Source organism: Salvelinus alpinus, chromosome 8 (genome assembly GCF_045679555.1).
Source record: "Salvelinus alpinus chromosome 8, SLU_Salpinus.1, whole genome shotgun sequence".
NCBI lineage: Eukaryota > Metazoa > Chordata > Actinopteri > Salmoniformes > Salmonidae > Salvelinus > Salvelinus alpinus.
Window position 1 is genome coordinate 27,734,364 of NC_092093.1, and position 71,942 is coordinate 27,806,305.

The 71,942-nt window shown below is 44.2% G+C and overlaps 3 protein-coding genes across 4 annotated transcripts; 2 read left to right on the plus strand and 1 right to left on the minus strand.

Annotated features, from left to right (window-relative positions):
* Positions 1–21,507: 21,507 nt before the first annotated feature.
* tmem63a (transmembrane protein 63A) lies at positions 21,508–33,086 on the plus strand. 2 transcript variants are annotated; one of them, XM_071413221.1, is made up of 23 exons: positions 21,508–21,619; positions 22,129–22,289; positions 22,435–22,515; positions 22,725–22,802; positions 22,877–22,914; positions 23,025–23,167; positions 23,895–23,946; positions 24,072–24,180; positions 24,270–24,340; positions 24,604–24,684; positions 25,146–25,269; positions 25,576–25,709; positions 25,990–26,145; positions 26,563–26,716; positions 27,325–27,431; positions 28,050–28,136; positions 28,263–28,328; positions 30,129–30,291; positions 30,485–30,590; positions 30,667–30,834; positions 30,994–31,109; positions 31,201–31,248; positions 31,851–33,086. In XM_071413221.1, exons 2-23 carry the CDS (start codon positions 22,137–22,139, stop codon positions 31,998–32,000), a joined length of 2,385 nt encoding a protein of 794 aa, XP_071269322.1. In that variant the 5' UTR covers positions 21,508–21,619; positions 22,129–22,136; the 3' UTR covers positions 32,001–33,086. The 2 variants fall into 2 exon arrangements, with proteins under 2 accessions (XP_071269322.1, XP_071269323.1); XM_071413222.1 differs by having other exon boundaries at positions 22,435–22,514; positions 22,730–22,802.
* A 4,825-nt stretch (positions 33,087–37,911) lies between these two features.
* rsph9 (radial spoke head component 9) lies at positions 37,912–43,677 on the plus strand. The gene is made up of 5 exons (XM_071413223.1): positions 37,912–38,246; positions 38,443–38,611; positions 38,815–38,944; positions 39,272–39,418; positions 43,342–43,677. The coding sequence occupies exons 1-5, from the start codon at positions 38,020–38,022 to the stop codon at positions 43,500–43,502; spliced, it is 834 nt and encodes a 277-aa protein (XP_071269324.1). The 5' UTR covers positions 37,912–38,019; the 3' UTR covers positions 43,503–43,677.
* A 91-nt stretch (positions 43,678–43,768) lies between these two features.
* On the minus strand, positions 43,769–51,582 carry mrps18a (mitochondrial ribosomal protein S18A). The gene is given in 7 exon segments (XM_071413224.1): positions 43,769–44,487; positions 44,630–44,702; positions 44,794–44,917; positions 45,104–45,208; positions 45,494–45,525; positions 51,421–51,468; positions 51,471–51,582. Coding segments are annotated over 7 exon segments (624 nt in total). The 5' UTR covers positions 51,568–51,582; the 3' UTR covers positions 43,769–44,342.
* Positions 51,583–71,942: the final 20,360 nt, after the last annotated feature.

Genomic DNA, 71,942 nt, shown 5'->3' on the forward strand with positions numbered 1-71,942 from the left:
AAGAATTCCGGCTCTCACAGACCTGTTAGTTTTTCTTTAAGAAGCCCTCCTGTTCTCCACTCATTACCTGTATTAACTGCACCTGTTTGAACTCGTTACCTGTATAAAAGACACCTGTCCACACACTCAATCAAACAGACTCCAACCTCTCCACAATGGCCAAGACCAGAGAGCTGTGTAAGGACATCAGGGATAAAATTGTAGACCTGCACAAGGCTGGGATGGGCTACAGGACAATAGGCAAGCAGCTTGGTGAGAAGGCAACAACTGTTGGCGCAATTATTAGAAAATGGAAGAAGTTCAAGATGACTGTCAATCATCCTCGGTCTGGGGCTCCATGCAAGATCTCACCTCGTGGGGCATCAATGATCATGAGGAAGGTGAGGGATCAGCCCAGAACTACACGGCAGGACCTGGTCAATGACCTGAAGAGAGCTGGGACCACAGTCTCAAAGAAAACCATTAGTAACACACTATGCCGTCATGGATTAAAATACTGCAGCGCACGCAAGGTCCCCCTGCTCAAGCCAGGGCATGTCCAGGCCCGTCTGAAGTTTGCCAATGACCATCTGGATGATCCAGAGGAAGAATGGGAGAAGGTCATGTGGTCTGATGAGACAAAAATTGAGCTTTTTGGTCTAAACTCCACTCGACGTGTTTGGAGGAAGAAGAAGGATGAGTACAACCCCAAGAACACCATCCCAACCGTGAAGCATGGAGGTGGAAACATCATTCTTTGGGGATTTTTCTGCAAAGGGGACAGGACGACTGCACCGTATTGAGGGGAGGATGGATGGGGCCATGTATCGCGAGATCTTGGCCAACAACCTCCTTCCCTCAGTAAGAGCATTGAAGATGGGTCGTGGCTGGGTCTTCCAGCATGACAACGACCCGAAACACACAGCCAGGGAAACTAAGGAGTGGCTCCGTAAGAAGCATCTCAAGGTCCTGGAGTGGCCTAGCCAGTCTCCAGACTTGAACCCAATAGAAAATCTTTGGAGGGCGCTGAAAGTCCGTATTGCCCAGCGACAGCCCCGAAACCTGAAGGATCTGGAGAAGGTCTGTATGGAGGAGTGGGACAAAATCCCTGCTGCAGTGTGTGCAAACCTGGTCAAGAACTCCAGGAAACGTATGATCTCTGTAATTGCAAACAAAGGTTTCTGTACCAAATATTAAGTTCTGCTTTTCTGATGTATCAAATACTTATGTCATGCAATAAAATGCAAATTAATTACTTAAAAATCATACAATGTGATTTTCTGGATTTTTGTTTTAGATTCCGTCTCTCACAGTTGAAGTGTACCTATGATAAATATTACAGACCTCTACATGCTTTGTAAGTAGGAAAACCTGCAAAATCGGCAGTGTATCAAATACTTGTTCTCCCCACTGTATATATTTTTTAACAATTTATCTGGACTATATAACTATCCTACCCCCTTGGTCAATACATGTTAGAATCACCTTTGGCAGTCTTTAAGAGTGTTGCAAACCTGGATTGTACAATATTTGCACATTAATCTTTTAACATTTTATTCATTTAGAAGTGCTCTTATCAAGAGTGACTTACATGAGCAATTAGGATTAAGTGCCTTGCTCAAGGACACATCGACAGATTTGTCTCCTAGTCAGCTCAGGGATTCTATCCAGCAACCTTTCAGTTACTGGCCTAATGCTCTTAATCGCTAGGCTACCTGCCGCAGCTCTGTGAAGTTGGTTGTTGATCATTGCTAAACAGCCATTTTCAAGTCTTGCTATAGATTTTAAAGCCGATTTAAGTCAAAACTGTAACTAGGCCACTCTGGAACATTCAATGTCGTCTTGATAAGCAACTCTTGGTAAGTGTAAATTTGGCCTTGTGTTTTAGGTTATTGTCCTGCTGAAAGGTGATTTTGTCTCCTAGTGTCTGTTGGCAAGAAGACTGAACTAGGCTTTTCTCTAGGATTTTTTCCTCTTAGCTCTATGCATTTTCTTTTTATCCCACAAAACTCCTCCCTTGTCCATGCTGATGAAAAGCATACCCATACATGATGCAGCTACCACCATGCTTGAAAATATGTAGAGTGGCACTCAGTGATGTGTTGTGTTGGATATGCCCCAAACATAACGATTTGTATTTAGGACATAGAGTTAATTTCTTTGCCACATTCTTTAGCAGTTTTACTTTAGTGCCGTATTGCAAACAGCATGCATGCTTCGAAATATTTTCTGTCCAGGCTTCTGTCTTTTCACTCTGTCATTTAGGTTAGTATTGTTGAGTAACTACAATGTTGTTGATCCAACAATCTTCAGTTTTCTCCTATCACAGCGATTAAACTCTGTAACTCTTTAAAGTCACCATTGGCCTCATGGTGAAATCCCTGAGAGGGTTCCTTCCTCTCTGGCAACTGAGTTAGGAAGGATGCCTATATCTTTGTAGTGACTGGGTGTATTGATACACCATCGGAAGTGTAATTAATAACTTCACCAAGCTCAAAGGGATATTCAATGTCTGCTTTTAAATTATTATTTTTTTTATCTACCAATAAGTGCCCTTCTTTGCGAGTCATTGGAAAACATCCCTTGCCTTTGTGGTTGAATCTGTGTTTGAAATTCACTGCTCGACTGAGGGACCTTACAGATAATTGTATGTGTGGAGTACAGAGAGGAGGTAGTTATTCAAAAAAACATGTTAAACATTACTACTGCACACAGAGTGAGTCCAAACAACTTATTATGTGACTTGTTAAGCACATTTTTACTCCTGAACTTATTTAGGCTTGCCATAACAAAGGGGTTGAATACTTATTTACTCAGCTTTCATAATTCATTAATAAATTTAAAAAAATCTAAAAACATAATTCCACTTTCAAAGTATGGGGTATTGTGTGTAGATCAATGACACAAAATCTCAACATAATACATTTTACATTCAGGCTGTAACACAACAAGATGTGGAAAAAGTAAAGGGCTGGGAATATTTTCTGAACGCACTGTATGCCTGTCAGTGCAACACTGTCCCCCTATGGTCAAACTACACTACTGCAGTGTAACAAGATGACTGATAGCGTAAGAATGATCATAAAGTGGGAGATAGAGTCCCCATTCAACAAATGATATTTCTGAAATAGACCAGACAGACACACTTATGAATATGACTGTCATGACCCTATTATATTGTTGCCTTATGAATAGAATAACAAGCTAAATACTTGGGAAGGCCTGTTTACTTAGTAATGAACAATTGCACATTTTATAATATCTGCTTGTGCCTTTTATTTGAAAATGTACCACATTTTTTAAGCATAAAGAACTGAAACACATATGAATAATTCAAAACAGTCAGAAAACAAACAAGCAACATTGCCATGCTAGCACCACCGTTCCCTCTACCAGCCAGCCTCCCACTGTTCCTCCCAGCCCTCCTATCACCATTCCTCCCAGCCAGTCAGCCTCTCAGCCCTCCTACCAATCGGCCAGCCTCCCACCGTTCCTCACACCCAGCTCTCCTACCAACCAGCCAGCCTACCAGCCCTCCTACCACCGTTCCTTCCAGCCAGCCAGTCTCCCAGCCCTCCTACCACCATTCCTCCTACCGTTCCTCCCAGCCCTCCTACCACCGTTCCTCCCAACCAGCCAGCCTCCCAGCCCTCCTACCACCATTCCTCAAACCGTTCCTCCCAACCAGCCAGCCTCCCAGCCCTCCTACCACCGTTCCTCCCAGCCAGCTTCCCAGCCCTCCTACCACCGTTCCTCCCAATCAGCCAGCCTCCCAGCCCCCCTACCACCATTCCTCCCACCATTCCTCCCAGCCAGCCTCCCAGTCCTCCAACCACCGTTCCTCCCACCGTTCCTCCCAGCCAGCCTCCCAGCCCTCCTACCACCATTCCTCCCACCGTTCCTCCCAGGCAGCCTCCCAGCCCTTCTACCACCATTCCTCCCAGCCACGCAGCCTTCCAGCCCTCCTACCACCGTTCCTCCCAGCCAGCCAGCCTCTCAGCCCTCCTACCACGTTCCTCCCAGCCAGCCTCCCAGCCCTTCTACCACCGTTCCTCCTAGCCAGCCTTTCCAACCCTCCTACCACCATTCCTCCCACCGTTCCTTCTAGCCAGCCTCCCAACCCTCCTACCAACCAGCCAGCCTCCCACCGTTCCTCACACCCAGCTCTCCTACCAACCAGCAAGCCTCTCAGCCCTCCTACCACCATTCCTCCCAGTCAGCCAACCTCTCAGCCCTCCTACCACCATTCCTCCCAACCAGCCTACCATCGTTCCTCCCAGCCAGCTCTCCTACCAACCAGCAAGCCTCTCAGCCCTCCTACCACCATTCCTCCCAGTCAGCCAACCTCCCAGCCCTCCTACCACCGTTCCTCACAACCAGCCAGCCTCCCAGCCCTCCTACCACCGTTCCTCCCACCGTTCCTCCCAGCCAGCCTCCCAGCCCTTCTACCACCGTTCCTCCCAGCCAGCCAGCCTCCCAGCCCTCCTACCACTGTTCCTCCCAACCAGCCAGCCTCCCAGCTCTCCAACTACTGTTCCTCCCAACCAACCAGCCAGCCTCCCAGGCAGCCAGCCTGACAACCAGCCTACCAGCATTCCTCCCAGCCAACCAGCCTACCAGCCCTCCTACCAGCCCTCTTCCCAGCCCCCTTCCCTGCTCTGTCTGATTGACAGGTGGCTATATTCATGCAATACCACCAGGCGCACGTTCCTACTCCCTCCCGGCCGCTCCATCCGACGGCCAAATTAACCTTCCGTGCCGACGGGAGGGGTTGCTTGGCAAGGGCCAATCAGCAGGTGATTAGGGTGGGGGTGGGCGGGGTGAGGGGTCACAGCGACTGGGCCATCACAAGCCTGATTGGTTTCAATCAGGGACAGCTGGGAACTGAGCCACAGCGGGGCACTAATCAAAGCATCCCACAGCGAAGCATGAACAGTTACACACACACATATACACACACTGAGGTCGGTGCACAAACACACACTTGAACAGATACACACACACAGCGAGGTGTGAGGATTGGGGAGAAATGAACAGTCAAAGACAAATGGGTAAACAGAAAATCCGGTAGGTGGACACACTCACACACAAACACAGAGAGAGAGAAAGAGAGAGAGAGAGAGGGGGGAGAGGGGGGGAGAGGGGGGGAAGAGAGTGTCTTGCAAACACATAACTCTGTAGTAACTCTGTCATAAAGAGAAGGCCTCAGTAATTTGGAGGAATAATTTGATGAGACTTGTTAATTTGTCCACCAAAGGATTTGTTAGGGGAACATATCATTGGTTGGTATCGCTCTGTCCCGTAGTCTACTCTGACACGTTGCCCGTGTTGGTCTAACAGTGGGACAGCCCATATTCTCCATGTTATATGTGACACTGAATCTCCACTATGGTTCAGACCAAGCGTCTTTAGAATAATTCCTCTTGGTTGGTCGTAAAGAGTGGTGGTAGGTGTTGTTCTCTGATTCAACACTGAATAAATATATAAACGCAACATCAAATCAAATTAAAATGTATTTGTCACATGCGCCGAATACAACCGGTGTAGACCTGAAATGCTTACTAACAAGCCCTTAACCAACAATGCAGTTTTAAGAAAATATTTACTAAATATACTATAGTAAAAAAGAGTAACACAATAAAATAAGAATAATGAGCATATATACAGGGGGTACCGGTACCACGTCAATGTGCGGGGGTAAAGGTTAGTAGAGGTAATGTAGGTCATATGTACATGTAGGTAGGGGTACAGTGACTATGCATAGATAATAAACACAGAGTAGTCCAGGTAGCCATTTCATTAATTGTTCAGCAGTCTTATGGCTTTTGGGGTAGAAGCTGTTATGGAGCCTTTTGGACCTAGACTTGGCGCTCTGGTACCGCTTGCCGTACGGTAGCAGAGAGAACAGTCTATGACTTGGATGACTGGAGTCAGGTTGCCCAAAAAGTTACATATTGGGCCACTTCATTAAGTTTGCTGACGACACAATCTAGTATAGAGTATAGAGGTCCTGGATGGCAGGACGCTTGGCCCTCCTTTTCCTGTCGTCTACAATAAGCTCCTTTGTCTTGCTCACGTTGAGGGAGAGGTTGTTGTCCTGGCATCACACTGCCAGGTCTCTGACCTCCTCCCCATAAGCTGAGCAGTTGTGGGTGAACAGGGAGTACAGGAGGGGACTAAGCACATACCCCTGAGGGGACCCCATGTTGAGGATCAGCGTGGCGGATGTGTTGTTGCCTACCCTCACCACCTAGGGGCGGCCATCAGGAAGTCCAGGTTCCAGTTGCAGAGGGAGCTGTTTAGTCCCAGGGTCCATAGCTTAGTGATGAGCTTTGTGGGCACTATGGTGTTGAACGCTGAGCTGTAGTCAATGAACAGCATTCTCACATAGGTGTTCCTTTTGTCCAGGTGGGAAAGGGCAGTGTGGAGTGCAATTGAGATTGCATCATCTGTGGATCTGTTGGGGCGGTATGCGAAATTGGAGTGGGTCTAGGGTTTCAGGGATGATGGTGTTAATGTGAGCCATGGAACCATTTCAAAGATTTTACTGAGTTACAGTTCATATAAGGAAATCAGTCAATTGAAATAAAGTCATAAGGCCCAAATCTATGGATTTCACATGACTGGGAATACAGATATGCACAGATTCCTTAAAAAATAAGTAGGGGCTTGGACCTGAAAACCAGTTAGTATCTGGTGTGACTGCCATTTGCCTCTTGCAGCGCGACACATCTACTTCGCATAGTGTTAATCAGGCTGTTGTTTGGGGCCTGTGGAATGTTGTCCCACTCCTCTTCAATGGCTGTGAGAAGTTGCTGGATATTGGCAGGAACTGGAGAAGGCTGTCATACACGTTGATCCAGAGCATCCCAAACATGCTCAATGTGTGACATGTCTGGTGAGTATGCAGGCCATGGAACAACTGGGAAATGTTCAGCTTCCAGGAATTGTGTACAGATCCTTGTGACATGGGGCCGTGCATTATCATGCTGAAACATGAGGTGATGGCAGGGGATGAATAGCACTACAATGGGCCTCAGGATCTCGTCACGGTATCTCTGTGCATTAAAATTGCAATCGATAAAATTGTGTTCGTTGTTTGTAGCTTATGTCTACCATAACCCCACCGCCACCATGGGGCACTCTGTTCACAACGTTGACATCAGCAAACCGCTCGGCCACACAACGCCATACACGATGTCTGCCATCTGCCCGGTACAGTTGAAAACGGGATTCATCCTTAAAGAGCACACTTCTCCAGCGTGCCAGTGGCCATTGAAGGTGAGCATTTGGCCACTGAAGTCGATTACGACACTGAACTGCAGTCAGGTCAGACCCTGGTGAGGACGACGACCACGCAGATGAGCTTCCCTGAGACGGTTTCTGACAGTTTGTGCAGAAATTCTTTGGCTGTGCAAACTCACAGATTCATCAGCTATCCGGGTGACTGGTCTCAGATGATCCCGCAGGAGAAGAAGCCGGATGTGGAGGTCCTGGGCTGGCGTGGTTGCATGTGGTCTGCGATTGTGAGGCCGGTTGGACATACTGACAAATTCTCTGAAACTCTCTAAAAATAATCTTCTTGATATGCAACACCTTACAGCTGGATGGATTATCTTGGCAAAGGTGAAATGCTCACTAACAGGGATGTAAACACATTTGTGTACAAAATTTGATAGCAATAAGCTTTTTGTGCGTATGGAACATTTCTGGGATCTTCTATTTCAGCTCATGAAACACGGGACCAACACTTTACATGTTCTGTTTGGTATTTCCCCCAGTATAGTTCCATAGAAAGAGCCTTGAAGAAATGATGGAAGATCTAGACAGCTATTTAACAAGGTTGTTTTCTTCTGGAGAGCTCAGTCTGTTAACAACCTGAAGAGAAGTAAATGGAGAGATAGAGACAGAGAAAAGAAAACATGGAGAGTGACAGAACAAGATAGAGGGGGAAAGCAGAGGACAGAGAGAGACAGAGGAAGATATAGAAGAGTAAAAGAAAAGTGCAAGAGAGGTATGGGATTTGTCGCTTTTACGTTGTCCCTCGTTTTACTGGGCCTAGTCTACGGTGATAGTGTTGAGTTAATGGAGGCTGCTTCAGACCCTGGTGACGTCATCCTTGGGGGACTACTCCACAGAGCGTCAACATCAGCATCGAGCCAGATGGCAGGCAGACCAGAGTGCGTGACAGGTGAGCATGCATAGTATACTGTATGTAAAGGTTTATTTTGTTGTGAGCTGAAGATAAACACATAAACCATCACTATCAGCTATCAATTTAGCAGAATGTGTGTTTCATGTTCAACACGGCACTGCTGGTCCAGGCCCTTGTGATGGTTCAAGCAGTGGAGGATGTGAACAGGCTGTGTTAGGTAACCTCACCCTGGGGTACCACATCCTGGACTCCTGCTCTGATGTCACCACAGCCTTTGAGGTGTCTGAGTCCTTCATGAGAAGAGCCATTGGAGACTGCAACCAAAACACAGTCAAGGTTGATTATTTTTAACAGCATATTATCTTTAACTCCGGATATGATATGTTATTTATGTCTGTACATGCATTTTTAAACAAACATTACATTTAACTTATTGGTTACCATGCCGTTAGATGTGGGCTTGTTTTATGTATAAAGGTGGTGGAGATGTCATTATATTCTTGCCAAAATGTATCATTGTTATTTAGCAACGTCACCAGGAAATTATTTTTCTAACTAAATGGTGGATTGTCCACAGGTGGAAACACCACAGAGTGCCCCACTCCGCCCATCCTAGCCGTTGTCGGAGGTTACCATTCGGAGGTGTCCATAGCTGTTGCTAAGGAAATCAACCTGGAGCACATCCCAAAATTAAGGCTGAGCCTCAACCAAGACCACAAACCAGCCTGCTTATTGGAGAGTAGATTTGATTATCTACAACTAAAACAATTATGCTTTATGTTGAAGCCCGCAGTAATTACATAATAATTAATAAACAACTAATGACTAGATTACCCTCCCCTGACAGTGTGTTCTTTTTAGTGATGAAACTATGTTTTTGTGTATTTGAGTTGTTGAATTGAATGTGTTGTATAATTATACCGGTAGTGATATCCCATATGTTATCTGTGGTCTAAGATTAGTTACTGTTCGACGACGGGCATCCTGAGCAACCCGTTTCCACCACGAAGACCCGTTTCCACCATGATCAGTTCCTCTGTACCCCAAAAACGCCTGGCTTCTTTGGCTGGAAAGACATCTATGCCAACCTCCTGTTGGCACCGGCTGCCCTGGGGGCCCTGCTCATCCTCATTATGAGTATCATCTTCCTGGAACACTGCAACACCCCTGTGGTGCGGGCATCTGTGGGCCCCATCTTCCTCCTCATCCTCCTCTCTCTGCTGGGCACCTTCGCCAGTGTGGTGCTGTTTGCCGGTCAACCCACTGAGTGGCAGTGCCAGGCCCGCCAGGTCCTCTTTGGCCTCAGCTTCACCTAGTGTGTCTTTTGCATCCTGGTCAAGTCCCTCAAGATTGTCCTGGCCTTAGAGTTTGATCCGGATATCAAGCTGGTTCTTGAAAAGCGATACCACCCGTACGTTATCATCGATGTGTGTGTATCCCTGCAGGTTGTCATCTGTGCCTTGTGGCTGGCCCTTAAGCCCCCTCAGACTAAGTGGGAGGGCCTTAAGAACAAGCAGGAAAGACTGTTTCTTTGCGACGAGAGACTGTTCAAGGCGTTCGGGGCCATGTTGGTCTACATTGGCCTGCTGGCCCACGTCGGCTTTACTTTCGCCTTCAAAGAAAGGAACCTGCCAGGCAGCTACAACAAAGCTGAGTTCATCACCTTTGGCATGTTCATCTACTTCATCTGCTGGGTCATCTTCGACCCTGTCTACAACACCACCACGGGGAGGTACCATCCTGCCTTGGAGATGGTGGTCATCCTCATCTCCGCTTATGGCATCCTGTTCTGTCACTTCCTGCTAAAGTGCTACATCATCCTGTTCAAGAAGGAAGTGAACACGCAAGGCGCATTCCAGAAAGAGCTATGGGGGTATTGGGAGGGGTGGAGAACATGGGCCTGCAGCCGGAATCTTCATGATCATCATCTTCAACATCATCATCGTCCCTGTATAAGGACAAGGATTCGTTGAACGCCCCCTCGCTCCTTGTTCCCCCTAGCAGAGAGCAGTCCCAATCTAAAACCCAGCACATTAAGGAATAATGAGATCATGAAGCTAACAGAGGCCCAAAAGGTCTATGAGACATATGTCAGTGTGCCGTGATAAGTGTACAATGGGCTGAATGAAATCAACAGCAACAACAAAAATACATAGGGGTGAGCTATTCCTTTAAACTTCATACTACCGACTTGGGTCATTTTGACCCCAGAGGCATATTTTGGGTCATAGCCAAGAGGAGTTAAATTCTTCACATTTTTCATGACTTTGTCAATGAACTTGTTCTTAATACATTTTTAAAAATCATGTCCCATTTGGGTCATTTTGACCCCAGCCAAAAACACGTAATTCCTTCTATAGTAATATGGTAGATAGGACTTTTATTTGAATCTAGATTTCTCTGGAGACAAGTTATCTATACCACCAGAGGGTGGAGGGGGACCTGTATCAGGATTCTGACCAGACAGACAGATCATCTGCAGAGATATAGCTCCCTGTGTATTTGCCTAACATTTTACTTTTCTATACCACGCATATGACAGTGAACAAAAACGTATGTGCATATAAAAATCTGCCAATTGTATAAGAAGTCTGCCAATTGTGTTAATACTTGACAGAACTGCAATACAGAAATCAGATAAGCTGTAAATCTACACAGATAGCGAGATACATAATATTAACATATACATACTGTATTATCAGAGGGTGGAGGGGGACCTGTATCACTGATTTTGACCAGATAGATGGATCACCTGCAGCAATGGAGCACCTTGTGTACTTGCCTATGGTTATAGCTGGTTGTAGTTAGGTATGACCGAGTACAACATCTAAATTAACTTCCATACTGTATATGCTCAGTTTCAGTCAAAACAGCTCATAAAAATCTGTAAGTGGTATGAACTGTAATACAGAAATCAGCTATCCTCTAAATGTACACATAGTGCTGTTGTATTGGTGTGTATTCCCCCGAAAATGTTTTATTCTACAGAGAATGTTATATACGTAAGTACCAGAATTCCTATAATAGTATATACAGTTGAAGTCGGAAGTTTACATACACCTTAGGCAAATACATTTAAACTCAGTTCTTCACAATTCCTGACATTTATTCCTAGTAAAAATTCCCTGTCTTAGGTCAGTTAGGATCAGCACTTTGTTTCAAGAATGTGAAATGTCAGAATAATAGTAGAGAGAATGATTTATTTCAGCTTTTATTTCTTTCATCACAATCCCAGTGGGTCAGAAGTTTACATACACTCAATTAATATTTGATTGGCATTGTCTTTAAATAGTTTAACTTGGGTCAAACATTTTGGGAAGCCTTCCACAAGCTTCCCACAATAGTTGGGTGAATTTTGGCCCATTCCTCCTGACAGAGCTGGTGTAACTGAGTCAGGTTGTAGGCCTCCTTGCTCGCACACACTTTTTCACTTCTGCCCACAAATTTTCTATAGGATTGAGGTCAGGGCTTTGTGATGGCCACTCTCAATACCTTGACTTTGTTGTCCTTAAGCTATTTTGGAAGTATGCTTGTGGTCATTGTCCATTTGGAAGACCCATTTGTGACCAAGCTTTAACTTCCTGACTGATGTCTTGAGATGTTGCTTCAATATATCCACAGAATTTTTCTACCTCATGATGCCATCTATTTTGTGAAGTGCACCAGTCCTTCCTGCAGCAAGCACCCACACAACATGATGCTGCCACCCCCGTGCTTCACAGTTGGGATGGTGTTCTTTGGCTTGCAAGCCTCCCCCTTTTTCCTCCGAACATAACGATGGTCATTATGGCCAAACAGTTCTATTTTTGTTTCATCAGACCAGAGGACATTTCTACAAAAAGTACGATCTTTGTCCACTTGTGCAGTTGCAAACCGTAGTCTGGCTTTTTTATGGCGGTTTTGGAGCAGTGGCTTCTTCCTTGCTGAGCGGCCTTTCAGGTTATGTCGATATAGGACTCGTTTTACTGTGGATATAGATACTTTTGTACCTGTTTTCTCCAGCATCTTCAAAAGCTCCTTTGCTATTGTTCTGGGATTGATTTGCACTTTTCGCACCAAAGTACGTTAATCTCTAGGAGACAGAACGCGTCTCCTTCCTGAGCGGTATGACAGCTGCGTGGTCCCATGGTGTTTATACTTGCGTACTATTGTTTGTACAGATGAACGTGGTACCTTCAGGCGTTTGGAAATTGCTCCCAAGCATGAACCAGTCTTGTGGAGGTCTAGAATTTATTTTCTGAGGTCTTGGTTGATTTCTTTTGATTTTGCCATGATGTCAAGCAAAGAGGCACTGAGTTTGAAGGTAGGACTTGAAATACATCCACAGGTACACCTCCAATTGACTCAAATGATGTCAATTAGCCTATCAGAAGCTGTTTAATGGCACAGTCAACTTAGTGCATGTAAAATTCTGACCCACTGGAATTGTGATACAGTGAATTAAAAGTGAAATAATCTGTCTGTAATCAATTGTTGGAAACATTACTTGTGTCATGCACCAACTTGCCAAAACTATAGTTTGTTAACAAGAAATTTGTGGAGTGGTTGAAAAATGAGTTTTAATGACTCCAACCTAAGTGTATGTAAACTTCAGACTTTATATTCAACCTGTATTTGGGTTGCTATAACATTTGGTTTGAAGTTACTTTAAGGATTTAGATATGCTTTCTGAAGTGTCCTGCCATAGGCCCTACCACTTCCATTGTTTCACTAGCAGTGATGCTACTGCTGGCTGTGTGGCAAGAAAATATACTGAACAAAAATATAAACGCAAAATGTAAAGTGTTGGTCCCATGTTTCATGAAATGAAATAAAATATCCCAGAAATGTTCCATACGCACAAAAAGCGTATTTCTCTTAAATGTTGTGCACAAATTTGTTAACATCTCTGGCAGTGAGCATTACTCCTTTGCCAAGGTAATCCATCCACCTGAAAGGTGTGGCATATCAAACTGATTAAGCAGCATGATCATTACACAGGTGCATCTTGTGCTGTGGACAATTAAAGGCCACTCTAAAAAGTGCTGTTTTGGCACACAACACAATGACAAAGTTGTCTCAAGTTTTGTGGGAGCATGCAATTGGCATGCTGACTGCAGGAATGTCCACCTTTATTTAACTAGGCAAGTCAGTTAAGGACAAATTCTTATTTACAATGACAGCCTACATTTACATTACATTTAAGTCATTTAGCAGACGCTCTTATCCAGAGCGACTTACAAATTGGTGCATTCACCTTATGATATCCAGTGGAACAACCACTTTACAATAGTGCATCTAACTCTTTTAAGGGGGGGGGGGGTTAGAAGGATTACTTTATCCTATCCTAGGTATTCCTTAAAGAGGTGGGGTTTCAGGTGTCTCCGGAAGGTGGTGATTGACTCCGCTGACCTGGCGTCGTGAGGGAGTTTGTTCCACCATTGGGGTGCCAGAGCAGCGAACAGTTTTGACTGGGCTGAGCGGGAACTGTACTTCCTCAGAGGTAGGGAGGCGAGCAGGCCAGAGGTGGATGAACGCAGTGCCCTTGTTTGGGTGTTGGGCCTGATCAGAGCCTGAAGGTACGGAGGGGCTGTTCCCCTCACAGCTCCGTAGGCAAGCACCATGGTCTTGTAGCGAATGCGAGCTTCAACTGGAAGCCAGTGGAGAGAGCGGAGGAGCGGGGTGACGTGAGAGAACTTGGGAAGGTTGAACACCAGACGGGCTGCGGCGTTCTGGATGAGTTGTAGGGGTTTAATGGCACAGGCAGGGAGCCCAGCCAACAGCGAGTTGCAGTAATCCAGACGGGAGATGACAAGTGCCTGGATTAGGACCTGCGCCGCTTCCTGTGTGAGGCAGGGTCGTACTCTGCGAATGTTGTAGAGCATGAACCTACAGGAACGGGTCACCCACTGGGTGGGTGGGATCAGCCTACCAGGGATCAGTCGGTTACTGTCCCAACACTCTAACCACTAGGCTACCTGCCACCCCATTATCTGTTGCCAGATAATTTTATGTTAATTTCTCTACCGTAGGCCGCCTCCAATGTCATTTTACAGAGTTTGGCAGCACGTCCAACCGGACTAAACACTGCAGACCACGTGTAACCATGCCAGCCCAGGACCTCCACATCCGGATTCTTCACATGCAGGATCGTCTGAGACCAGCCACCCGGAGAGCTGATGAAACTGAGGAGTATTTCTGTCTGTAATAAAGCCCATTTGTGGGGAAAAAATATTTCTGATTGGCTCCCCAGTGGGTGGGCCTGGCTCCCAAGTGGGTGGGCATATGCCTTCCCAGGCCCACCCATGGCTGCACCCCTGCCCAATCATGTGAAATCCATAGATTAGGGTCTAATGAATTTATTTCAATTGACTGATTTCCTTATATGAACTATAACTCAGTAAAATCTTGTTGCATTTGCCGTTTATTTTTGTTCAGGATAAATAAAACGATGTCATATTTTTGTTAGTTGTCTCTCAGGATTAATTTACAGAATATGCCAATTACTGTAATTTTGCTAAAATAAGAAAATGTATTTTTTATAAAATGTTATTTACATGTCTAATGGTGTTTTGTTAAAAATTAAGAAGATATTCTGCCATCATTGTTGCTTTTTCCAATAGTTTATTTTTGAGGTCTAAATGACCCCAGTTGGTAATCCATTCATGTAAATTATATTGGCAGTATACAGATTAAGGGTCTTTTTTAAATGTATTTTATTTCACTTTTTTTTAAACCAGGTAGGCCAGTTGAGAACAAGTTCTCATTTACAACTGTGACCTGGCCAAGATAAAGCAAAGCAGCGCGACAAAAACAACACAGAGTTACACATGGGATAAACAAACGTACAGTCAATAACACAATATAAAATCTGTATACAGTGTGTGCAAGTAAAGTAAGGAGGTAAGGCAATAAATAGGCCATAGTGGCGAAGTAATTACAATTTAGCAGTTAACACTGGAGTGATAGATGTGCAGATGAGGATGTGCAAGTAGAAATACTGGTGTGCAAAAGAGAAGAAAAACAAAAACAAATATGGGATGAGGTAGGTAGTTGGTTGGATGGGCTATTTACAGATGGGCTGTGTACAGCTGCAGCGATCGGTAAGCTGCTCTGACAGCTGATGCTTAAAGTTAGTGAGGGAGATATAAGTCTCCAACTTCAGTGATTTTTGCAATTTGTTCGTTTCATTGGCAGCAGAGAACTGGAAGGAAAGGCGGCCAAAGTAGGTTTTGGCTTTGGGGCTGACCAGTGAAATATACCTGCTGGAGCGCGTGCTATGGGTGGGTGTTGCTATGGTGACCAGTGAGCTGAGATAAGGCAGAGCTTTACCCAGCAAAGACTTACAGATGACCTGGAGCCAGTGTGTTTGGCGACGAATTTGTAGCGAGGTCCAGCCAACGAGAGCATACAGGTCGCAGTGGTGGGTATTATATGGGGCTTTGGTGACAAAATGGATGGCACTGTGATAGACTGCATCCAATTTGCTGGAAGAGTGTTGGAAGCTATTTTGTAAATGACATCGCCGAAGTCAAGGATCGGTAGGATAGTCAGTTTTACGAGGGTATCTTTGGCAGCATGAGTGAAGGATGCTTTGTTGCGTAATAGGAAGCCGATTCTCGATTTAATTTTGGATTGGAGATGCTTAATATGAGTCTGGAAGGAGAGTTTACAGTCTAGCCAGACTCCTAGGTATTTATAGTTGTCCACATATTCTAAGTCAGAACCGTTCAGAGTAGTGATGCTAGTCGGGCAGGCGAGTGTGGGCAGCGATCGGTTGAAGAGCATGCATTTAATTTTACTAGCATTTAAGAGCAGTTGCAGGCCACGGAAGGAGTGTTGTATGGCATTGAAGCTCGTTTGGAGGTTTGTTAACACAGTGTCCAAAGAAGAACCAGATGTATATATATTTATTGTCTTCCAGGAAAATGTTGTTGTTTTTCTGTCCTGTCATCATTACCTATTTACAAAGTCTGATCCTAGGATTCCCTCAGCTGGCTTCGGTGTCACGGTCATCAACAGAAGTAGACCAAAGCACAGCGTGGTGAGCGTACATATTCCTTTATTTATATGACGCCGACAAAAACAATAAACAATCCAAAACAACCGTGAAGCTAAAGAGCTATGTGCCACAAACAAAGTTAACCTCCCACAAAGACAGGTAGGAAAAAGGGCTACCTAAGTATGGTTCTCAATCAGAGACAATGATAGACAGCTGTCCCTGATTGAGAACCCAAAACATAGAAAACAAATAATAGAACTAAAGAACATAGAATACCCACCCCAAATCACACCCTGACCAAACCAAATAGAGACATAAAAAGGCTCTAAGGTCAGGGAGTGACATTCGGTTTCATGTTCATAGGATGAAGAAGTTTGAGGAAGTACTACTTCAGTTATTTCTTCCTGTTCTTTTGCAGATAATTATACTTAACACTGGTCTGTTCAGTTCCAAAAAGGCACACACACACACACACACACGCCCACACACACACAGTTGAAGAACACTTACTCAGAGCATATGGCCAGTGCATTTACTTGTTCAGACCATATGGTGCACCAGGCAGGTGGAGGTGGAGGAGAACAGTCTCAGGAGCAACTCGAGTGCTTGTGAAAGTACTTTGAAACCTCACAAGACATGCACTCAGGGGTGAACATGACTCATCATCACCATTGTAAAAGCACTGACCATTAGCTGACCTTAACTAACAACAGCACATAGGAGTGACACATTCTAAAAGCATCTTCAAACAACATTGAGCATCTTACAAATGTTTTCCTAGATGTGAGATAATTGACTGGTTCTCTGTAATATCATATACTGTGGAATCGTGACATTATGTACTTTTGAGGAAAATAGGCAAGTTTCTCCACTCATACCCTGACTTTGAGAAGGGATTGTAATGCTTAGCAACCGCGTGACGCAGCATGACAACGTGAATGCGATTGGTCGACAGTCTGCTGGGTGAGGCGTTACATTTGATACAGTATACATTGATTGGTATGTTACATTATATTTATATACTTCAAATACTGCCTGAGACGCCTTTACCATTTGTCTCCGTACTCAATAAATGGTTAAACACTATTTGTGATGGTGTTTTTTGTTCGAATGTATATGCATGAAATACATTATGGAAAACATGTCTCACACAGTCATAGTTAGTAGAATAATGAATGGATTGACAAGATTTTAGCACCGTCAACTTTCAGAAGGTTAGTAGGAAAGTTAATAATGTAAACCACCTAAATATACTCCATGAAATGTGGTATCTATCAGTCTAATCAATGACAACTACAGAACACAACTGTGAAGAGTTTACGCAAATATTAGCGTCGTAGCTCTTATTGCGGGAATCTGAAACCACTGTGAAATGAGCCACATTAAGCTTATCAGTCAACGTACTATGTGTATTGGACATTCATCTTACACTGCACAGCCTTACCTATGGATTGTGGATCACAATGGTTTCAAGTCCTTCAATAAGAGCTACGATGCAAATATTTGTGCAAACTCTTCACAGTTGTGTTCTGTGAGTGTCACTGAGTAGACATATACCCCATTTTCATTGATCCGCAATCTATGAGGCTGTGCAGTGAAATACATATGCCCCCAATGTAATTCTGAAGTCAAATACATCCACAGTACGATTTCAACAGATTTTAACTTTTTTAAATCAAATTAACTAATTATTGTATTTTTTTGAGTTTATATAACAACATTCCAACCTTGTTTAGCATTATCCAGTCCAAATACAGTGTCAAGAAAAAGTATGTGAACCCTTTGGAATTACCTGGATTTCTGCATAAATTGGTCATTACTTTTGATCTGATCTTCATCTAAGTCACAACAATAGATAAACACAGTGTGCTTAAACTAATAACACACAAATTATTGTATTTTTCTTGTCTATATTGAATATATCATTTAAACATTCACAGTGTAGGTTGTAAAAAGTATGTGAACCCCTAGGCTAATGACTTCTCCAAAAGCTAATTGGAGTCAGGTGTCAGCTAACCTGGAGTCCAATCAATGAGACGAGATTAGAGATGTTGGTTAGAGCTGCCTTGCCCTATAAAAACTCACAAAATTGAGTTTGCTGTTCACAAGAAGTATTGCCTGATGTGAACCATGCCTCAAACAAAAGAGATCTCAGAAGACCTAAGATGAATAATTGTTGACTTACATAAAGCTGGAAAGGGTTACAAAAGTATCTCTAAAGGCCTTGATGTTCATCAGTCCACGGTAAGACAAATTGTCTATAAATGGAGAAAGTTCAGCACTGTTGTGGCCGTCCTGCAAAGATGACGGCAAGAGCACAGCGCAGAATGCTCAATGAGGTTAAGAAGAATCCTAGACTGTCATCTAAACACTTCCAGAAATCTCTGGAACATGCTAACATCTCTGTTGACGAGTCTACGATACGTGTTCATGGGAGGACATCACGGAAGAACCCACTACTGTCCAAAAAAAACATTGCTGCACGTCTGAAGTTTGCAAAAGTCCACCTGGCTGTTCCAGCGCTACTGGCAAAATATTCTGTGGACAAATGAAACTACAGTTGAGTTGTTTGGAAGGAACACCCAACACTATGTGTGGAGAAAAAAAGGTACAGCACACCAACATCAAAACCTCATCCCAAATGTAAAGTATGATGGAGGGAGCATCATTGTTTGGGGCTGCTTTGCTCCCTCAGGGCCTGGACAGCTTGCTATCACCGACAGAAAAATGATTTCCCAAGTTTATCAAGACATTTTGCAGGAGAATGTTAGACTATCTGTCCGCCAATTAAAGTTCAACAGAAGTTGGGTGACGCAACAGGACAACGACCCAAAACAGAAGTAAATCAACAACCAAATGGATTCAACAGAAGAAAATATGCCTTTTGGAGTGGCCCAGTCAGAGTCCTGACCTCAACCCGATTGAGGTGCTGTGGCATGACCTCAAGCAAGCAGTTCACACTAGACATCCCAAGAGTATTGCTGAACTGAAACAGTTTTGTAAAGAGGAATAGTCCAAAATTCCTCCTGACCGTTGTGCAGGTCTGATCCGCAAATACAGAAAATGTTTGGATGAGCTTATTGCTGCCAAAGGAGGGTCAACCAGTTATTATTATTAAATCCAAGGGTTCACATTCTTTTTCCACCCTGCACTGTGAATGTTTACATGGTGTGTTCAATAAAAACATGAAAACGTGTAATTGTTTGTGTGTTATTAGTTTAAGCAGACTGTTTGTCTATTGTGACCTAGATGAAGATCAGATCAAATTTATTTCCAAAGGGTTCACATACTTTTCTTGCCACTGTATGGGTGTGTTTGTAAATTCACGATGGAGTGCCAGAGTGCGCTCAGTGTGATCTGGGCATTTGTAAATTCAGAGCGTTTTGCTCTCGGCGCGTCCGAGGAGTAGGGTTGATCTGAGCGTTCTGACCTCACAATGGCAGTCAAGCTAACAGGTTAATGCTTGCTAGCTACTTCCAGACAAAAATGAGAACACCTCTGACCATTTTACTCAGCATAGCTGGTTAGGCTGTTTTCACATTATCTAGAGCGTTGGTGATTGTATCTGTGATGCTGGCAACAGCTTTTTGGTCCGACGTTTACTGGCACCGGCCATATTCAACGGGTGTTGAGCTTTCGTAAATACATCAGTTCTGTGCTCTGGCACACAAAGACGAGTGCTCTGAAATCAGACTAGATAGCCAGAGTGAATTTACGAACGCACCCTGTCATTATTACACTATTTGTACCAATTTGCATCATTTTCATTGAGGGACGTTTATTTTGAAGGCCAACTGCAAATTCCACCATTTTATGGCTAGCTTCACATATGGCTAGCTTCACATAGGTCCAAGGAACAAGATCCTGTTGATCTAACATTGGTAGAGAAAATAAAAGATTGGTCAGAAGTCAGTGATATAGGGAAACTGGTTGACAATGACATTGGTAAAGGCTTTTATGCATTTTTACTGCATTTTACAGATGGATCCAAGGACCTAGATAGTTGGCGCACAGGAGCAGGTGTTTACGTTCCTGAATTTGATTTGCAGATATATAGAAGACTAACAGATGAACTATCAGTATACTCAGTTGAACTGTTGGTGATAGTAGTTGCCCTCCAGTGGGTGGAGGACGTACAACCTGTCAGAATTATAGTATGTCTCAAAGAAGTCTAAGAAACTGGACATTATTGTGGCTGCGGCAGAAAAGTGTTTAGGACTTAAGGATTTGACATCTGACTTGCAAGGGGTACTGGCACTGTAATACCCGCCCTCCCAGGTTCCCCTTGAGACTGTGTAGGGATCAGATCTGTTGTATTTTTTTAACAGAAACATTTTTGTTTTATTTTTTGGTAGTTTGTTCAGTTTTTTAGGGGGAATCCTGTTTCCATCCTGCATAGTAGGTGGCGGGATGTACATTCAATTGTGTGATCGCCAATATACCATAGAAGAAGGAGTGATGGCTGCGGTAGCGGTAAGTGTGGATGTAGAGCAATTGCGGTTAAATTCCTGGTGTTTGTGACACCGGATGTTTGGTGTGACGCAGACCAGGTGGGGAGTGTGGTGAAACACAAGAGTCATTGTCAGTTTTTTGTGTGAGTTTTGAGTCAGAGTCTCTACCGAACATATATATATATATCCTAACATTTGAGTCATGTTAGGATATATCAGTTTTCCAGTTAGAGATTTTGTGCAGAATCCACTGCGCTGTTTCAGGTGCAACATTTATGGTCACGTTTCAGCAGTGTGTAGAGGGAGATTCCAAGATGTGGGAAGTGTGCAGGATTGTGTCGTTTTGGTGTATAAAGTTGTCTGTGTCAACTGTAGGGGTGCTCATGTTTCTGGGGATTGGAAGGGGTTCAGTGTGAGAGAGGCAGGTTGAAGTGGCCCGAGTCAGAGTAGTGCAGAAGGTGTCATATGCTGAGGCAGTGAAGAAAGTAGAGGGGGATGGGTCAAGGGATCCTGAGTGGATCCCAGAGAGTAGTAAATGTGTGCCAGCACCGAGGGATAGGGCAACGAATGATTTATGGTTCACTAAGGTTGGCTTCTTAGCGTTCATAGCAATGGTTATCAACTGTAACGTAAATCACAGAAAATCGAGGTTGTAGTGGCAGCTGCAGAGAAGTTTTAGGGTATACAAGATTTGACTTCAGAAGAGTTACAGGATGTGTTGAGGGGTGCTGTAACCATTCTCACTGGCCGTTGGCATGGTGTAGGAGCAGATCGGTTTAAAGTAGTGGAATAGGGTAGTGGGTTTTTACTTAGTGTAGGTGGTGGTGTCTAGGAACAGGACTAATGAAGATGATTTAATGTAAGTAGGCCGTGACTGGGCTCACACTCCAGTACAGCAGGAGGCGGTGTATGCATTTAAAAGTTCGATCCGATCCGCCAACCAAATCCCAAAGAAGAAGGTCCAGTGACCACAACCTTGTTGCTCATTCCTATCTGTGTTATCACCGCTAAAAGTTTTGTCCCCGTATCTTCGGGCATCAGAGGCTGTCCCAGGTATGTTTGTCTTCAGAAGTCTTGCCAAATCAGATTGATGCATTATAAATCGTGTTGTAACATTTGGAGACGAGACAAAAACAATGAAATGCGGAAGTTAATGTTGCCACTTGTTTTAGCAACCACTAGACTATATGCACTAGTTTAGCTTGCGTTTGAGGGATTTGTCAACTTTTCGCTGTCTCAAACTATTTTTATCATGTGTTTATTTCTAAGTTATAACAGGGAAGTAATTGCAATGTATAGCTAGTTAGCTAACTACGTGCTAGCAAACATTACGTGAAGCTAACAGCTGTTAGGGGATTGACCCGCGTGACACACTGTAAATGAGATGATATATACTTAACCTAATTTCAGAGATACAAAATATTGCTGTCACTGATTAAAAAATAAATAAAATGTATTTGTAATGTAATGCTCAGTCTCCAATACTTGTCTATCATTTCGTTGAACTGACACATTGTAACATTGTGATACAATCTTGATATGAACAATGTTTTTTTATTCAGCTGCTGTGATGTCGTCCTCTTGGTGGGGGCTGGTGAAAAATGGTAGTGCACATCATGTGGACAATAGCAGTTGTTTCAGCTCCACAGAAAGCACCGTCCTCAAGGGAAACAGCTTTGGAGGGGTGCCTGTTGTACTGCTGCTGGACTTCATCTTCTTCTTGGTGTGTGTGTTGCATCAACTGACACTCATACTGAAACTCATATGACCACATAAGGGTGATTCCAAACCCTAATAGGATAGCGTTACACAACACATGCACACAAATCAAGCCATTTCCTCATTCTGTTGTTGTGTACTTGTCTCAGGTGTTGCTGATCCTCTTCTCCGTCATCAGGAGGAAGCTGTGGGACTATGGCCGCCTGGCGCTGATCTCTGACAGGGAAGGGTCCGTTATGACATCACACAGTATAACTTCCTGTTGAAACCTGAGAAAAACAATATAAACACACCTACCTAAAGGCATATGACTACAAATAATTCTGCAGTGGGTATTACTGCCTGCCAATAGTTGAAGTAATTGTCTATAGAGATAAGTGTCCTTTTGACCACCACCCTCCTGCCCTGTCCCAATGATGATGACCTTAGTCGTCTGTGTTTCAGTGAGACATCACACCGCCGCTATGGGAGAATGTCGTCCTGTGTGTCCAACGTGGAGGAGCCGGAGCACGAATTGGTGAGGGAGAGGTTGTAATCATCACCATCATCAACTCCATCTAATAGTCATCTTTATCTTTCTTTTTCCTCTAGGGATGCTGCTCCTGGCTCCCCTACATCATCAGAATGGAGTGAGTATTCTTGCTCTCTCTGTGTGGGTGGGTGGGGCGGGCCGGCGGGCGGGGCTGTCATTGTTTTCGTATGTTGAGGTTTCACCCTCAATTTGTGTTTCTTTTTCCAGTGAGGAGATGGTGAAGGCGCGATGTGGGATCGATGCTGTCCACTACCTGTCCTTCCAGCGTCACCTGATCACCCTCCTGGTGCTGGTTACCGTCATCTCCGTGACTGTCATCTTGCCTGTCAACCTGTCTGGTAACCTGCTAGGTGGGTGTGACACACCATGTCAACACAACGCTAATATAATGCAAACACCACCCTGTCAACACAACATTGTTACAAAACTCTCAATATTACTGTATAAGAACCTCACTGTATTACACTCTCACAATGCAATGTGAACCTAAGCACAACACTGCCAGGCAGTGCTTCCTTATAAGTGTAACAACATTTACATTTACATTTAAGTCATTTAGCTGACGCTCTTATCCAGAGCGACTTACAAATTGGAAAGTTCATACATATTCATCCTGGTCCCCCCGTGGGGAATGAACCCACAACCCTGGCGTTGCAAGCGCCATGCTCTACCAACTGAGCCACACGGGACCAACGACATAACTCAAACTCTACTCACACATAACAGATGTATAAACAGTGTTTAACATAACACTCTGCCATGCTAATCACGCTGTACACATAACATTGTTTCGTTGCTATGTCTCACTTTTGCCAGAGCGAGACCGAGAGTATAAACGTCCTCTTTTGTACGACATTACCTACCACCAATGTGTGGCAGTGAAAGTTAATCTCTTTCAACACAATGGTGTTACGTACTGACTGAAGCATAACTATTGCAGAGTTTTTTTAAACATTTACTCTTTCAACATTGTAATCAACAACAACATTGCTGTCAGTCCTCTTATCCTGCTATAATAACATGTTTTTAACAGTCTCACTTGAGGAGATTTTAAGTGTCATATGTTATTTTTTTAAGGAAATGACCCGTACAACTTCGGAAGGACTACTGTTGGTAATCTTCAGAAGGAGTAAGTGTGTGTTCGTGCATGTGTCTGTATGTATGTGTGGTTCTTTCATTGTATATAATATGAACTTCCATTATAATGGTTCCTTATTGCTTTAGGTAACCGTTTGTTTGTTATGATTTCCTCAGTAATAACCTGCTGTGGATACACACAGTGTTTGCAGTCATCTACCTGATCTTGACAGTGTTACTGCTGAGGCGACACACCTCCCAGATGAAGGGCATGGGCAGAGGGCTGGTCAGTTCCATCTGTCACAAAACCAACAGTTCATCCCCTCACTAGTAGTTATTACTGATACTGATGAGTTTGCTTTGCTCCCCCCGTAGACCAGAAACACCCTGTTTGCGTCTTCCATCCCCAAAGAAGCCAGTGAAGAGGACATCAGGACCCACTTTACGTAAGTAGACTGGACCGCACCATTCTCCCAACATGGGGGAGTCCACACTCACCCACTAACCCTGTCTTCAGAACCTACACCCACACCTGTAGTGTCTTTGTCTTCACCATGGCAATAAAAGTGATTCAGTTTGACTAGTGATAACTTGCCTGAATGGGCAGACAATGGCTTACAAGGATGAACATTGGACATACATGTACCTGTATATATTTAGACCCTGTGCCTTATCCTCACCTCTATTCTTCCCCTTGCCTTTTCTGCAGTGAGGCCTACCCTACCTGCCGTGTGTGTGAAGTGCACTTGACGTATGATGTGGCCAAGCTGATGCACCTGGACAAGGAAAGGTCAGTGCTTTGCCAAACTGCCCTGGTAACGTCACGCTGCCAAGCTGCCCTGGTAATGTCACGCTGCCCTGGTAACGCCACGCTGCCCTGGTAACGTCATGCTGCCCTGGTAACGTCATGCTGCCCTGGTAACGTCACGCTGCCAAGCTGCCCTGGTAATGTCACGCTGCCCTGGTAACGTCACGCTGCCCTGGTAACGTCACGCTGCCCTGGTAACGTCACGCTGCCACGCTGCCCTGATAACGTCACACTTTCCAAGTAACGTCACACTGCCAAGCTGCACTGGTAATGTCACGTTGCCCTGGTAATGTCACGCTGCCAAGGTAACGCCACGCTGCAGAAATGCATAGCATGTAGTTCTTTCTGATCTGACATGTAGTCAGATATAGCAGTCTGGATTGACTGACTGATTCTTCCCTACCTTTCTTTTACACTAAATCCTGTTGTTTTCTGTCTCTCAGGAAGCGAGCAGAGAAAAACCTGCGCTACTACGAGCGGGTACTTCAGCAAGGGGGCCAGAGGGAGGTGATCAACCCCCGTCTATGTGGTCACCTCTGCTGCTGCCGCACCCGCAACTGTCAGGAGGTGAGAGGGACAATGCCAGGAGGGGTTGCGGGATCTGGGCTGTGTTAGGAACATTGAGATTGGGTCGGTGTATCCAGATGGGTGTTTCAGTCTGATGGGGCTTGTAGTGAGTGACTGTGGAGCAACGTGTCAGGCATTTCACACAGATGATACTCTCTCTGTTGTTCCTAAGGTATTATTTGTGTATGTTGTCTTGATTGTAATGTGATATTATGCTTTGTCCAGGTGAGTGATACAGAATGTGTATCTATGTGTCTGTGTTTATATATATGTTTATGCATGTATGTATGTTTTCTGTGGCTCTAGGTAGATGCCATAGAGTACTTCCGTGGCCACGCGGCAGGTCTGTTGGAGGAGGTGAGGACGCAGAGAGAGCTTGTGCCACAGCACCCTCTAGGGATGGTCTTCGTCACTCTGCAGTCTGAGGCAATGGCCACATAGTGAGTTTCTCATCTCTGGGGCTGGTGAGGGGCTAAGGGTCCTATTGATGATTAGGATAGAAATGATTCTCCAACCTCTCTCAGTAGTGTGTAAAGCATTTGTCACCATCCCCAGCTCTGGAGAGCTACAGGGAGTGCAGGCTTTTGTTCCGGCCCAACAGCAAAATTAACATGGAATTGATGACTGTACCATCATTAGTGGAAACAATATTAGTTGATGTATCCACTTTCTTGGGTTATGTAAACATGGTGATTGACAGCTGTCACTCACTCCCCTCAGTATTCTGAAGGACTTCAACGCCCTGGACTGTGGAAATGGGGACAGCGCAGTGAGGTGTGGGTGTGGCCGAGAGCCCCAGCCTTCGTCTTGCAGCGCGGCTCTGAAAGTGAGGAACTGGAGGGTTGACTACGCCCCTCATCCCAGAAACGTGTACTGGTGAGTCCCCCTATAACCTAACCTACAGTGTGCTGTTTGATAACAATGGTTCAGTATATTCTATCATGTTGAAAATAACCTCTCTTCCTGTTTTTCTGCTGTTTTCTTCTCTCTCTCTCTCTCTCTCTCTCTCCCTCCATACCTCCTCTCTCTCTACCTCCATACCTCCTCTCTCTCTACCTCCATACCTCCTCTCTCTCCCTCCATACCTCCTCTCTCTCCTCCCTCCATACCTCCTCTCTCTCCTCCCTCCATACCTCCTCTCTCTCCTCCCTCCATACCTCTCTCTCTCCTCCCTACATACCTCTCTCTCTCCTCCCTCCATACCTCTCTCTCTCCTCCCTACATACCTCTCTCTCTCCTCCCTACATACCTCTCTCTCTCCTCCCTACATACCTCTCTCTCTCTCTGTCCCAGGGACAACCTTTCAGTGCAGGGCTTCCGCTGGTGGTTCCGATGCCTGCTGCTCAACTTCTTCCTCTTCTTCCTCCTCACCTTCCTCACCACTCCCTCCATCATCATCAGCACCATGGACAAGTTCAACGTCACCAAGCCCATCTACTACCTCAACGTGAGTCAGTCACCTTCTACTAGAATAAAATAGAATATAACTGTATTTGGTTGGTTGGTTGGTTGGTGAGGTGAGAGGAATGCTGGTGTGGCGAGGCGAGAGGAATGCTGGTGTGGCGAGGCGAGAGGAATGCTGGTGTGGCGAGGCGAGAGGAATGCTGGTGTGGCGAGGCGAGAGGAATGCTGGTGTGGCGAGGCGAGAGGAATGCTGGTGTGGCGAGGCGAGAGGAATGCTGGTGTGGCGAGGCGAGAGGAATGCTGGTGTGGCGAGGCGAGAGGAATGCTGGTGCTCATTTAACCTTTATTTAACTAGGCAAGTCCGTTAAGAACTAGTTCTTATTTTACAATGACTGCCTACCTCAGCCAAACCCTCCCCTAACCCGGACGACGCTAGGCCAATTGTGCGCTGCCCTATGGGACTCCCGATCACGGCCGGTTGTGATACAGCCCGGGATCGAACCAGGGTCTGTAGTGAAGCCTCTAGCATTGAGATGCAGTGCCTTCGACCGCTGTGCCACTTGGGAGCAATTTGCTGTGTATTCAATTAGTTTTTAATTGTATGCTACCATGTAATGTCTGTTTGTTTGTTTGTGTGTGTGTGTGAGACAGAGTGCTGTGGTCAGTCAGTTTTTCCCCACTCTGCTTCTGTGGTCCTTCTCTGCCCTGCTGCCCACCATAGTGTACTACTCAACTCTGGGAGAGTGCCACTGGAACAGGTACACACACACAGTAACTTTACTGACATACTGTATCTGTCAGTGGTGTAAAGTACTTAAGTACAAATACTTTAAAGTACTACTTAAGTAGTTTTTTGGGGTATCTGTACTTTAATATTTATACTTTTGGCAACTTTTACTTCACTACATTCCTAAGGAAAATAATGTACTTTTTACTCCTTACATTTTCTCTGACACCCAAAAGTACTCGTTACATTTTGAATGCTTAGCAGTACAGGAAAAGGGTCTAATTCACACACTTATAAAGAGAACATCCCTGGTCATCCATACTGCCTCTGATCTGGCAGACTCACTAAACACAAATGCTTTGTTTGTAAATGATATCTGAGTGTTGAACTATGCACCTGCCCATCCGTAAAATGTAAAAAAAAAAAACAAGAAAATCGTGTCGTCTGGTTTTCTTAATATAAGGAATTTTAAATTATTTATGCTTTTACTTTTCATATTTAAGTAAAACCAAATACTTTTAGACTTTTCTCAGGTAGTATTTTACTGGATGATTTTCACTTTCACTAGTCATTTTCTTTGAAGGTATCTACTTTTATTCAAGTATGAAAATTGGGTACTTTTTCCACCACTGGTATCTATGTACTGTAGGTCCAGGGAGCAGTTGATTATGATGCACAAGCTGTACATCTTCCTCCTGTTCATGGTTCTGATCCTGCCCTCTCTTGGACTCACCAGGTAATTAATTACCCCACCCTGATCACTTAATGATCAATCCAGATAATCAATGAAATATGAAATCATGTTTTTTTTCTGTAATTGTACTACATTTATCTTATGTGATTGGCTCTTTTCTAATCACAGTCTGGCTGTGTTCTTCCGCTGGCTGTTTGACAAAGAGTTTCTGGCTGATGGGAAGCTAAGGTTTGAGTGAGTGATACACTTTTATCTATGCCTCTGACCTGCCTCTCTTTCTCTCTCAATAACTAGTATCTAATTTACTGTTTCCCTGTACAGTCGTGACCAAAAAATATTGTCAACCTTGGTCTTTTTTTCCAAATAATGCACAGAAAACGGTTGAAATTAAAACACATTTTGGTATCCACATATGTATGCCTTTTGTTTTTCAGTTGAACAAAACAAAAAAATCGGAAAATTTACTAAATCTTAGCTTATTCCACAAAGAAGTCCTAAAATGGCCCAAACAATATTATTGGCACCTTCTAGAAGTAGTTAGAAATAATTAGATTTCAACCATATGATTCTTCTTTACTTTGGAATTGATCTCACTTGTGGTGAGTTGGTGCCTGCAATATAAACATCACTCATTCAACCAGTTTGAACAGAGAAAAGGACTCATTCTCCTCTTTTGTGTCACTGTGTACTGCAATGAGCATGGAGGAAAAGAAAAACAGAATTATCTGAAGTCAGACACAAGATTGTCCATGCTTGGCTACAATCTCAAGGCTACAAGTACATCACCAGAGACCTTATGTTCCTGTTTCCACCGTACGTAATGATATCAAAACGTTTAAGGCCCAAGCCACTGTAGCCAGCCGCACTGGACGTGGCCGCGAGAGGGAACTTGATGGAAGATTGCACCGAAGGATTGTTCGAATGGTGGCGAAAACACCTCGATCAACTGCCACACAGATTCAAGCTGCCCTTCAGACAGAAGGTACGACCGTTTCAACTTGCACCATCCGTCGCCAACTCAATGAAAGGGAGTTATATGGTAGGAGACCCAGGAGGACCCCACTGCTGAGAGAGAGACAAGAAAGCCTGACTGCAAATTGCCAAAACACACCTGAACATGCCAAAATCCTTCTGGGAGAATTTCCTGTGGACAGATGAGGCCAAAATAGAGGTTTTGGTAAAGCACACCATCTCTATGTTTATAGAAAACAAAATGAAGCCTTCAAAGAAAAGAACACCTTCCCTACAGTCAAACATGGAGGCAGTTCAGTGATGTTTTGGGGTTGCTTTGCTTCCTCTGTCACTGGGTGTCTTGAGCTGGTACATGGCATCATGAAATCGGGAGAATACCAAGAGATTTTGGAGAGCAGTGTCAGAAAGCTTGGTCTCCATCAAAGGTTATGGGTCTACATGGGTCTTACAGCAGCACACTTAAAAAAGAACCCAGGAATGGTTCAAGACAAAATGCTGGACTGTTCTGAAGTAGCCAGCAGTGAGTCCAGATCTAAATCTCATTGAAAACTTGTGAAGAGATCTGAAAACAACAGTTTGTAGAAGGCACCCTTCAAATCTGGGAGACCTGGAGCAGTTTGCACAAGAGGGAGCCAAACTGCCAGTACAGAGGTGCAGGAAGCTCATCGATGGCTAAAGGAAGCGCTTGATTGCAGTTCTTTTGACCATAGGCTGTGCGACTAAATATTAAGTATAGGGTGTCAATAATTTTATCAGTCATTTCTATTTATTTTCAGATAAAAAAAAAAAAAATGGATATATTAAGTTCTGAGTCAATAACAAAGGTTCTGTAACAGTGAAATAAAGAATTAAAAACGTATTTTTAGGGAAAATTGTGAGTTACTTGAAAAAAGTCCTGTGTACCTGTATAATAACTAGCATCTAATTTACTGTGTCCATGTATAATAACTAGCATCTCATTTACTGCGTCCCTGTATAGTAACTAGCATCTCATGTACTGTGTCCATTTCTCTCTCTATCTCGCTCTCTCTCCCTTCCCTCATCTCCCCCCTCCTCCTTCAGGTGTGTGTTCCTGCCTGACCAGGGGGCGTTCTTTGTGAACTATGTCATCACGGCGGGCCTGGTGGGCTCTGGGATGGAGTTGCTGCGGTTGCCAGGGTTACTGCTCTACACCATCCGCATGGCGCTGGCTCGCTCCGCCGCAGAGAGGAAGTATGTCAAACAGGTGAGAATAAGACCCCGCCCCTGTATCAATCAGGGCTCAACGTTACATGAAGTTCAGATCGAGGTATAGAAATAGACAACAATCTGTCATCCATGGTTAGTATGGAATGATTAGCTCAATGTTTACCTTTTCTATCTACGTAGCCATGGATGAAGTTCAGATGATGTGTGATTTAACCTTGTCATGTCTGCAGAACCAAGCGTATGAGTTTGAGTACGGAGCCATGTACGGGTGGACCCTGTGTGTGTTCACTGTCATCATGGCTTACAGCATCACCTGCCCTGTCATAGTGCCTTTCGGTGAGTGATGGGCAACACACACACACACACACTACTGACCTTGACCTAAAGTTACATTCCCTCTCCGTGTGTCCAGGTCTGCTGTACCTGATGCTGAAGCATCTAGTGGACAAACACAATCTGTACTTTGCCTACCTGCCCGCCCGCCTGGACAGACAGGTGCACCTGGGAGCTGTCAATCAAGCCCTGGCTGCACCCATCATCTGCCTCATCTGGCTCTATTTCTTCTCTGTCCTCCGGACAGGTAACGCACACGCCTGGATGTTTACTGGAGCTCTCATACATAGGAAGCTTACTTATGTCCCTTCTTCCTCTTACTTGGCTGTTTCCCTGGAGTTACCTACTCGAGTTAAAGCACCATTTTTAATGTATCCTCACACTTCTGTATGTGTTTTTGGGTCAGGGTTCATGGCGGACACATCTCTCTTCACTCTGGTGGTCCTGTGTGTAACTGTCTGCATCTGCATCAGCTACACCTGCTTCGGACACTTCAAGTACCTCAGCCCTCACAACTACAAGGTGTGGTGTTCGTGTGGTGTTCGTGTGGTGTTCGTGTGGTGTTCGTGTGGTGTTCGTGTTTAGACACTAACAGTCCCTGTTCTACCTGCAGTTGAAGGGGGATGAGGATGCCTTGGATGGATTGGCGGACAGCAACATGGTCAGTAACAGGTTTATTCCTTCACCATGAATTTATAGACGGAAGTTAAAATCTGTTTGGAAGGGGGGAAGCAATATGGTGGTACCCCTCCCAGTTCTGCCCAGTTCTTTCACAAAAATGAGGAAATGAATCGAAGAAACAAAAGCCAATTTAAGAGTTTCAGAACATATCATATATTATTTCTGTCTCTCAATCTAGGCGGCAGATAGCTTAGCGGTTAAGAGTGTTTGGCCAGTAACTGAAAGGTTGCTGGTTCGAATCATTGAGCCGGCAAGGTGTGAAAAATCTGCCGTTCTGCCCTTGAGCAAGGCAGTTAACCCCCAACAACTGCTTCCCCTGTGCCGATGACGTTGATTTAAAGCAGCCCCACGAACATCTGATTCAGAGGGGTTTGGTTAAATGATGAAGACACATTTCAGTTGAATCCATTCAGTTGTGCAACTGACTAGGTATCCCTTTCCCCTTCTGCACATGTACAGTACCATAGTTTTTATGTTTTCTCTATTATTCTACAATGTAGAAAATAGTACAAATAAAGAAACCCTGGAATGAGTAGGTGTGTCCAAACTTTTGACTGGTACTGTGTCTCTCTGTGTCCACAGGTCTACCTTCCAAGGGTGCTCAGAACCGAGTCCCCTGAGTCCCCCGCCACATCACCAGATGGGTGTAAAACCCCCCAGTCATACGGGACCACAGACAGCAGCCCATCCTGTCAGAGCCCAGTAGATGATGAACTGTTGATGAACCCCTGAACTTAAAATATCTTCCCCTTCTTTTTGATTTTTCCACGAGTCCTGGAGGCATCCAGTCTCAGAACTGAGGGGAAGGCATAGGGGAGTTTATCCCCAAATCTATTGCTGTACCATCCAACACAGGCCCTTCAAATACCCCTAAAATGCATCCTTTCTCTGTCCTTTCATCAAGCTTAGCATGTATCTGATATCAATAGATTGGTCCAAGTAGAGCCTTTGCTTTCACTTATTCAATAGTGCTCCATCTGTGATTCTTTCCAGGAGGGGAGGAGAAAATAAATTGTTACGGGCCTCCTGAGACAACTCTGCCAAGGCTCCACCGAGAGCTGGCAGACACTCAGGATCCAAGCCTTCTGTCAGAAATGCCCAAATCTGATCCTTTTCGTAAGACCTTCCTATGAGGACTGCCTTGGCTAAAGACTATTCAGCACCAATACAGTTTTTTGTTGTTGCTCAAAGTTGCTTTTACAGCATAATGTTGGGAAAAACTGCCATGCCATGCATTTACACTGAGTTTGCGGTTTAATATCCAGGATGCCAGAATAGAAGGCATTTTGGTTCTCTGACCAACAGAGGGCACTCTTGTTGCATGGCAGTTAGTGTCCACCTTAAATTACTTGTACTGAACCAGGGCCTTTCAAATCTGCACCTCAAGGTCTGATGATACAAAAACTATTTTTAGTTGTTTTTGTATTATTTAACAAGGAACTTTTTTTTCATTTTGACTGAATCATCATTTTAACAAATGTTTTATATTAAGCTGATATTTAACATATTTATAGCTTTTTAATTATCAGGATTTTGAACCATAACACAATCTGAACATGAATTGACATAACTATTGATGATGAATGAGAGTAGGCCTATTTATGTGAATATGAACAGCATGGAACTTCTCAGTGTTAAAAATATTGCTTTAAAATGTTAAATGGTTGATACATTATGAGATTTTGTGCCGAATAAGTTAAAATGTAAGTAAGTATTAAGTGTCCATAGCCATAGGGGGCACTGCATGACAGATTTTCTATTAGGATTTAGCATTAGTTTCAACAGTGTCATGTAACTACAGGACTTTTCTTTCTTTGATCCCCTTGCTTTCTGCCTTCTCTCTCACCAGTGTGCCTCAGTTTTCAAAAGGACTCTTCTAGGTAACATGTTTTTTAGTACAAGCGATTGGCCGAGTAGTTAAATATGATTAATGAAGTGCTAAGCCCTCCAGATATCTGGGTGGAGGCTTTTCACAGAGCAGAAAAATAGGGTTTTGTTATTAGATTAGGATCAGTGTAAATTCACCTTGTTTTGGGGGGGAATTAATGGAACATATCAGGAACAATAGCGGGATGCAGAAGTGGTTCTTATTGGCTTACTTCAAATTAGTACGTCCTGATTTTGTAGTTTTACCACTGACACTTAATTCACTGTTAATTAGCTGTGACATACATACACACACAGAAGTACATAATATAGTTCAGTTCCCCCAAAAGCCTCTTAAACCAACAGAATAATCTGTAAAACAAACTTTAGTCCAGGGGTGATCTGGAGCGCTCAGCTCTGCAATCAATGGCTCTCAATCATGGACAAAGAGACAACCTAAAGCAGGGCAAGTTCACCATGTAATCACAGATTGTGTAACAGGAAACTCTAGAGACTGGGAAATAACTTTTGGCAGTATTAAGCTTTGACACCATTTCCTCACCCCTAGCACATGTACTGTACAAATGTGAATAACTAAACACAAACATGCACACACACACATACTTGTATATGCATACACCTTTATTTAGGGGGCCCTCAAGACATTATACTATTGGATGCTCAAGGAGCACATGGGTTATCAGGTTTGTTTGGTGTTGTTTGTTGGACCGAGATTTTCAGTTGCACAAGAATTGAAAACATTTTCCCTCATTATGTTAAGGTTGTGTGTGTGTGTGTGTGTTGGTGAATGAGAAAGGGAGAGTGTGGGTGAGTGGGTAATAAATAGTAGATTTCATCAGAATGGATTACTGGTGTTAGCCTGTACCGCCTTGGAGTGTGGTTGGGTAATTGGATAGCTGAACACCCAGAAGGCAATTAAAGAGCCATTGAGACTACAGGCAATAATTTGCTTCAGCAACTCATAATAGCAAATGTGCTAACTACCATTCAGATCTCTATGCCTGTTTATGACACTCACACACGAGAAGAAACATGAGTTTTGGGACAGTGAGAGAGCTTGTGGGGGCTCTAATTGCTTGCAGGTCATCTGCAAGCTCTACGGATGAATTGGGAAAGAGATGTCTGTGAGAGTGGACGTCTGTTGTCTGGTGTGTGTCTTTCCCCCTTGGAGAGGTGTTGGAATTGGTGTTATACTCTACTGGCTCTCAAGTCAAAATTCAACATTCATCCATGTTTCTCAACGTCAAAGTGTTTAAGGTTAAGTTAAGGAATTAATTCCAAATTCTTAAGGTTAGACATTAACTCTGAATGGTTCAGGTTTGGGATAGGCTTGAAAACAAAAATATAAAAACCAACTTTCTATCGCTGGATTCACACTCGCAACCTTTGGAATCAGAGGCCGGCGCTTACACCCATCCACCATCACGGCCCACAACCAAAACCTACTTGAAGGTAACATCACTCACTCTTGCCCTAGTGGCCAGTTTCCACCTCATCTCCTGACGTTCTCAGACATGGATCGATGTCAGATACTGACTTGTATCACAGGTGACCTTGCTGGTTATGCTTGATATGTGTGTTTGTAGGTGCATGTTGTGCGTGTGTGTGTGTGTGTGAGATAGTCGGCATTGCTGGTGAGCAGAGAGAAAAGCACCAGTTGTTTGCCAGCTCAGTAGAGCAGAAGTAATCTGGAGTTAGGAGCAAAGGAGCCTGGGAACCTGCCTACTCCAGACCCAGCAGTCAAGAAGCAGTCCAAACATCACAGTGAGGCCTGACCAGCGGTCAGACTGCAAACACAGTGCCTCGGTTCTGACAGTAGGGTTTGGGCTGCAGCAGAAGGAGTGTGTGAAAGTGTGAATATGTCAATGTGAGAATTCTTTTCAAAAGTTTTTCAATCAATTTAGCTGATCATACTGAAGTGGGATATGGACCAATGCAGAGTCAAAAGACTCTTACACCCACACACAATCTCTTTGGTAATGAAGGAGAGGAAGCCATTGATTTAGAATATTGAGACACAGCCCATGTTGCTGTGTTTAATCTGTAGGTGTCGGGCAAGGCCGTATCATTCACCATGTAAAGGGGATCACAGAGCATTTGAGACTGGGCTACAGTCCTAGTCTGGATCAAGACATTTATCCACTGCTAATCCAGATTTACTGCTGCAAGGAGTGTGTACGCAAGTACGTGCAAGTGTGTGTACATTCGCACATGTGCTTATGTGTGAGAGACCCATCGAACCCAGGGCCCTCACCACATTCTTGGCATTGTGTATTTGTGCTTCATTACACCCCAGACACTTCTTTATTAAGTAATCTCTCTCCCTCTTTCTCTTTTCTTGCTGTTTCTGTCTTCTCTCAGCTCAGGGCAAAGAATTTACCCATGGCCTATCGCAAGATAGTCTCTCGAGCCAGACGGCTTTCTTCCGCAATCTTTGAATGCTTCAAACCTATAGGCTTATGTTTCTCCAAGGTCGGGGATATGGGAGAGTAATTGCAAGATGGAGGGTTGATGTGTGTTGAATGAGTATAAACCATGTTAGTTCCATGGGGGGATCACTCTTCCTTCATGTCACCGCAATGATCGATGGATCTGACCTCTGACCCTGTGAGTTTGTATCTAAACTTAGTTCCAACCAATCAGGCGATCGCGTGGCCCAATGCCAACCAATCAGATGCTACAGAGGCATCGTATTCTACACCATTCCCACCTTTTGTCCCTCAGGATTAGTTCCTTGGCAACGCTGGTTGCCTGGGAGGTGAGGTTCCCAGAGGAGTGGGACCACAGCCCACCAACACCAAGATCAGGGAGGTGGGGGCAATGTTTCATTTAGCAGACACTTAGCAGACACTTTTATACAAAGCAACTTACAGAATTTGTTTTATGTATGGCTAGCCTCGGGAATCAAACATTCAATCCTGGCATTGCACGTGCCATGCTCTACCAACTGAGCCATAGAGAGTTTTCGTTAGTGTGTTTGGGTATGACTGTGTGTGAGCACCTGCTCATCTGCATGTACAGTATGCAGAATGTGAAGCTGCACCTGTGTATATATTTGTGTAAGTTTGTGTGAGAGTGTGTGTGCACATGCACGGCTGTTCTGTGGGGACAAAAGGAAAAGGAAAAGTCACCCCACTCGGTCTCTTTGTGTTCTCTGGCTGCGGTCGGGGCCAGGGGGAGGACAAGGAATGGGGTGAGGGAGGGAGGATGAGGGAGGGGGCTGAAGTCTCCAGTCTCCACCGAGGCGGTAGCATGTGATTCCGGCCTGCCAGGTCCTTTTGTTCAGCAATTACACCAAACGCACAGATCCCTGGAAACGGTAAGGTTCTGGTGGCCCGCGGAAGGCATGGGAACAGCCAGCCAGGAAAGAAGGGGAAGCGAATACAGAGCAAGATTTATGAGAACAGGGTTACCTACTAAGCCTTAACAACTGCTTCAGAGTCAGTTCTGCTGCTCGGCTTGTGATGGTAAAGGTTAGGAGAGAAGTAGGGAGGGCTGAGCCTAAATCAGTATTGAAAGAAAGAATCAAGTGATTTAAGGGGGCATGTTCAGCAGGAATGAGAAGATGGCGTTCTTGTTTTTAAGAGAGACAGTGTTTCAATCTAATCTCTGCTATCAGGGGCATGTACCCCTGCTACCCAAGGGGGCCGCTGTTGTAGCACTGTTCCCACAGAGTTGCCAGATGTGTTGAACATTAACATTCACCAAGACAGAACAGTCTGAAGTTACAGTGCTGCAACATCCCACAGTGCTACAACTTCAAATGATTTGAGTGTCTATTTCCTCCCTCTATCATCCATCCCACATTCTTCATGTTTCCTGCTACTCCTGCTTTCTCTCCATATAGTATCTCTCTCTTCTCCTTCTTTATCCCCACTCTTCAACCCCTATCCCTCTCTTCACATCTCCTCCCTAATACCTCTCTTCTTCCTTTCTGTTACATCCTCTCTGCTCTCTTTCCGGTCCCAAATGCACCTCATGAGATCTCAGACAGACTCGGGTGAGAGGATGAGAAGCTGTCTTGAGCTGGTAAGTTATGATGAGTTAGGGTCATAGGAGTGCTCTAACTCATGAAGGCCCTCTCAGCTCCTGTGCTGCTGTTATGGCTTGTGGATCTAAAGACATCTGTATAAGAAAGTGTACCTTTGGCATTGAGAATTCCCCATCTCCCATTATAAAGTTACGATGGTGGGAAAATATGGCAATCCAATAATATATATAAAATGCGGGCTATATACACACACTTATTTATGTACATGACATGAATCTTATATAAGTACGTAAGTACACAGATCGAGGGACATGAACCCATTGATGCACGCTCACACATAAACACACACAGTAACATTAATGACCCCCTGTCCCATGTGCTCAAGATTCACAGTGGTATAAACTGTCACTCAATCCACAGCTAAATGGGTGAGAAACAACTCATACTGACAGATCCATTAATCAGAAAGCATTGGGAAACCTCACAAGAGCTCAGAAGAACAGGTTTCTGGCTGTGACTTGAAGGAAAGGCCTTGGAAATCTCCCCCATTCTTTACTCTAAACACTGAAATATCTGATGAGGATAGGTAGCCTAACTGACAAGTACGTGGCAGATTGTTGCTGAATTAGAGCCAAGTGTTGAAGATCAGATCGAGAATTGAACTAATTCAATCTCCAGCTAATTTGTGCAGCTCAACTGCTTTGTAGACGGGGAGCAATCCGCAGTTGCTATGACTACACGTAACTAAGGAGATTTGTTGACATTGGCAACCGGACGTTCTTGGCAGCTGTCCCCCACGTAACCTAGTTACCAAACATTTTGCCTTTTTATAGAAAGTATTTACTTTTCATTGAGACACGCTTTATACATGCAATGGACTCCAATACCTTATACTACTCCTTGGACCTCGTTTCTGGTAGCGGTTTAACTTTGAGCAGTGAGCAAAAAGCTGCCCTGCAGACTTCCCTGGTCATTCTGAAGAGGAACAACAAATTCAATCGTGTCCTGTTTTGGGGCAAGATTCTGGGCATAAAGGGTGACTATTTCATTGCACAAGGGGTTTCAGAAGATGAGATGACGGATAAAAATAGCCTTTACAGGTAAGAGGTGCAAAGGAAATAGTTTTAGAGCCTCAAATCTATTTTACTACAGGCATATTATTATAGCTAGCTTGCATTTTGTTGTTGTCACTTGTGGCTTTGGAGTTGTGAACCATTCTCCTATTCAATATGTTCTCTCTCTATGTGTGTATGTGTGCCCTCTTGCACATGTGTTTGTGTCCTTTCCCTACTCCAGTTTCAACTGTGTGGACTGGCACTTGCTTCCCCCTGCCACTGAGGCAATGCTAGCGGAAGTGTCTGCTGCAGCAAAGGGTCGCTTCGTGGGAGACCCCTCACATGAGTATGAGCACACCGAGATACGGCGGCAAGGGGAGGGGGACGAGGCTGTGGAGGAGGAAGTCATGGTGGGGACAAGTGTGACGAATTATATTGTTTAATGTTGAGCTAATGGTGTTTTGCTTATTAATAAGTGTCAGTGATTAATGTACAGTGACTAGATTCATATGACCGTCGTGACTGTGTGTGGTATTATTGCAGAAGAGTGATGACTAGTTTGTTTGGGTGTTGTGACAGATGTTTGGTAATGGTTGTTTGGTTTGTGTTGCAGATTAAGGTGAAAGAGGAGAAGAGGCTGGCCTCCACTGTCCACACCATTGATAAGGAGGTGTCTGTGGTCCCACGCGGTGCCTTCATCAAGAGTCCCCATGGCCTGGTGCAGACCAACCGCAGCTTTGAGGGTAAAGCTACTTTTCAAAGTTATTAATGAAATGGATGGCTCCACGTAGAGTGTGGTGTTTCCCAGTTGAGAATGTGGTCTGATTGTGGAGAGATGGGACACAGCTGTGTGTGTTACTGGCTCGAGAGGATGACTCAGCTGTGTAGTTTTTAGCTCAGAGTGTGTTGGAAGTTGGAACCAGAATCCAGACCATCATTTATCTCACACTGCACATTGTGCATCTATAGTGTACACACAAGTTTTAGTGCGTTTTCTTTTTCATACACAGACAGAATCATATCATACTATCAGTTACTGAGTGAGTCTGTGTGTTCTGTCTATTCTGTAGGTCTGTCCTCATTGGAGGCGGGTAAACTCAGCTACTTCCTGCACTTCACTGAGCCGCAGAAACTGAAGAAGAAATCCATCCTGGAGATGGCTGACCTCAACCGCTCCATCGACTTCCTGGATCCTTTGAGTGAGGATATCCCCAAAGGTAACAGAGTTCCAAATCTCTCACTACACCACTCCTTTACAGTCATCCTACCGTTCCCCCCATGGGTGGGGTTTCCTTCCCACATGTTGTCTTTAGAAATAGAACAAGTTCCTTGGGAGACAAAAATGTAATACGAAAATGAGATTACTAATGTTTGGCATGCTCAGATTTTTTATTTGGCATGCTCAGATTTTTTATTTATTTATTTTACCAGGTAAGTTGACTGAGAACACATTCTCATTTACAGAAATGACCTGGGGAATAGTCCAATGGTCACGCTCTATTATACTAAACTAGCCTTTTAATTGGCGCTAATGATCATTTAGGTTGGCAGTTGACAGCCCAGTTTATCAAGGCATCCTCCTCTGCAGGGCCGGCTCTAGCCTTTTGGGGGACCTAAGCGGGATTTGGTTGGGGGGGGGGCCCACCTCGCTGCAAAACATTTTAGTGGCCCCCCTCTTGACGATGGAGAGACACATTTTAGTTTTAAAGTTAATTTCTTGTAATTCTACACATTTTGCTATGGGGTGGAGAGAAAACAGCAATTTTATAACACATTTCATGCAATTCTACTTGTTTTGCCATGGGGCAGAGATTTTTCTTTGCAGTTTTACAGCAAATTTCCTTCAAATTCTACCCATTTTGCCATGGGATGGAGATGAGATGTTTCAGTTTTAAAGCACATTTCCTGCAATTCTACACATTTGGTAATAACTTATGCCATGTTAATATGATATCTGAGTGAGAATGATTTTGCTAGTCAATGGGGTTCTCCTGAAGGTCAGGGTCCCTGGGCACGTGCCCTGTGTGCCCGGTCCATATTCGACCATGGTTTTATTTCTACAGGTAAGTCAATTAAGAACAAATTCTTACTTACAATGATGATTTGTCAAACACATCAATAAACAACAATTACACTATACATATCTATATACACATCAATTACACCATACATAAGAAAGCAAACACAAAATACGAAAAGAAAAACACAATCATATGAAACAAATACATTCTTCAGTAAAAAGGCACTCTAACATCCATCTGAATTGCCTTAGAGGCACCAAATCCAACAACTTTAAAGGACTTCTGGAGATAATTTCACATTATAGGTGCCAAAAAAATGAATGCAGATTTACCTAACTTGTGGAGATTGAAGGGAAATCCAGGGTAAGCCATCCCCGATGGGTATTTGGGTATTTGTTCACTCAGGTTCCCTTTATCTAATATTAGGTTTTGGTTTCAAGATCTGATAACATTCAGTATCAAAAATATGCAAAAGTAGAGAAAAGTAGAAAGGGCGCAAATACTTTTTCACAGCACTGTATTTATAAGAGGGGCACCATCCAAAGTATGTATGCATACAGTACCAGTCAAAAGTTTGGACACATCTACTCATTCAAGGGTTTTTCTTTAGTTTTACTATTTTATACATTGTAGAATAATAGTGAAGACATCAAAACTATGAAATAACACATATGGAATCATGTAGTAAGCAAAACACTGTTAAAATCAAAATATATTTTATATTTGAGATTCTTCAAATAGCCACCCTTTGCCTTGATGACAGCTTTACACACTCTTGGCATTCTCTCAACCAGCTTCATGAGGTAGTTGCCTGGAATGCATTTCAATTAACAGGTGTGCCTTATTAAATTTATTTCTTTCTGAATGCATTTGAGCCAATAAGTTGTGTTGTGGTATACAGAAGACAGCCCTATTTGGCAAAAAATCAAGTCCATATTATGTCAAGAACAGCTCAAATAAGCAAAGAGAAACAACAGTCCATCATTACTTGAAGACATGAAGGTCAGTCAATCTGGATAATTTCAAGAACTTTGAAAGTTTCTTCAAGTGCAGTCCCAAAAACCATGAGAGCTATGAGCTATGATGAAACTGGCTCTCATGAGGACCGCCACAGGAAAGGAAGACAGAGTTACCTCTGCTGCAGAGGATAAGTTCACTAGTTAACTGCATCACAGATCGCAGCCCAAATGAATGCTTCAGAGTTCAAGTAACAGACACATCTCAACATCAACTGTTCAGAGGAGACTGCGTGAATCAGGCCTTCATGGTATAATTGCTGCAAAGAAACCACCACTAAAGGACACCAATAAGAAGAAGAAACATTAGATCGGTGGAAATCTGTCCTTTGGTCTGATAAGTCCAAATTTGAGATTTTTGGTTCCAACCGCCGCATCTTTATGAGACACAGAGTATGGCACACTTAATCAGCAAGGCTACCACAGCATTCTGCAGCGATACACCATCCCATCTGGTTTGCGCTTAGTGGGACTATCATTTGTTTTTCAATATGACAATGACCCCAAACACACCTCCAGGCTGTGTAAGGGCTATTTGACCAAGAAGGAGAGTGATGGTGCTGCATCAGATCACCCGACCTCAACCCAATTGAGATGGTTTGGGATGAGTTGGACCGCAGAGTGAATGAAAAGCAGCCAACAAGTGCTCAGCATATGGGAAATCTTTCAAGACTGTTGGAAAATCATTCCTCATGAAGCTGGTTGAGAGAACGCCAAGAGTGTGCAAAAGTGTCTTATGGCTTAAATCTTTTTTTTTTACCCATTTCCTCCCCTTCATCTACACCGATTTGAGTGGATTTAACAAGTGACAACAATAACGGATCATAGATTTCCCCTGGTCAGTCTGTCAGTTTATATCTGGATGATATCAAACTGTAGTTTGTCTAGACAGACATGTATCACAATTTGTTTGTGGTGTGGGTGCTGTGGAAAAGTGATAGAGGCTCACACAGCAGTATCTGTCTAAAACATCACAGCTGTTCATTTCAAAGGGATGAGCATCTCTGCGGTGTGTGAATGTGTGTGCCTGCGCGTGAAGCTTTCCCAAACCAGCTTACATTACACAGCTGTCCCAGTGACAGCATCATCCTCACTGAGAACTTAAGGGCCAGGCCTCAAGCCTTTGCTGAAGGGAGCGAGAGACCCAGACTAAAGACAGTTTAAGGACAAAATGATGGATCTCCACCGAAAGTGCTTTCCTCTGGTATCTCTGAGTGAAGCTACCCCTCTCACCACAGCGATCCTCCAGACTTGCCTGGAAGTATGTGGCAACAGTTGCTGTTATCGACTTCTGATTTATGCCAATACCCCTTCCATGCCTGTTCTCCCATTGGGTTCCTCCCTACGCCACGTGTGAGTTTGAAACCGCCAGTGTGTTTCAGTGGAAAGTACACTTATCTGGACACCATCACTGAACAGCTTCCCAAATCACATCAACCTGGCAAGAGTGTCTTTGGGTCATGGAAGATGAATCTCTCCCCATAGACAAAGAGCATTGTCAAACACCTCCCAATAGACCCTATTTCTGGAATCTCTGTTTCTAGATATCTCTTGCAAAAGGTTTCAATTAATTTCCCACCCCATAGCATTGTGAAACTGAAATATGAGAGAAAAACAGTATAAAAAAAACTGACACAATTTACTGGAATCGCTGTTCCTAGATAGCTCTGGCACAAGGTTTCATTTCATGTTTAATGCTTTGATAATTGGGAGGTTACAGATTAATTAATTATTTCCAAGGCAGAAGTCCTGGAGCCTCCTGATTAATGGTGCAGTGAATCTGCGGTGAGAGAATTCTGCTAGGCTCCCATTCAGCATGAACAGTGTTCTCTGGCTATGGGTGATGGCCATGAGCAGACAGCTGCTCCGCCAGGCCACCCTGATATTTAGAGTCAGGGAAAGGACTTAGTAAACCCTTCTAAATTATTGAGCTATCAGCCAACTGTTACCTTTTTGCTGTGTAGACTTCTTTACATAGGGAAGAGTGGATTCAATGAATGAGGGAGTAATGTGAGACCTGTACATGGTCTCTGTTTATGAAAGGTCATGGACGAGCAGCAGTTTGTGTGATAATCTTCATAACCCATATACTTGTGTGTATAGGGTCGTGGAGTTTGCAGTTTGAGCGTGGCAGCACAGTGTGTGTGATCCGTAGCATGCTGTGGCTGGGCCTGACCTCGTTCCACGTACCCATGACCCCCCAGCACGGATACATCTACATGGGCGACGGACTGAAGAACTTGGACCTGCCCTTCATGCTTTAAAGAGCCAGTGAGATCCAGAGCTGGAGCCAACACCTACCACTTATCTAAACTGAGAATCATCATAAACCTCTCATCTGAGCAAGCAGTGTTCTATCCCCAACCAAAACAGTTCTATTTATGCAAGAGATGTTTCTTTACTGTTATTTAAAGTAAATAAACAAACTAAAATCATTAATTATTTGTGATTTACCTCCACATGCACTTGGTTCATTTCTGTCAATAGGCCCAGTAAATGCTTACTTCCACACTCATGCAAACACACATGGTGGAGGGAGAAAAAGCAGATCCGTTTTATTTGCACATCTGTGTTGTCTTGAAGTACAACATCCCACCTACATCAAAACAGTGCAATACTGACCCAATTGATTTTACAGCAAGGGCTCTATTCAATCTGTATTGCTGAAGCGTTACAGATTCCGCAATAGAAATGTAAAGGTAATGCCCGATTGAGCTGACATATGCAGCGGTTACCGTGAATGCAGTCTCTGGTAAAGCTGGAACATTGCCTTTAAAATGTCAATCACGCTGTAGAGCTGAACTGCCGCGATGCGGATTGAATAGAGCCCCTAAATGTGGAGTTTAATAGTTTTGTTTCAGGGCATCTTCAAAAAGGTCAAATGACAGAATGGGTTTCCAATGGGCGATGTCCACCAATAGATAAATAGGCTGGACAAATACAGATGCTCCCCCAGCTTTTCCAATGGCTAGTTCTCAAAGTCAATGGAGCTCCAAATGGGCCAGGAGTACTACAAGGAAGGACGTCCAATAGAACTGTTGTACCCCATCTCTGTCCCGCCCACACTGACTCCTGCTGCTGTGAGTTGACATGCCCCCAGGTCATCAATGTTTCAGGTAGAGGATTTTTTTGCCATACTGTACATTGTTTCTGAGAGCTGGGTGGCCGACTGAGATGCGGTTTTTACACCACTTCAGCCCCGTCCTATAGATGGGCTTCACTGAATCAATGGACCAGCGAGTCAGATATCTGTGATGCAACAACACAGGTGTGAGTTAGTCAGAGAGAGGATGCACAAGAGTTAGTTGAAAGGTAATGTAATGAGAGGTCTAACAAGAAACAATACAGGTGTGAGAGGGTAGATACTGATGGGGTCAAACACACTCGTTACCTGTTGAGCTGTGGCTTGGGCTTCTTTGGGATGTGACCCTCTGGTAGTGTTGGTTTGTGATCTGGGAGCAGACCTGGAGTAGAAAAGAGAGAGTACTTTTACCACTTTGAAGATAATACATTTCACAATAGTTGTGCATCCAGAGCAGACACACAGCATCGTACCTGCTCTGTGAGCCATCTGCACACAGATGGCGATCTTGCGGTGCTCCTGGGCACAGAGACCAGTGACTCTACGAGGCAGCATTCCTCCATCAGACCTGATGAACTGACTGAGCAACAGGACATCCTAACAAATACAAACACAGGGAATTACTGTACGTCTGCGCTGATAGAACAGGCACACATATTGACATAAAATGCATGAGACATGGCAGATGTGAGTGTGGACCAGCACTGTTCATCTCACTCTGTTATTCTGGCAGAACAGTCGAGAGGCAGTAAGTATGCAGTCAGGTATCATTGAAACACTTACTGTGTAGTTGTATTTGTTCTGCAGGTTCCATCGATAGATGGGGCACTGGGCTGTAGCGTTGGGTGGCTGTGTTCTGCTTGGGGTATCCTCAGTTGTTCCCTCAATCTGAGAAAATAATGCAATGCTGGTCAATTAATAAATAAGCACAGCACAAATACTTCCATCAATCTACTGTAAATGTCACATTTACTAGCCATCTAGATAAGTGTTCATACTTAACACAATGGTATAGAGCTTGTATTATACTTTATATCCTGAAGTGTGTGGATACCGTATTGACTAGTATTGACTCAAATGCAGTAATCCACAACATAGCTAAAGTAAGAGAACACATCGCCACTCAAACAGTGTACAATGATGAACCAACAGGTTAGCAAGCTTGTCACTTACTATTGTTGTTTTGCCTTCTTTCTTTTCCACGACTGTTAACACAAACAACATAGTCAATGTCAAAGTTAGTATAGCTACAATCCAGGACATGTCAGTCAAGCAGTGTTTCATAACAAACCGGTGTTGTGCCGAAAAGCTTCCCCCTGTCGTGCTTTTCCCTATTATGGCTTTTTCTACATAAAAAAAAAATAAAAATCTGTTTTAGTTAAGAATGTAGATACAGTAGTAATAATAAAATTATAATAATTCCAAAAATTTGTACTCTGGGCGAAAAATAAAGTTCAAATATGTAAGTCAACATGAGTGCAGAGGAAATGGGGCAAACTAGATCCCAACTATCTCGGCCATATACGATTCGAGGTCTCGAAGGGAAAAGCGCGGACTTGGAAGATGACAAGGGGGTAATCTTCCCTAAAATAAGCGTGGAACACCAGAGGCCTCAGAGGAGACTCGTCGGAACCCTCATAAAATAAAAATCAGCAGCCTCCAGAACCACCACACCGGCAAGTTAAAAAAAATGTTATTTTACCTTTATTTAACCAGGTAGGCTGGTTGAGAACAAGCTCTCATTTACAACTGCGACCTGGCCAAGATAAAGCAAAGCAGTGCGACACAAACATCACAGAGTTACACATGGAATAAACAAGCGTACAGTCAATAATGCAATAGAAAAAAAGAAAGTCTATATACAGTGTGTGCAAATGGCGTGAGGAGGTAAGGCAATAAATAGGCCATAGTAGCGAAGTAATTACAATTGAGCGGATTAACACTGTAGTGATAGATGAGCAGATGATGATGTGCAAGTAGTGATACTGGTGTGCAAAAGAGCAGAAAAGTAAATAAAAACAATATGGGGATGAGGTAGGTAGATTGGGTGGACTATTTATGGGTGGACTATTTACAGATGGACTATGTACAGCTGCAGCGATCGGTTAGCTGCTCAGATAGCTGATGTTTAAAGTTAGTGAGGGAAATGTAAGTCTCCAGCTTCAGCGATTTTTGCAATTCGTTCCAGTCACTGGCAGCAGAGAACTGGAAGGAAAGGCGGCCAAAGGAGGTGCTGGCTTTGGGGTTGACCAGTGAGATATACCTGCTGGAGCGCGTGCTACGGGTGGGTGTTGTTATCGTGACCAGTGAGCTGAGGTAAGGCGGAGCTTTACCTAGCATAGACTTATAGATGACCTGGAGCCAGTGGGTCTGGCGACGAATATGTAGCGAGGGCCAGCCGACTAGAGCATACAGGTCGCAGTGGTGGGTGGTATAAGGGGTTTTGGTAACAAAATGGATGGCACTGTGATAGACTGCATCCAGTTTGCTGAGTAGAGTATTGGAAGCTATTTTGTATCGCCGAATTCGAGGATCGGTAGGATAGTCAGTTTTACTTCGGTAAGTTTGCGGCGTGAGTGAAGGAGGCTTTGTTGCGAAATAGAAAGCCGATTCTAGATTTGATTTTGGATTGGAGATGTTTGATATGAGTCTGGAAGGAGAGTTTACAGTCTAGCCAGACACCTAGGTATTTGTAGTTGTGCAGCCTCCACAACCACCACACCAGCGGCCTCCACAACCACCACACCAGCGGCCTCCACATCAGCGGCCTCCACCACACCAGCAGCAGCTACTGATATAAACAAATGTATGTATGTAATCTTGTCAGGTTGATCCATTTGTATTGCTCAGTACACCTTCAGGTACATTTTCCAGGTGTTGCAGAGGCTTGGGGAGGAAAATATGTTTATGTGCTGTTGTCTAGAATCGGCCCATATAAACATTTTATCATGATCAACAGAACTGGTCCAAATATGGAGTTGGAAAGTGAGGTAAGACTGTGTTGCACATACAGTATATGTAAACACTGTATGTGTGTGATTAATCTGTGTATTTATGAGGAAAACCTAAATTGTTGTTTTTCCATGTAACAGATTTACCTTCAGTCTTTTTTTCTGTCAGACCATCAATGCCTACATGTTCCATCTGGTGCGGAATTTTAAAAAGGCAGTCAACCGAGCAAGCTTTCTACAATGACACCTTTAAAATGACTGGCATTTGGGGGAGCAAGAAATCAAAACTTAAGGTTGGTTGGATTATTCTCAAAATATTATATGTTATATTTGACAGATTTTGAACTCAAGCAACTATCCTTGCCGTTTTAAATTTCAGATTGATCCAATGATGTACAAGTACATTATTGGCATCATCAATGAACACAACCACTGGACTGTGACGGTAAGAGCCGCTAAGGCAGTACTAAGAAATACATAATACAGAATATACATGTGAACACATACATGTGTGTAATATGTGTGCATGTAATGTGTGTGTGTCTGTCTAAACTTGAAAGGTTATACTGCCATCCCAAAAGAGGGCTCTGTTCCTGGTTTTCAACTCATCGCCTATTGAAAACACTGTAGGATATCGATCTGTTTGCACTTCCTACGGCTTCCACTAGATGTCAACAGTCTGTAGAACCTTGTCTGATGCCTCTACTGTGAAGGGGGTCCGAATGAGAGGGGAATTAGTCAGGTCCGCCATGACCTGACCATGCTTTCACCATGCACGTTCACATGAGAGGGAGCTCTGTTCCATCGCTCATCTGAAGTCAATGTAATTCTCCGGTTGGAACGTTATTCAAGATTTATGTTAAAAACATTCTAAAGATTGATTCAAATCATCGTTTGACATGTTTCTACGGACTGTTGCGGAACTTTTGGACATTGTCAGCTTTTAGTGAACGCGCTTCCTGACGTTGGATTTGTTTACCAAACACGCTAACGAAAATAGCTATTTGGACATAAATGGACATAACCGAACCAAACTAACATTTCTTGTGGAACTGGGAGTCCTGGGAGTGCATTCCGACGAAGATCAGCAAAGGTAAGTGAAGATTTATAATGCTTTTTATGAGTTTTGTTGACTGCACAATTTGGCGGGTAACTGTATGGCTTGCTTTTGTGGCTGAACGCTGTTTTCAGATGATTGAATATTGTGTTTTGCTGTAAAGCTTTTTGAAATCTGACACAGCGGTTGCATTAAGAACAAGTGTATCTTTAATCCTATGTAAAACATGTATCTTTCATCAAAGTTTATGATGAGTATTTCTGTTATTTGACGTGGCTCTCTGCAATTTCTCCGGATATTTTGGAGGCATTTCTGAACATGGCGCCAATGTAAACGGAGATTTTTGGATATAAATATGAACTTTATCGAACATGAAGTCCTATGAGTGTCATCTGATGAAGATCAAAGGTTAGTGATTCATTTTCTCTCTATTTATGCTTTTTGTGACTCCTCTCTTTGGCTGGAAAAATGGCTGTGTTTTTCTGTGGCTATGTACTGACCTATCATAATCGTTTGGTGTGCTTTCGTCGTAAAGCCTTTTTGAAATCTGACACGTTGGCTGGATTCACAACAAGTGTAGCTTTAATTTGGTGTATTGCATGTGTGATTTCATGAGAGTTAAAATTTTATAGTAATTTATTTGAATTTGGCGCTCTACATTTTCACTGGATGTCGCTAGCGTCCCACATATCCTAGAGAGGTTAAAGCTTGGTCGCAAATGACTCTTCCAAATGGACAATGACCCCAAGCATACTTGCAAAGTTGTGGCAAAATGGCTTAAGGACAACAAAGTCAAGGTATTGGGAGTGGCCATCACAAAGCCCTGACCTCAATCCTATAGAAAATTTGTGGGCAGAACTAAAAAAGCGTGTGCGAGCGAGGCGGCCTACATACCTGACTCAGTTACACCAGCTCTGTCAGGAGGAATGGGCCAAAATTCACCCAACCTATTGTGGGGTGCTTGTGGAAGGCTACCCAAAACGTTTGACCCAAGTTAAACTATTTAAAGACAATGCCAATCAAATACTAATTGAGTGTATGTAAACTTCTGACCCACTGGGAATGTGATGAAAGAAATAAAAGCTGAAATAAATCACTCTATTATTCTGACATTTCACATTCTTAAAATAAAGTGGTGATCCTAACTGACCTACGACAGGGAATTTTTACTAGGATTAAAATGTCAGGCATTGTGAAAAACTGAGTTTAAATGTATTTGGCTAAGGTATATGTAAACTTCTGACTTCAACTGTAAGTAATGCACAATTAACCTACTGAAAGTATACTGACTAAAGGCAAAACAGAACTGTCAAATTATATTATAGCTGTGTCGTTGTATACTTGCAAATTATAATCTTAAATGTAACAATTTTGTTGGGGAAAACTGAAATGCCCATCACATTTTTCTGAATGTATTCTGAAGGAGGAGTCGATTGTCTTTTCAAATATGGACAAAGACGTTAATATCATGAGAGAAGAAATAGCAGTCACTCTCCTCCAAAACACTGGAATTTCCATTTCTAATTTAATTGTAGATGAAAAAAAATAAACATTTATATGGATCTTTCAAGGCCATCTTTCATCCAACTTCTGAATAGATGGCCACTTAAACACATGTCTTTAAATAATTGTGTTACAAGAAACCTATACTATACCCTTGTTCCCTGTTCGCTCTGAAAAAATACATGTAAAGATGTATAGACTACTCAACATTATGTTTTGCTAGATGACCTGAGCCAACTGTGCCACTTCTGTGGGGAGATGGACAATAATGAGGAAGACACTAACTGGGCAATTGCTTGTTCACTTCTGAAGGCACATTTTTACGAGTACGAATTTGTATAAGCAGTAATATTTCAAAGGTAGCATCATCCACTTTGTCTGATAATGAAATAATTGTAATTCAAGAAATGTATTTCATGTTTTAAATACACTGCTCAAAAAAATAAAGGGAACACTTAAACAACACAATGTAACTCCAAGTCAATCACACTTCTGTGAAATCAAACTGTCCACTTAGGAAGCAACACTGATTGACAATAAATTTCACATGCTGTTGTGCAAATGGAATTAACAAAAGGTGGAAATTATAGGCAATTAGCAAGACACCCCCAATAAAGGAGTGGTTCTGCAGGTGGTGACCACAGACCACTTCTCAGTTCCTATGCTTCCTGGCTGATGTTTTGGTCACTTTTGAATGCTGGCGGTGCTTTCACTCTAGTGGTAGCATGAGACGGAGTCTACAACCCACACAAGTGGCTCAGGTAGTGTAGCTCATCCAGGATGGCACATCAATGCGTGCTGTGGTAAGAAGGTTTGCTGTGTCTGTCAGCGTAGTGTCCAGAGCATGGAGGCGCTACCAGGAGACAGGCCAGTACATCAGGAGACGTGGAGGAGGCCGTAGGAGGGCAACAACCCAGCAGCAGGACCGCTACCTCCGCCTTTGTGCAAGGAGGAGCACTGCCAGAGCCCTGCAAAATGACCTCCAGCAGGCCACAAATGTGCATGTGTCTGCTTTCAGAACAACTACTACTCAAATAAGACATTGTAGAGATGACGAATTTTGGCAAAGAGATTTATTTATAGACTGATAAACTTGAAACAAATAGCCAAACCGAAAACTGCAGACATTACAAGTGCCTCGCCGCGATCAAACCGACATAAAAAAAAAAATGAAACGCAGCCTAACATGAACAGAAATCTCAACTAGCAAGGATGTCACAGCGATGAAGAATTGAGTGCGTACGCGTTCAGCGAAGGGGGAGATTTTGGCAGGGGGGAGCATTTCGGCACAACACCGACAAGCTAGTTTAGCGAAGGGGAGATTTTGGCAGGGGGGAGCATTTCGGCACAACACCGACAAGCTAGTTTAGATGATATACTGCTAGTTCATGCAACTGCAACATGGTCGTTCAAATGATCTAACTTATTATCAACTAACACAATTATGCCTTTAACCTTTGATGCCTTAAATAATCATTATCGAAGGGCAAAGATAACTAAATGGGTGCGCTATTTTAGCTAGCTACAATTTCCAACGCTAGCAGAGTGAACTGTCATATGGCTACAACAGGATTCAACAAGAAACTCACTGTGTCGAATTCCTCTGCTTTGAATATTTCCAAAAACCGAGAGCATCTTGTTTTCCTCTGAAAGGCACTCATATTGCTGCTGCTGGCCACACATTTAAACCCAGAAAGAGAGGTCCATATGTACCCAAGCACACAGCGCCCTGCCATCTTGGAATGTTGACCTTTTTCTTCTTCTCTGCTATAATGGCGTTTGCAGAAATGCAACGTGCATGCCGCCACCTACTGTACGAGTAGTGAACAGGAAGGAAACAAAATGCGGAAAAAACCCCGACGAAAGAGGATTGCGGTCAGAGTGCAGTATAACTGCACTATGCGGCAAATACTGCGTCGGAAAAAACACCGTTTTTTTATTGCAGTAATTTTGCAATGTAACTGGAATTAGAGTGCAGTATAACCACAGTTCAACTGCAGTACACTGCAGTTATTCTGCAATTACTGCATCCAAAATACCACAGTCGACTGCAGTTACTTCATTTTTACTGCACTTTCAAAACGGCAATCTTTTTTTGTAAGGGAATGGAAAATAGATCAATCAAAAACCTATCCCATTCCTTCAGTCACATTCCATTCACGATAACATCCCACAGGCTCAAGGGCCTGGGAGGGGCAAACATCTTCTGACAGTATTCCCTGCAATGTTTCAGCTGTTACCCATCTAGCACATTTGGTTCTTTGGAAGTTGTGGGAACGTATGTTTTTGGTTTCACATTGGTTGTGGAAACGAAGCCATACTTTTCCTGACCCGTAACACTGAAAATGTTTTAAACATTCGGAGAACACAAGTGAAAATGTTGCCTGTTCTGGTAATGTTTATTTTTAGTTTGCAGGGATGTTCTTAAAACGTTTTACTCTGGTTCCTATCCTGGGAGGTTCCCAGAATGTAGTAAAAAAAAAAGAGACATTAAATAGAACCACATGGGAACTTGTGTGGAATGTTCTGTGGAAATACTGAAATTACCACAGACAAACATTGTTTCTTAACGTTCTTGGAACAATTTGAGAACATAACTTTAAATAGAACCATACGTTTTTATTTATTTTTATTTAACCTTTATTTAACTAGGCAAGTCAGTTAAGATTTTTTTTATTTTTACAATGACAGCCTACCAAAAGGCAAAAGGCTTCCTGTGGAACGGGGGCTGGGATAAAACTAAAATATAGGACAAAACACACATCACGACAAGAGAGACACCACAACACTACATAAAGAGAGACCTAAGACAACAACATAGCATGGCAGCAACACATGACAACACAACATGGTAGCAAAAACACATGACAACATGGTAGCAACACAACATCACAGCAGCACAACATGGTAGCAGCACAAAACATGGTACAAACATTATTTGGCACAGACAACAGCACAAAGGCAAGAAGGTATAGACAACAATTCATCACGTGAAGCAGCCACAACTGTCAGTAAGAGTGTCCATGGTTGAATCTTTGAATGAAGAGATGGAGATAGAACTGTCCAGTTTGAGCGAACTGAAAAGAGGAGCGACCCAGGGATGTGTGCTTTGGGGACCTTTAACAGAATGTGACTGGCAGAACGGGTGTTGTATGTGAAGGATGAGGGCTGCAGTAGGTATCTCAGATAAGGGGGAGTGAGACCTAAGAGGGTTTTATAAATAAGCATCAACCAGTGGGTCTTGCGACGGGTATACAGAGATGACCAGTTAACAGAGGAGTATTGAGTGCAGTGATGTGTCCTATAAGGAGCATTTGTGGAAAATCTGATGGCCAAATGGTAAAGAGCATCTAGCTGCTCGAGAGCACCCTTACCTGCCGATCTATAAATTACATCTCCGTAGTCTAACATGGTTAGGATGGTCATCTGAATCAGGGTTAGTTTGGCAGCTGGGGTGAAAGACGAGCGATTACAATAGAGGAAACCATGTCTAGATTTAACCTTAGCCTGCAATTTTGATATGTGCTTAGAGAAGGACAGTGTACCATCTAGCCATAGTCCCAAGTACTTGTATGAGTTGACTACCTAAAGCTCTAAACCCTCAGAGGTAGTAATCACACTGGCGGGAAAAGGGGCATTCTTCTTACCAAACCACATGACCTTTGTTTTAGAGGTTTTCAGAGCAAGGTTAAGGGCAGAGACACGAAGAGAGCTTTGTTGTAGAGCGTTTAACACAAAATCTGGGGAGAGGCCAGAGACACCAATAATCCTTAGCCGGCACACAAGAATGGTATGGTCTACCATATCAAAAGTTTTGGCCAAATAAAAATAGCAGCACAACATTGCTCAGAATCAAGGGCAATGGTGACATCATTTAGGACCTTTAAGGTTGCAGTGACACATCCATAACCTGAGCGGAAACCAGATTGCATACCAGAGAGAATACTATAGACATCAATAAAACCAGTTAGTTGATTATTGACAGGTTTTTCCAACACTTTTGATAAACATGGCAAAATAGAAATAGGCCTAGAAAAGTTAGGATCAGCCTGATCTCCCCCTTGAAATAAAGGCTGCCTTCCAAGCAATGGGAACCTCTCCGGAGAGGAAAGACAGGTTAAAAAGGTCAGATAGGCTTGGCGATGATAGGTGCTGCAACCTTAAAGAAGAAAGGATCTAAACCATCTGACTCAGATGTTCTTTTGGGGTGAAGTTTAAGGAGCTCCTTTAACACCTCGGACTCAGTGACTGCCTGCAGGAAGAAACTTTGTAGCTGGTCAGGGGAAAAAGATGGAGGAGCATCAGGGATAGTCGCATTAGAAGGGGTGGGAGATGAGGAAATGTTGGACGGGCAATGAGGCATGGCTGAGTCAAATAGGACTCCTGACTTAATGGTGGTGATTAAAAAGTGAACCTGTAAGAAACGTTATGCTGACGTACTGAAATTCCCACAGAATAACATTGATTTCTTAGCATTCTCTGAACTATCTGAAAACATTCCCAAAGCCAAACCAGTTGTTGAACATTCCTAGAACATTACCAAAATTGAACGTAATGAAAAACCAAGAAAATATATATTTATCTAGTTCATTAAATGTGCTCAGAATAATCCAAAGCCAAGCGACCATCCTGCACCATTCGCAGAAAGTTGTGGGAAGGTAGTATGAAAAATACAGTAACCATAGAACAACCATGCTCTCACCAAGCTCTAAGAAAATTTGGTTCGCAGAACATTATGTGCTAGCTAGTTAGTTCCTGATGACCCCAAAACCTTTCAGCCAATGACACAATTACGTAAAACATTTTTGACTTCGTTTGTTTGGGCAGTACAATTAATCACATGAGCAATAAACACCACAAAATCCACCTTCTTCACAATCAATGTATCAGTTTCCCTCAACTGCTGAATACCCGCTTGAATCTCCACAGGCTGCGGTGTATCCACTGTCATAGCTTCCTCAGCTCCACTTTCTCCAACTATTTCCTGCACATCCATGTAGAAGACCTACTGGACAGCCTGAACCTTAACCCATTCATTTATGGTAATGCTAAACATATACCGTCTATTCACAAATGTGTCTGCCGAACAGGGAAAATGCATTTACTCTCCGACGCTGCCCTGAAGTTCTGTCTAAACATCAATATGCCTCTCTTGCAATGCAGTTTTGGAAACATTTGGAACTTTCATATCGACAAGAAATAATTTTCAAAAAACTAAAAAGTTAAATTACTACACACCATTATAGGGTTAGGGTTCCTACACAGCCATATGTCCATGTTACAGCGCTTGTATACGGAGAGAGGTGACCACTTTATCTAATTAGCTATCTCTAGCATTTCCAAACACCTGTGTGTAACGAAAGAAGGATGCCAGTGTCACGGTCATCTTGACGTGAATGAGTGGACCAAGGCGCAGCGTGATATGAATACATCTTCTTTTTATTAGACGAAGACGTAACACGAAACACTTATACAAAACAACAAACGACCGTGAAGCTACAAACGCAAGTGCACACACAAACTACTTACGTTCAACATAGACAATTACCCACAAATGCATGATGCCTATGGCTGCCTTAAATATGGCTCCCAATCAGAGACAAATTAATGACATCTGTCTCTGATTGAGAACCATTCAGGCAACCATAGACACAGCTAGACACCTACACTCAAACACAAACCCATCTACTCTACTTAACCCCCTAAACCATACAACCACCCTAGACAATACAAAAACACATACATTTCCCATGTCACACCCTGACCTAACTAAAATAATAAAGAAAACAAAGAATACTAAGGCCAGGGTGTGACAGCCAGAAATGTGTGGTAACTAAAAAATATTGTTGGCTGCAATTAAAACTGGTTAAAACAGTATACTAAGTGTATATTTTAAATTTGTTAAATTATTTTGATGAGATATGAAAGGTAAGGGCTTTTTGTTTCTTCAACCGTATCACAATTGAGAATTGATTCATGTTTAGGTGGAATATTTGGCTGTTTTGGCTGCCAGTCAGTTTACTTTTGAGCATAGCATATAAGAGTTGTGTAATCAATCTTGTCTGTACGTGAGTAAAATAACTTAATCATAATCTTTATGAAGACACATTTATTGCTAACTGGACGTTGCTTCACTTTACAAGCCACATGAGAGAGAGATGCTTTCCTAATGAACCCTTACATTCCCACAGGCCCTCATTAGCATATGGCCAAACAGGATGAAATATGCAAATAACACCACATCCCCTCTTTTAAGAGAACAAATGGTAGACTGCCTTTGTCTCAACAGACCTCAAGGGATTATTCTGCCCTTATGTCGGTAGGTCTGTTCCTGCCTAGTTCTTCTGGAACATTTCAACATAGTCATGAACATAAAATATTTTCTGTAAACTTTAACAAAAAATCCATCTCTCATTTCTTTTAACACAAATCTACCCCGCAGGTAAGTTCGAACTGTAACAACTTGACTGCTGTTGTTTTGTGTATTTATATTTTTGGAGCTCAGTCTTTTGTTCTTGTTTGCTCTGACCCATAAGTCCAGTCTTTGAGGTTTAACTATTGCTCGCCCGGACCTTGTTCTGGGTGTAGCAGGTACATCCAAGATTACCTTGGGTGCTGGTTGTTCTGGCAATGAGGTGTGTCGGAGTGGTGAAGACACGTGAATCTTCTCCTGCCTAGCGTTGTTATTCTCAGGTCCATCCATAGGGATGAGGTGCTACATGTTCCCTCAGCACTGTTCCTCTGACTTTTGAGTCAGTCACCCACACCTGTTTTCCAGGTGGAAGTCTGCTGATGTCACTGACTCTGTGACGCTTGTTGAAGCATTTGTAACGCTTCTCATGGGCTGAAGGAGTGGACCAAAGCGCAGCGTGGTACGTGTTCATGATATTTATTAAATTGAACACTGAAACAAAATTAACCAAGAGAAAAACGAACAGTTCCGTAAGGTCACTACAACTATACAGAAAACAACTACCCACAAAACACAGGTGGGAAAAGGCTACCTAAGTAAGGTTCTCAATCAGAGACAACGATAGACAGCTGCCTCTGATTGAGAACCACACCCGGGCAAACACATAGAAATAGAAAACATAGAACAAAAACATAGAATGCCCACCCCAACTCACGCCCTGACCAACCAAAATAGAGACATAAAAAGGATCTTTAAGGTCAGGGCGTGACAGCATTGCTGATCCGCACTCCTTCTCTCCTTTTCCTTTGAGCTGACCGCAGCTGTATTTGGGAATGATGGGTCTAGCAGCGATGGGAGTGTTGGCACTGTGGTACGAAGCTGTCGTCCCATCAGCAGTTGTGCCAGGCTGAAGCCATTCTAGAGGGGAGTTGACCGATAGGCCAGCAAAGCAAGGTAAGAGTCAGCTACTTTCTTGAAGAGGATCTTCACTGTCTGAACGTGGCGTTCCGCCTCTCTGTTGCTTTGCGGGAACTTTGGACTGCTGGTGACATTGCAAAATCCATACTCTGCAGCGAAGTCAGAAAGAGGTCTGTAAGGGCAAAATTAGTATGAGCATTAATTTAAGGTTTATATAAATGATAGATGTGTACAATCCCTTTACTCTGGTTGTGTAAGTTGTTGGATTCGCATAAACTCTGTACTCTGAAACTTACATAGCCGGAACGAGGTGTCTCTGTCCCGAACAAGGTGTCTGAATCTCTGTTCTAAGAACAAACAGTTCTCAGTACTCGCATGAGACAGTTGTGGTGGATTATGGAAATGTAACAAGGTTGGGCTATATAAGGCAAGCCCCAGCTCATAACCATTGGGCTCTCAACGAGTCACCTACGGGTGGGTTGTTGACCAGCTCCATTATTGCAATAAATAATCGATATCAAATAAAGATTGATTGTTTGAAGAAATGACAGTCTCTCTCACTTGATTAGATATTCCATGACAGGTCTTCCAGAGAACTGAGGCCCATTGTCTGTAACCAGGACCTCAGGTACCCCATGGCGGGCAAAGATGAACTTCAGATGAACTACAACGTCCGCAGACTTTGTTAGTAACAGGTTTGCCTTTTTCCATATATCTTGAGAAGTTGTCCACCACTAGCAGGTAGGGCCTTTCTTTGCCAGGTCCTCTCAGGAAGTTGTGATGGTATGACTGGTTCTGTGTGGTTTGTGCACTCTTCAATGCATGTCCTGCAGTTAAGCACAAGTTCATTCAGTTTCTGGCTAAGTCCAGGCCAGCACACAGCCTGTTGTGCGCGTTCTCTGCACTTGACCACAACTTTATGACCCTTGTGCAGCTTAGTGAGGATATCATTTCATAAGGCTGATGGAATGACAAGCATTGTTCCTTTCAACAGAAGACCGTTGTGCACTGTGAGAAAATCGCGTTCTGGCCAGTACAGTTTCAGTGGTCCTTCACATCCTGAACTCAGACCATCCTTCCTGACACATTGTTATGACTTTTGAGCACACACTGTCAGCTTTGAGTTGCTCTCTCAGATTGCCCATGTAGGAAACAATCGCTGGAAGCTGTTCCATGATGGCTCCTTTTCTGCAGCAGTAGCTTTGGCTTTGACTGGCGCATGTGACAACGTGTTTGTCGTCCACAGACTCTTTTCAGGGACATGAGCAATCGTGTAGGAGTATCTCATGAGTCTCATCCTGAAGCGTTGGATACGTGGGGGAAGGTTGTCCAAGGATTGGTTCCCCAGAGGCTCAGGAGCGGGTTGTGACCAGTTTCCAGCTGAAAGTGTTGACCAATGAGAAAGTCTCTGAATCTTTCACATGCCCATGTCAGCCCCAGAGCTTATTATTCCATTTGAGCTTATCTCTGCTTGGTTGGTGTGAGAGACCGGAAAGCGTAGGCAACGGGTTTCAATTCTTTACTTCTTCTGCAGCAGCAGTCCTCCGAGTCGGTAGGAAGACACATCGGCTGACACCTTGATCTCTTTGTTTGGGTCGTACGTATAGCATGGGTGTGGATGTCAGATCCTCCTTCAGCTCTTTGAAGGCTCTAACTTTTTTTTATTTGAGATTAGGTCTCTGAGAGGTTTGTCCTTTTCTGATAATTGAGGGATGAACTTTCCCAGTTGGTTCACCAGTCATAGAAAACTCTGCAGCTCACTGACATTGGATGGCTCTGCCATCTCCTTGACAGCCTCTGTCTTTGTCGGGTCAAGCTGTACTCCCTTGTCCAAGATAATGTCGCCCAGGAACTTCACTTCCTCCTTTGACCAGTCACATTTATCCATGTTCAGAGTTAAGCCAGCTTTTTCCATCTTCTGCAATGCGGCATGAAGTCTTGCATCATGCTCCTCCTGTGTTTGGCCCCATACCAACACATCACCCATGTGACAGACCACACCTTCCAAGACTTCAGTGACCTCTGTCACCATTCTGTTCTGGAAGTGTTCAGGTGATGAAAACATGCCAAAAAGAAGAACGGTTGAAGTAGTAACGTCCAAAAGCTGTGATGAAGGTTGTTAGCTTAACCGACTCCTTGGCTAGCGGGATCTGCCAGAAGCCCATGTTCGTATCTCTACACACTCACTCATTGAGACTGGTGTAATAGACACATATCCACACATCCCCGTTCTTCTTTGGGACAACCACCATGCCGGCGCACCAGTCCGTGGGCTCCTCCACTCTGGTGACAACCTTGAACCCTTGCATGCGCTCTAGCTCTTTATTGACTTTGGCAGCAATGTCAGAGGAATCCGTCGTGGAGTGTGGAGTGAGTAGGGCTCTACGCTTGTCACGTTTCTGACCTGTTTTTCCTTTTTCTTGTATTTATTTGGTTGGTCAGGGCGTGAGTTGGGGTGGGCTATCTATGTGTGATTTTCTATGTTGGGGTTTTGTGTTCGGCCTGGTATGATTCTCAATCAGAGGCAGCTGTCAATCGTTGTCCCTGATTGAGATTCATACTAAGGCAGCCGGGGTTTCACGTGTGTTTTGTGGGTGTTTGTATCTCGTGTCAGTGTTCGTGCCACACGGGACTGTTTTCGGTTTGGTCACGTTTGTTGTTTTTGTATTTGTAAGTGTTCAATTTACGTTCATTAAATAATGACCACTTTCCACTCTGCGTGTTGGTCCGATCCATGCTCCTCCTCGTCTGAGGAGGCTTTGTGATAGCTGGTCTGCCTAGTAAAGGTGGGTGTAGATCTCTGATGACATCATACACGTCCTCCAGTGTCTCTTTTTCTCCCTTTAGTAGAACCACACTTGCGACGCCCATCATGTCCAGCAGCGCTCTTCCTGGTGCTAGCAGAGGTTTTGTAGGTTTTTGCCGAGCTGGCTTGCTGGTTCCAGCAAAAATGTGACTGAACAAATTGTCTGGGATAACAGTCACATCGGCAACAGTGTCTATTTTGATTTTCACATTTCTGTCCATCACTTGAATGTCAGTCATCTCCTGCTGTTATTGTTCCTAGGAAAATGCTATCATCCTCTTCTTGAACCTCATTTACGTCTCTTGATGACGTACACGTAATGTCTCGTTTTCCCACAGGAGTGACACTACTTCATTAGCTGCACACTGTGCTCTTGGATGTTGTCACGTTCGTCGTAGTGAGGAGACCAAAGCGCAGCGTGATGTGAATACATACTTTTAATGTAAGAGAATAACCCACCAAACAAGGACCAAGCAGCGTGATAGGAGGGAACAGCGCGTAATGGGGAAATGGACCTGGGACGAAATACTGGACGGAAAAGGATCCTGGACATGGGAGGAAATATTGGATGGAGCAGGACCCTGGACACAGCCAGGGGAGTATCTCCGTCCTAAGGAGGAGTTAGAAGCAGTGAAAACGGAACGGCGATACTACGAGGAAGGATACCGGAGAATAGAGGAACAGTGAAAATATGTAGGTACACGGCTAGCACGGAAGCCCGAGAGGCAGCCCCAAGATTTTTTTTTTGATTGGCTGAATCAGGTAGGAGACCTGAGCCAACTCCTCGTGCTTACCGTGGGGCGCGTGTAACTGGTCAGGCACCGTGTTATGTAGAAATGCGCACGGTGTCTCCAGTTCGCATTCTTAGCCTGGCGCGCTATATTCCAGCTCCTCGCATTTGCCGGGCTAGAATGGGCATCCAGCCAGGACATATTGAGCCAGCTCTATGTTCTGGATCTCCAATGCGTCTCCACGGTCCCGTGTATCCTGTTCCTCCTCTCCGCACTCGCCCTGAGGTGCGTGTTCTCAGCCCGGTACCACCAGTTCCGGCACCACGCACCAGGCCTCCGGTGCGCCTCCAGGGTCCAGTATGCCCTGTTCCTGCTCCGCGCACTCGCCCTGAAGTGCGTGTCCTCAGCCCGGTACCACCAGTTCCGGCACCACGCACCAGGCCTACAGTGCGCCCCGACAGTCATGAGCTGCCAGATTCGCCCGTCTGTCCGGAGCTGCCAGAGTCGCCCGTCTGTCCGGAGCTGCCAGAGTCGCCCGTCTGTCCGGAGCTGCCAGAGTCGCCCGTCTGTCCGGAGCTGCCAGAGTCGCCCGTCTGTCCGGAGCTGCCAGAGTCGCCCGTCTGTCCGGAGCTGCCAGAGTCGCCCGTCTGTCCGGAGCTGCCAGAGTCGCCCTCCTGTCCGGAGCTGCCAGAGTCGTCCGTCAGTCTAGAGGCGCCCTTCCGTCCAGTGGCGCCCTCTACGATGGTCTTCAGTCCGGGGCCCGCTGCGAGGGTCAAGACTGAGGTGGGCCAAGACTGAGGTGGAGCGGGGTCCACGTCCCGCACCCGAGTTGCCGCCGTGAAAAAGGCCCAACCGGACCCTCCTCTTTAGAGTCAGGTTTTTGCGGCCGGAGTCCGCACCTACTGTCACGCCCTGACCATGGTGGCCTGGATTGGTTCCCAGGCAGCTTTTTATCGTTGTCTCTGATTGGGGATCCTATTTAGGTTGCCATTTTCCAGTTTGGTTTGTGGGTTATTGTCAATGAGATGTTGCATGTCTGCCATCGTTATACTTAGCTTCACGTTCGTTTTGTTGTTTTGTATTAGTTTGTATTAGTTTGTATTTGTAGTTTGTATTTGTAGTTTGTTAAAACCTCTCTGGGATATGTGGGACGGTAGCGTCCCACTTGTCCAATACCCAGGGAAAATGTAGAGCGCCAAATTCAAAAAAATTATATAAAATCAAACTTTCATTAAATCACACATGTAAGATACCAAAGTAAAGCTACACTCGTTGTGAATCCAGCCAACATGTCAGATTTCAAAGAGGCTTTTCGGCGATGTTATTATCTGATGATAGCACAACAGTAAACAAAGAGAGTAGCATATTTCAACACTGCAACACTGCAGACACGACACAAAACGCAGAAATAAAATATAAATCATGCCTTACCTTTGACAAGATTCTTTTGTTGGCAGTCCAATATGTCCCATAAACATCACAAATGGTCCTTTTGTTCGATTAATTCCATCCATATATATCCAAATTGTCCATTTATTTGGCGCGTTTGATCCAGAAAAAAAGAGCTTCCAATTTGCGCAACGTCACTACAAAATATCTACTTTTGTAATACAACTTAAGGTATTTGTAAACGTTAATAATCGATCAAATTGAAGACGGGTCTATTTGTTTTCAATACAGGAGATCAACAAACTAACGGTACTTTTCGAGTCTTGCGCAACTCTCAAACAGTACACATGACGTTACACTGTTTCCAGATGGCCTTACTTCTTCATTGCACAAAGGAATAACCTCAACCTATTTCCAAAGACTGGTGACATCCAGTGGAAGCGGTAGGAACTGAAAACAGTGATTAGAAATCCAGTATCCCAATGAAAACTCATTGAACAGACAGTGACCTAAAAAATAAAAAAAAATGAATGGTTAGTCCTCGGGGTTTTGCCTGCTACATAAGTTTTGTTATACTTACAGACATGATTCAAACAGTTTTAGAAACTTCAGAGTGTTTTCTATCCAAATATAATAATAATATGCATATCTTATATTCTGGGGATGAGTAGAAGGAAGTTGAAATTGGGCACGCTATTTCTCCAAAAGTGAAAATGCTGCCCCCTATCCTAGAGAAGTTAAGTGTTCTTCGTTTCATTAAATTGTCTGTTTCCACTGGCTGCCTTTCTGCATAACTATATCCACTGAGCATGCCTCTTTTGTTCTTACTGTGTCACCTCGCAGGCAACTTTGCTGCTTTTCACTTCTTCAGTTTGCCTTGCCATCTCAATGGCTCTCTCTAGCATGAGATCTAGCATGATATCTTTATCTACGTAGGGCTATTGCAAGAAACTATATAAGAAACATTTTCAGTTAAAATCCATTATTGCTTTTTTGGACTGTTTGAAATGTGAATTATTTGCTCCAGACAAGTGCATTTCCAGGCATAGAGCCGACATGGAAATTAATAATATTGAAAGTATTTAGAACCCCCCCCCCCCCCCAAAAAAAGAAATCCCTTCTAGAATTCCCCTAAAAGTACAGTTTAAGCTCAAATAATGCAACAAAATGAATTTTCTTCAACTGTAAAAACAAGTTTTCCCTGCCAGACAAGGAATGTCCCGACTTTCAAGAATCTCTTAGCTAATTTTCTGCTATTCAATGCCTTGCGGGGGCTGCGGGGGTATGTGCTATGCCAGTGCTCGAAGACTGTTGAAGACAGACGCAGAAAGATACACATGTGCGTGCTGCACTGTCAAACGAAGCACAACACTGGAAATCTATTCGCATCCACATAAACTAGTCCAGGCATCGTTCTTTGACGAACACAGTAGGTTGTATATTGAATTCAATATAAGAAAACAGAGAGAGACGAAGAGAGAGAGCCTGCCAATTCCTTAATGTAGCCATTGGCTGTATTGTACAGCCAAAACATGAAGGAACTGGCAGTCTCTTGCTCTCCTCTCTATCTGTTTTCTTCTATTGAATTATATGTAGCCTAATATTTAAACACTTAGCTAAGTGGGCAGGGAGGAACACTTGACACTTGACTAATTTGAAATATGTAGTTAAGGTATTATATAAGCCAATGGTCATCTATAAGGCATTTATTCAGTGATTTTCTCCTTTGTCTGATATATGTGTTTATTCATTCACAACCAGGATAGTAAAACTTTATTTTAAGTGTCCGTCATAAAACATTTATAAGGCCATTTATAAATTGTATATTCACCATGTATTAATCATTACTCCCACATTACTAAACCATTTAGTAATCATTAGTAAAGTATTTTTGCAGTCCCTAATCTAAAGTGAGCGCTGTCTATACTTTAGAAATACTTTAGAAACGTTTTGATTGACCAGTGTAATTTCTCACAAAAAGATGGGCATGCCATCGGCAGACATTCCTGCAGTACCTGATTTTAGCTAGGGGGCACTATTTTTATGTTTGGAAAAATAACGTTCCCAAGGTAAACAGACTATTTCTCAGGCCCAGATGCTAGAATATGCATATAATTGACAGATTAGGATAGAAAACACTCTAAAGTTTCCAAAACTGTCAAAATATTGTCTGTGAGTATAACAGAACTGAAATCCAACCCGGAAGTGCCTTTTATTTGGAAAAATCCCTGTTCCATTGCTTGCCCATCCTCCATTTAAAGGGGTATCAACCAGATTCCTTTTCCAATGGCTTCCTCAGGCTGTGACCAGGCTTTAGACATAGTTTCAAGCTTTTATTTTGAAAAATGAGCGAGATTTTTCAAAACGCGGCAGGTGTCCTTTGATTAGTTCCTGCGCGCGAGAGATGTAGCTCAACATTTTCTTTCTCTGTAGTATTCAATAGGTTACCGTCCGGTTGAAATATTATCGATTATGTATGTTAAAAACAACCTGAGGATTAATTATAAAAAACGTTTGACATGTTTCTACGAACATTACGGATGCTTTTTGGAATTTTCGTCTGCCCTTCAGGACCGGAACGAGCCTGTGGTTTTCTGAACATAACGCGCAAACCAAATGGCGGTTTTTGGTTATAAAACTAATCTTTATCGAACAAAAATAACATTTATTGTGTAACTGGGAGTCTCGTGAGTGCAAACATCCGAAGATTATCAAAGATAAGCGATTCATTTTATTGCTTTTCTGACTTTCGTGACCAAGCTAATTTGGGGCTAGCTGTTCTTACTGTTTGTCTAGTGATTGATAAACTCACAAACGCTTGGATTGCTTTCGCTGTAAAGCATATTTTCAAAATCTGACACGATAGGCGGATTAACAACAAGCTAAGCTGTGTTTTGGTATATTTCACTTGTGATTTCAAGATTATAAATATTTTTAGTATTATTTTGGAATTTGGCGCTCTGCAATTCAGCGGTTGTTTACGAAAATGATCCCGCTAAAGGGATCCGTGCGGCAAGAAGTTAAACCACTCGAGTGTTGCTTTAGCAGTATGCTTAGGGTCATTGTCTTGCTGGAAGGTGAACCTCCGTCCCAGTCTCAAATCTCTGGAAGACTGAAACAGGATTCCCTCAAGTATTTCCCTGTATTTAGCGCCTTCAATTCTGACCAGTTTCTCAGTCCCTGCTGATAAAAAATATTCCCACAGCATGATGCTGCCATCACCATGCTTCACTGTGGGGATAGGGTTCTCGGGGTGATGAGAGGTGTTGGGTTTGCACAAGACGTAGCGTTTTCCTTGATGGTCAAAAAGCTCAATTTTAGTCTCATCTGACCAGAGTACCTTCTTCCATATGTTTGGGGAGTCTCCCACATGTCTTTAGGCGGACACCAAACATGTTTTCTTATTTTTTTCTTTAAACAATGGCTTTTCTTCTGGCCACTCCTCCATAAACCCCAGCTCTGTGTAGTGTGTGGCTTAAAGTGGTCCTATGGACAGATACTCCAATCTCCGCTGTGGAGCTTTGCAGCTCCTTCAGGGTTATCTTTGGTCTCTTTGTTGCCTCTCTGATTAATGCCCTCCTTGCCTGGTCCATGAGTTTTGGTGGGCGGCCCTCTCTTGGCAGGTTTGTTGTGGTGCCGTATTCTTTCTATTTTTTAATAATGGATTTACTGGTGCTCCGTGGGATGTTCAAAGTTTCAGATATTTTTTTATAACCCAACCCTGATCTCTACTTCTCAGTAACTTTGTCCCTGACCTGTTTGGAGAGCTCCTTGGTCTCCACCGCTTGCTTGGTGGTGTGGCAGACTCTGGGGCCTTTCAGAACAGGTGTATAAATACTGAGTTCATGTGACAGATCATGTGACACTTGGATTGCACACAGGTGGACTTTATTTAACTAAGTATGTGACCTTTGAAGGTAATTGGTTGCACCAGATGTGATTTAGCAAAGGGGGTGATTACATATGCACGCACCACTTTTCCATAATTTTTTTTTTGAAACAAGTAATTTTTTTCCTTTCACTTTGGACTATTTTGTGTATGTCCGTTACATGAAATCCAAATAAAAATCAATTTAAATTACAGGTTGTAATGCAACAAATAGGAAAAAACGACAAGGGGGATGAATGCTTTTGCAAGGCACTGTATACACATACATACATACATAACATATACAGATAAATTAATTTCAGAATAAAAGAAACAGAAGTCTACTGGACCACAAAGTTCTCTACGTATTTCTCCCGCTGCTGTTGTTCAGATGTGCTTCTTGTAGGGTAAGGATAGGGTTAATAGATGTCATTGCTAGCTCAAGTTCATTATCCGATGAAAGGATGAGATATTGAGAGGGAGAAAGCAGGAACATACCCCGGCTTTGTTACAGAAAACCAAAGATATATAGGTGGAGCCAGATAAAGATACTCGGGTCTCCCGACCCCTCCTGTCTCAGCCTCCAGTATTTATGTTACAATACTTTACGTGTCGGGGGGCTAAGATCAGTTTGTTATATCTGGAGTATTTCTCCTGTCTTCTCTGGTATCCTGTGTGAATTTAAGTATGCTCCCTCTAACTCTCTCTTTTCTCTCTTTTCTCTCTTCTCTAGGAGGACCTGAGCCCTGGGGACCATGCCTCAGGACTACCTGCCCTGATGACTCCTTGCTGTCCCCTGTCCACCTGCTGTCCCCAGTCCACCCCAGTCCACCTGCTGCTGCTCCAGTTTCAACTGTTCGGCCCGCAGCTATGGAACCCTGACCTGTTCACCGGACTTGCTACTGTCAGGTTTTGGCCAAGACTGTTCGGGTTTTGGTCACTAGATGTACCCATTGCACCTTTTTTGTACCTTTTGTTTTTCTTGCTCTATTATTGTTTGCACCTGTAGGTCATTCCCTTGTTAGTATTTAAACCCTGTGTGTTCCTCAGTTCCTTGCTCAGTGTTTGTAAGTTAGCACCCAGCCCCAGCCCAAGCCTTGTTTTATTCAGATATTTCTCTTGTTGGATTTTCCAGAGGTTCTCTGGTTTAGTTCTTGTGTATTATTTGAGTAGTCTTTTGAGGTTTGTTTTTCCCTGCTGTTTTTTACCACTTTGTGGAGTTTCTTTTGTATTTTGGAGGATTTCCATTTTGTGCCTTTTGGCTTTATTTTTGGACATTGTGGATTTAGTTTCTTTGCCTGAAGATTTTGTTCTTTAATTAAACCACCATCTCTAGTACTGCTGTGTCTGCCTCATCTTCTGGGTTCTGACGATTATTAGTGACTGTTTCTCGCACCGGGTCCTGACAGAAACACTGAGCCATTATAATGAACCCAGAAACAGCCAGTACCCAGGATTTTTTTTTTTTTCCCATGCTGTCCCACCACGAGGGGACTGTCCAACGCCACGAAGCTGCTCTGGTTCAGCAAGAGGCCTTAATGGCTAGACATTCTCAACTTCTGTCAGAGATGTTGACTTCCATAAAGCAGATTTCGGATCGACTTTCCCCGGCAACCGCTTCTGCTCCAGTTCATCCGATTCAAGTGCCCCTGGCAGTTAACCCCCTGGCTGAACCTCGTCTGCCGCCTCCCCAACGGTTCTCAGGGGATCCGAGTGTTTGTAAGGGGTTTTTCACCCAATGTTCTCTCTCCTTTGAGCTGCAACGATCGTCGTTTCCCACCGACCGGTCCAAAATAGCATATATCATCACCCTGCTGTCGGAAAAGGCCCTAGCCTGGGCTACTGCTGTGTGGGATGCCCAAAGTCCCTGCTGTGCCAGCTACTCTACCTTTGCTGAAGAATTCAAGCGAGTGTTTCAAGGTCCTACCAACGGCCCTGACTCAGCCAAACAGCTCCTGACTCTCCGCCAAGGTCGGCGCAGCGTGACGGACTATGCCATCCAGTTCCGCACTGTGGCAGCAGCAAGTGGCTGGAACGACGAGGCGCTCACAGTGTGTTTTTTGAAGGGTCTTTCTGACACCATCCAAGATGAACTGGCCACTCGGGAACCACCGGACAACCTCGAGTCCCTTATCAAGTTGGCTTCACGCATAGACCAGCGTCTGAGAGAGAGAGAACTCAACCGTAGACCGCTCACCCTAGCTCCTATCGGTTCCAGCTCCGAGTCTCCACCTTTATCCTCGCTGGCTCCACCAGAACCCATGCAGGTTGGACGCATCTCCCAGGCTGAGAGAGACCGCCGGATGAGGGAGCGATGCTGTCTATATTGCGGCAAACCGGGCCATTTCCGCTCCACGTGTCCCGGGCTCCAGGGAAACGCACTCTCCCGTGCAGGCCTGGGAGGACTGTAACGGGAAACATAACCTCCTCCCATCCATCCAACTCCCGCCTGCTCATTCCAGTTACCCTTTCCTGGGACGACCACGAGTTTTCTCTTCAAGCCTTGGTAGACTCTGGAGCCGCAGGTAACTTCATGGATGGGGTCTGGGCGAAGGAGAATGGCGTTCCTTCTGAACCTCTAAGTGACCCCATAAGGGTTACTACTTTGGATAGAAGCCCTTTGGGATCTGGACTTGTCACTCGTGCCACTACCCCCTTGCGACTTTCAGTTTCCCAACACCAGGAAGTGATGAACTTTCATCTGATCTCCTGTTCCGAGTTCCCTCTCGTCCTTGGTTATCCCTGGCTTCACAGCCATAACCCTCACATCGACTGGTCTGTGGGCACTATCAAGCAGTGGGGTCCTACGTGCCAAGCCACTTGTATCTTCCCGAGTTCCCCGAGTTCCCCTTCCGAGTCTCTAGAATCCATCGACCTGTCCCGAGTTCCCGAGTGTTACCATGACCTCAAACTGGTATTTAGCAAACAGAGGGCCACCAAACTACCACCCCATAGACCTTACGATTGCACCATCGACCTGTTTCCGGGGACCTGCCCTCCCAGGGGTCGGATCTTTTCCCTTTCTCCTCCCGAACGAGCTGCTATGGATACCTACATCAAGGACGCTCTGGCAGCAGGCCTCATGCGTCCATCTACCTCGCCGGCGGGAGCAGGGTTTTTCTTTGTGGCCAAGAAAGACGGTGGATTACGACCTTGCATCGACTACCGGGGACTCAATGCCATAACCGTCCGTAACCGCTACCCGCTACCCCTTATGGCCACAGCCTTTGAGCTGCTCCAGGAAGCAGTTGTCTTCACTAAGCTTGACCTGCGGAACGCATACCATCTTTTGCGGATCAAACCCGGGGACGAGTGGAAGACCGCTTTCAACACGCCTACTGGTCACTACGAATACTCGGTGATGCCCTTCGGCCTGACCAACGCTCCGGCTGTGTTCCAAGCGCTCATAAACGATGTGCTTAGGGATATGCTTAACATCTTCGTGTTTGTTTACTTGGATGACATCCTCATCTTTTCGAGCTCCCTTCAAGAACACACTAAGCATGTCAGACAAGTGCTCAAACGCCTCCTAGACAGCCATTTGTACGTTAAGCCGGAAAAGTGTGAATTCCATTCCTCTCGAGTACAATTCCTGGGATTTATAGTGGAACCCGGTCGAGTCCAGATGGACCCCAAGAAGGTAGGGGTGGTAGCGGATTGGCCCACCCCCAAGTCCGTTAAGGAAGTTCAGCGTTTCCTGGGCTTCACCAACTTTTACCGCAAGTTCATCAAGAACTTCAGCTCGGTGGCAGCCCCTCTCTCAGCTGTAACCAAGGGTGGCAACACAAGGTTTCTGTGGGGAAGAGAAGCTGAGACGGCCTTCCAAGGACTCAAGCAGCGCATCCTCTCTGCTCCCATCCTGACACTACCAACGGCGGATGAATCTTTTGTGGTGGAGGTAGACGCATCAGAGGTTGGGGTTGGAGCTGTCCTGTCTCAGAGGGGTGAAGACAAGAAGCTTCATCCTTGCGCCTTCTTCTCTCACCGGCTTACCCCGGCCGAGAGGAATTACGATGTGGGGGATCGTGAACTCCTAGCGGTTAAGATGGCATTGAAGGAATGGAGACACTGGCTCGAGGGGGCTTCTCAACCGTTTCAAGTGCTTACGGACCACAAAAATCTGGAGTATATCCAGCAGGCGAAGCGGTTGAACTCCAGACAAGCTCGATGGTCTCTTTTCTTCAGCCGATTTCAGTTTATCCTCACCTATAGACCCGGGTCGAAGAATCTCAAACCGGACGCCTTGTCACGAATCTACTCTCCTGCCATTCGAGAAGATACTGACATGACTGTCCTTCCGGCCGCTAAGATCGTGGCTCCGATCTCGTGGCAAGTGGAGGATACCGTGAAACAAGCTCAAGCCATCGAACCGGGCCCTGGAGGAGGTCCTGCTAATCGGTTGTTTGTTCCCAAGGCAGCAAGGTCCCAAGTCCTTCTGTGGGGGCACTCCTCTCGCCTCACCTGTCACCCGGGCGTAGGTCGCACCTTGGAGTTCATCCAGCGTAAGTTCTGGTGGCCCACCATAAAAGAAGACGTTGCCACTTTCGTCAAGGCCTGTTCCGTGTGCTGCCAGGGCAAATCTTCTCACCTCCGCCCTCAAGGACTCCTTCACCCTCTATCTATTCCCCACCGACCCTGGTCCCATATCTCGTTGGACTTTATTACTGGCCTTCCTCCGTCCCATGGTAATACTACGATCCTAGTCATCATCGACAGGTTTTCTAAGGCGGCCAGGTTTGTTCCCTTGACCAAATTACCTTCTGCCAAGGAAACAGCTGAGTTGGTGATTAACCATGTGTTCCGAGTCTTTGGGATTCCGCAAGATATGGTTTCCGACAGAGGTCCCCAGTTCGCCTCAAGGTTTTGGAAGGCCTTCTGCCAACTCATAGGGGCCACGGCCAGTTTATCTTCAGGGTACCATCCGGAGTCCAATGGCCAAACTGAGAGGATGAATCAGGAGCTGGAAACCACCCTCAGATGCATGGTTTCCAACAACCCGTCCACATGGTCATCATTCATTGTTTGGGCCGAGTACGCGCACAACACCTTGTGCTCCTCCTCCACTGGTATATCCCCGCATGAGTGTCAATTTGGCTATGCGCCTCTATTGTTCCCGGACCAGGAGGCAGAAGTCAGAGTGCCTTCAGCCTCGAGGTTCATCAGACGCTGTCGGCTTACGTGGAAGAAGGCACGTCTTAATCTTCTGCGTTCCTCTCAGCAGTACCAACGACAAGCCAACAGACGTCGCCGTCCCGGTCCTACCCTGTACCCCGGCCAGAGAGTATGGCTCTCAACTAAGAATTTACCACTACGGGTGGAGTCTCGCAAGCTGTCCCAGAGGTTCATCGGTCCCTTTAAGATTGCCAGGAGAGTCAATCCCGTTACTTTTCGCCTGCACTTACCCAGATCCCTTAAGATCAATCCAACATTTCACATTTCTTTATTAAAACCTGTTGTTTTTTCTCCCCTTATCCCGGCAGGCAGACCTCCCCCTCCGCCCCGTGTCATCGGTGGCCAGTCGGCTTATACCGTCCACCGGATACTGGATTCCCGCCGGGTGCAGCGGTCCTGGCAGTATCTGGTGGACTGGGAAGGCTACGGTCCCGAGGAGCGCTCCTGGGTTCCTGCCAAGGACATACTGGACCCTGACCTCATTCGTCAGTTCAGGACCCTCCACCCTGAGAAGGCTGGTAGGAACGTCAGGAGCCGTTCCTAGGAGGGGGATTCTGTCAGGTTTTGGCCAAGACTGTTCGGGTTTTGGTCACTAGATGTCCCCATTGCACCTTTTTTGTACCTTTTGTTTTTCTTGCTCTATTATTGTTTGCACCTGTAGGTCATTCCCTTGTTAGTATTTAAACCCTGTGTGTTCCTCAGTTCCTTGCTCAGTGTTTGTAAGTTAGCACCCAGCCCCAGCCCAAGCCTTGTTTTATTCAGATATTTCTCTTGTTGGATTTTCCAGAGGTTCTCTGGTTTAGTTCTTGTGTATT

Coding starts and splice junctions, on each gene's coding strand:
- tmem63a (XM_071413221.1), top strand. CDS start 22,137: ATGTCGTCCTCTTGGTGGGGGCTGGTGAAAAATGGTAGTGCACATCAT. Junction 22,803..22,876: donor AGGAGCCGGAGCACGAATTG/GTGAGGGAGAGG, acceptor TTTTTCCTCTAG/GGATGCTGCTCCTGGCTCCC. Junction 30,835..30,993: donor CTTCTCTGTCCTCCGGACAG/GTAACGCACACG, acceptor TTTTTGGGTCAG/GGTTCATGGCGGACACATCT.
- rsph9 (XM_071413223.1), top strand. CDS start 38,020: ATGGACTCCAATACCTTATACTACTCCTTGGACCTCGTTTCTGGTAGC. Junction 38,247..38,442: donor GATAAAAATAGCCTTTACAG/GTAAGAGGTGCA, acceptor TCCCTACTCCAG/TTTCAACTGTGTGGACTGGC. Junction 39,419..43,341: donor GAGTGAGGATATCCCCAAAG/GTAACAGAGTTC, acceptor TTGTGTGTATAG/GGTCGTGGAGTTTGCAGTTT.